At 47.9% G+C, this 70,953-nt stretch overlaps 1 protein-coding gene across 1 annotated transcript; it reads left to right on the top strand.

Annotated features, from left to right (window-relative positions):
* Positions 1-33,344: 33,344 nt before the first annotated feature.
* Positions 33,345-38,065, top strand: LOC139384212 (mRNA decay activator protein ZFP36L1-like). Its single transcript, XM_071128941.1, has 2 exons — positions 33,345-33,540; positions 35,101-38,065. The coding sequence occupies exons 1-2, from the start codon at positions 33,487-33,489 to the stop codon at positions 36,244-36,246; spliced, it is 1,200 nt and encodes a 399-aa protein (XP_070985042.1). The 5' UTR covers positions 33,345-33,486; the 3' UTR covers positions 36,247-38,065.
* Positions 38,066-70,953: the final 32,888 nt, after the last annotated feature.

Below are 70,953 nucleotides of genomic sequence, written 5' to 3'. Positions count from 1 at the left end.
AGGAGAAAGAGAGAGGCAGAGAAGAGAAAGAGAGAGGCAGAGAGGAGAGAGAGAGAGGCAGAGAGGAGAAAGGGAGAGGCAGAGAGGAGAAAGAGAGGCAGAGAAGAGAAAGAGAGAGGCAGAGAGGAGAAAGAGAGAGGCAGAGAAGAGAAAGAGAGAGGCAGAGAGGAGAGAGAGAGGCAGGGAGAAGAAGAAGAGGCAGTGAGGAGAAAGAGAGAGGCGAGAGGAGAAAGAGAGAGGCAGAGAAGAGAAACAGAGAGGCAGAGAGGAGAAAGAGAGAGGCAGAGAGGAGAAAGAGAGAGGCAGAGAAGAGAAAGAGAGAGGCAGAGAGGAGAAAGAGAGAGGCAGAGAGGAGAAAGAGAGAGGCAGAGAGGAGAAAGGGAGAGGCAGAGAAGAGAAAGAGAGAGGCAGAGAGGAGAAAGAGAGAGGCAGAGAAGAGAAAGAGAGAGGCAGAGAGGAGAGAGAGAGAGGCAGAGAAGAGAAAGAGAGAGGCAGAGAGGAGAGAGAGAGAGGCAGAGAGGAGAAAGAGAGAGGCAGGGAGAAGAAAAAGAGGCAGTGAAGAGAAAGAGAGAGGCGAGAGGAGAGCGAGACAGGCAGAGAGGATAAAGAGAGAGGCAGAGAGGAGAAAGAGAGAGGCAGAGAAGAGAAAGAGAGAGGCAGAGAGGAGAGAGAGAGGCAGGGAGAAGGAAAAGAGGCAGTGAGGAGAAAGAGAGAGGCGAGAGGAGAAAGAGAGAGGCAGAGAAGAGAAAGAGAGAGGCAGAGAGGAGAAAGAGAGAGGCAGAGAGGAGAAAGAGAGAGGCAGAGAAGAGAAAGAGAGAGGCAGAGAGGAGAGAGAGAGAGGCAGAGAGGAGAAAGGGAGAGGCAGAGAGGAGAAAGAGAGGCAGAGAAGAGAAAGAGGGAGGCAGAGAGGAGAAAGAGAGAGGCAGAGAAGAGAAAGAGAGAGGCAGAGAGGAGAGAGAGAGGCAGGGAGAAGAAGAAGAGGCAGTGAGGAGAAAGAGAGAGGCGGAGAGGAGAGAGAGAGAGGCAGAGAGGAGAGAGAGGCAGGGAGAAGAAAAAGAGGCAGTGAGGAGAAAGAGAGAGGCGAGAGGAGAGCGAGACAGGCAGAGAGGATAAAGAGAGAGGCAGAGAGGAGAAAGAGAGAGGCAGAGAAGAGAAAGAGAGAGGCAGAGAGGAGAGAGAGAGAGGCAGAGAGGAGAAAGGGAGAGGCAGAGAAGAGAAAGAGAGAGGCAGAGAGGAGAGAGAGAGGCAGGGAGAAGAAGAAGAGGCAGTGAGGAGAAAGAGAGAGGCGAGAGGAGAAAGAGAGAGGCAGAGAAGAGAAACAGAGAGGCAGAGAGGAGAAAGAGAGAGGCAGAGAGGAGAAAGAGAGAGGCAGAGAAGAGAAAGAGAGAGGCAGAGAGGAGAAAGAGAGAGGCAGAGAGGAGAAAGAGAGAGGCAGAGAGGAGAAAGGGAGAGGCAGAGAAGAGAAAGAGAGAGGCAGAGAGGAGAAAGAGAGAGGCAGAGAAGAGAAAGAGAGAGGCAGAGAGGAGAGAGAGAGAGGCAGAGAAGAGAAAGAGAGAGGCAGAGAGGAGAGAGAGAGAGGCAGAGAGGAGAAAGAGAGAGGCAGGGAGAAGAAAAAGAGGCAGTGAAGAGAAAGAGAGAGGCGAGAGGAGAGCGAGACAGGCAGAGAGGATAAAGAGAGAGGCAGAGAGGAGAAAGAGAGAGGCAGAGAAGAGAAAGAGAGAGGCAGAGAGGAGAGAGAGAGGCAGGGAGAAGAAAAAGAGGCAGTGAGGAGAAAGAGAGAGGCGAGAGGAGAAAGAGAGAGGCAGAGAAGAGAAAGAGAGAGGCAGAGAGGAGAAAGAGAGAGGCATAGAGGAGAAAGAGAGAGGCAGAGAAGAGAAAGAGAGAGGCAGAGAGGAGAAAGAGAGAGGCAGAGAGGAGAAAGGGAGAGGCAGATAGGAGAAAGAGAGAGGCAGAGAGGAGAAAGAGAGAGGCAGATAAGAGAAAGAGAGAGGCAGAGAGGAGAGAGAGAGAGAGGCAGAGAGGAGAAAGAGAGAGGCAGAGAAGAGAAAGAGAGAGGCAGAGAGGAGAGAGAGAGGCAGGGAGAAGAAAAAGAGGCAGTGAAGAGATACAGAGAGTTGAGAGGAGAGCGAGACAGGCAGAGAGGATAAAGAGAGAGGCAGAGAGGAGAAAGAGAGAGGCAGAGAGGAGAAAGAGAGAGGCAGAGAAGAGAAAGAGAGAGGCAGAGAGGAGAAAGAGAGAGGCAGAGAGGAGAAAGAGAGAGGCAGAGAGGAGAAAGGGAGAGGCAGAGAAGAGAAAGAGAGAGGCAGAGAGGAGAAAGAGAGAGGCAGAGAAGAGAAAGAGAGAGGCAGAGAGGAGAGAGAGAGAGGCAGAGAAGAGAAAGAGAGAGGCAAAGAGGAGAAAGAGAGAGGCAGAGAAGAGAAAGAGAGGCAGAGAGGAGAGAGAGAGGCAGGGAGAAGAAAAAGAGGCAGTGAAGAGAAAGAGAGAGGCGAGAGGAGAGCGAGACAGGCAGAGAGGATAAAGAGAGAGGCAGAGAGGAAAAAGAGAGAGGCAGAGAGGAGAGAGAGAGGCAGGGAGAAGAAAAATAGGCAGTGAAGAGAAAGAGAGAGGCGAGAGGAGAGCGAGACAGGCAGGGAGGAGAGAGAGAGAGGCAGAGAGGAGAAAGAGAGAGGCAGAGAGGAGAAAGAGAGAGGCAGAGAGGAGAAAGAGAGAGGCAGAGAGGAGAAAGAGAGAGGCAGAGAAGAGAAAGAGAGAGGCAGAGAGGAGAAAGAGAGAGGCAGAGAAGAGAAAGAGAGAGGCAGATAGGAGAAAGAGAGAGGCAGAGAGGAGAAAGAGAAAGGCAGGGAGAAGAAAAAGAGGCAGTAAAGAGAAAGAGAGAGGCGAGAGGAGAGCGAGACAGGCAGAGAGGATAAAGAGAGAGGCAGAGAGGAAAAAGAGAGAGGCAGAGAAGAGAAAGAGAGAGGCAGAGAAGAGAGAGAGAGGCAGGGAGAAGAAAAAGAGGCAGTGAAAAGAAAGAGAGAGGAGAGAGGAGAGCGAGACAGGCAGAGAGGATAAAGAGAGAGGCAGAGAGGAGAAAGAGAGAGGCAGAGGGAAAATGAACAGTTTAGGGGAAGAGGTTGGACTGGACTGTTCTTAAAGAATCTAATATGGCAGTTAAGCAGGTTTGGGTTTGTTTCTTTACCAAAATAATAGGTCTCAAACTTCTCTTGGACAGGACACTGCTATCAAAACCCTTTTCAAATAGCCACTGGCTTTCTCCATCCACGCTCCAGCTGTGGCCAATCATATGTTCTCATTGGGTCTTATGAACTCTCTCAAGGAGATGATTGAAAACACATTTGTAAAATTATAATTAAGAGAGTTAAAGGGATTGATATTTTCTGGCAACCCTTATTTTGTCTGATGGATGAACAGAGAGAGAGAAAAGGAGAGAGAGACAGACAGAGCAAGAGCGCGCGAGAGAGAGAGAGAGAGAGAGAGAGAGAGAGAGAGAGAGAGAGAGAGAGAGAGAGAGAGAGAGAAATAGAGGAGAAAGAGGAGTGATTTCTGGCAGAGAGTCTCCCTGATCTTTGTCCACATACCTCTGGTGTTGCTCATCGGGGTCATTTCCTGCTCATCATCTCTCTATTAAACAGAGGCTCTGTTCCAATTCACACACTATACACTATATAGTGCACTACTTTTGACTACTTTATAGGGAATAGGGTGCCATTTGGGACATAGGCAGAGTCAATATGTTTCACAAGAACAGAACGACTCCTGGGGGAGGCTCAACAGTTCACTGTGAGATGATCAGACGGTTAGAAAAACAAGGCAAAGACTTTTCATCTGCTGTTGAGGATTCTCAAAGACTGTCTGACAAATGACCTTCCACCTACGGAAGCCGAGACACCTTAAGCCTTCCGCATGTTTCAATTTGGCTGGCGTCTAGATAGACGAACCGAACAAGTGTGCCGCATACTCCCTTAAAAGACCTCTGTTTGAAAAATGAGGAAAAAAGCGACAATAGCACTGTTTGTCCATCTAGAGCCAGAATACACTTCCTCAAAATAATCAGAATGAATTTAATATCAGATAACTAAAGAAATCTGTCATTATTTTGACATTTTTGTGGAGTCGTGCAATTTTACATCAAAGATGTTTGGTGTAGTATTTATCTTTCTGATTTGGTCCTGCCTTACATACCTACACATACGCTACAGTCACAAGACGCAGACCTCCTTATTTGTTCCTAGAGCCCCTCTTCTATGAAATGGTCTGCTGATCCATGTGAGAGACACAGACTCTCTCCCGCTCTCTCCCGCTCTCTCCCTCTCTCTCTCGCTCTCTCCCGCTCTCTCCCTCTCTCTCTCGCTCTCTCCCGCTCTCTCCCGCTCTTTCTCGCTCTCTCCCGCTCTCTCTCGCTCTCTCTCGCTCTCTCCCTCTCTCTCCCGCTCTCTCACGCTCTCTCCCGCTCTCTCCCGCTCTCTCCCGCTCTCTCCCTCTCTCTCTCGCTCTCTAACGCTCTCTGGCTCTCTCCCGCTCTCTCTCGCTCTCTGGCTCTCTCCCGCTATCTTCCGCTCTCTCCCGCTCTCTCCCGCTCTCTCTCTCTCTCTCTCTCTCGCTCTCCCGCTCTCTCCTGCTCTCTCCCGCTCTCTCCCGCTCTCTCCCGCTCTCTCCCTCTCTCTCCAGCTCTCTCCCTCTCTCTCCCGCTCTCTCCCTCTCTCTACCGCTCTCTGCCTCTCTCTCCCGCTCTCTCCCTCTCTCTCTCGCTCTCTCCACCTCTCTCTCCTGCTCTCTCCCTCTCTCTCCCTCTCTCTCCCTCTCTCTCCCGCTCTCTCCCGCTCTCTCCCGCTCTCTCCCTCTCTCTCTCGCTCTCTCCTGCTCTCTCTCGCTCTCTCCCTCTCTCTCTCGCTCTCTCCCGATCTCTCTCGCTCTCGCTCTCTCCCTCTCTCTCCCGCTCTCTCTCGCTCTCTCTCGCTCTCTCCCTCTCTCTCCCTCTCTCTCTCGCTCTCTCTCGCTCTCTCCCGCTCTCTCCCGCTCTCTCCCTCTCTCTCTCGCTCTCTCCCGCTCTCTCCCGCTCTCTCCCGCTCTCTCTCGCTCTCTCTCGCTCTCTCCCTCTCTCTCCCGCTCTCTCACGCTCTCTCCCGCTCTCTCTCGCTTTCTCGCTATCTCCCGCTCTCTCGCTCTCTCCCGCTCTCTCCCGCTCTCTCCCGCTCTCTCCCTCTCTCTCTCGCTCTCTAACGCTCTCTCGCTCTCTCCCGCTCTCTCTCGCTCTCTGGCTCTCTCCCGCTCTCTCCCGCTCTCTCCCGCTCTCTCCCGCTCTCTCTCTCTCTCGCTCTCTCCCGCTCTCTCCTGCTCTCTCCCTCTCTCTCCCGCTCTCTCCCACTCTCTCCCTCTCTCTCCAGCTCTCTCCCTCTCTCTCCCGCTCTCTCCCTCTCTCTACCGCTCTCTGCCTCTCTTTCCCGCTCTCTCCCTCTCTCTCTCGCTCTCTCCCTCTCTCTCCCTCTCTCTCCCGCTCTCTCCCGCTCTCTCCCTCTCTCTCCCGCTCTCTCCTGCTCTCTCTCGCTCTCTCCCTCTCTCTCTCGCTCTCTCCCGATCTCTCCCGATCTCTCTCGCTCTCGCTCTCTCCCTCTCTCTCCCGCTCTCTCTCGCTCTCTCTCGCTCTCTCCCTCTCTCTCCCTCTCTCTCTCGCTCTCTCTCGCTCTCTCCCGCTCTCTCCCGCTCTCCCGCTCTCTCTCGCTCTCTCCCTCTCTCTCTTGCTCTCTCCCGCTCTCTCCCGCTCTATCCCGCTCTCTCTCGCTCTCTCCTGCTCTCTCCCGCTCTCTCTCGCTCTCTCCCGCTCTCTCGCTCTCTCTCGCTCTCTCCCTCTCTCTCTCGCTCTCTCCCGCTCTCTCCCGCTCTCTTTCGCTCTCTCTCGCTCTCTCCCGCTCTCTCCCGCTCTCTCGCTCTCTCTCACTCTCTCCCTCTCTCTCTCGCTCTCTCCCGCTCTCTCCCGCTCTCTTTCGCTCTCTCTCGCTCTCTCCCGCTCTCTCCCTCTCTCTCTCGCTCTCTAACGCTCTCTCGCTCTCTCCCGCTCTCTCTCGCTCTCTGGCTCTCTCCCGCTCTCTCCCGCTCTCTCCCTCTCTCTCTCTCTCTGGCTCTCTCCCGCTCTCTCTCGCTCTCTCCCGCTCTCTCCCGCTCTCTCCCGCTCTCTCCCTCTCTCTCCCGCTCTCTCCCGCTCTCTCCCTCTCTCTCTCGCTCTCTCCCTCTCTCTCCCGCTCTCTCCCTCTCTCTCCCTCTCTCTCCCTCTCTCTCCCGCTCTCTCCCTCTCTCTCGCTCTCTCCCTCTCTCTCCCGCTCTCTCCCGCTCTCTCTCGCTCTCTCCCTCTCTCTCTCGCTCTCTCCCGCTCTCTCTCGCTCTCGCTCTCTTCCTCTCTCTCCCGCTCTCTCCCGCTCTCTCCCGCTCTCACTCGCTCTCTCTCGCTCTCTCCCGCTCTCTCTCGCTCTCTCCCTCTCTCTCTCGCTCTCTCCCGCTCTCTGCCGCTCTCTCCCGCTCTCTCACTCTCTCCTGCTCTCTCCTGCTCTCTCTGACTCAATCCCGCTCTCTCCCGCTCTCTCTCGCTCTCTCTCGCTCTCTCCCGCTCTCTCCCGCTCTCTCTCGCTCTCTCCCGCTCTCTCTCGCTCTCTCGCTCTCTCCCGCTCTCTCCCGCTCTCTCCCCCGCTCTCTCCCGCTCTCTCTCGCTCTCTCCCGCTCTCTCGCTCTCTCTCGCTCTCTCCCTCTCTCTCTCCCTCTCTCCCGCTCTCTCCCGCTCTCTTTCGCTCTCTCTCGCTCTCTCCCGCTCTCTCCCGCTCTCTCTCGCTCTCCCGCTCTCTCGCTATCTCCCGCTCTCTCGCTCTCTCCCGCTCTCTCCCGCTCTCTCCCGCTCTCTCCCTCTCTCTCTCGCTCTCTAACGCTCTCTCGCTCTCTCCCGCTCTCTCTCGCTCTCTGGCTCTCTCCCGCTCTCTCCCGCTCTCTCCCGCTCTCTCTCGCTCTCTCCCGCTCTCTCCCGCTCTCTCCCTCTCTCTCCCGCTCTCTCCCGCTCTCTCCCTCTCTCTCCAGCTCTCTCCCTCTCTCTCCCGCTCTCTCCCTCTCTCTCCCGCTCTCTGCCTCTCTCTCCAGCTCTCTCCCTCTCTCTCTCGCTCTCTCCCTCTCTCTCCCGCTCTCTCCCTCTCTCTCCCTCTCTCTCCCGCTCTCTCCCTCTCTCTCGCTCTCTCCATCTCTCTCCCGCTCTCTCCCGCTCTCTCTCGCTCTCTCCCTCTCTCTCTCGCTCTCTCCCGCTCTCTCTCGCTCTCGCTCTCTCCCTCTCTCTCCCGCTCTCTCCCGCTCTCTCTCGCTCTCTCTCGCTCTCTCCCGCTCTCTCTCGCTCTCTCCCTCTCTCTCTCGCTCTCTCCCGCTCTCTCCCGCTCTCTCCCGCTCTCTCACTCTCTCCTGCTCTCTCCTGCTCTCTCTCGCTCTCTCCCGCTCTCTCCCTCTCTCTCGCTCTCTCTCGCTCTCTCGCTCTCTCTCTCTCGCTCTCTCTCGCTCTCTCGCTCTCTCCCGCTCTCTCTCGCTCTCTCCCGCTCTCTCCCGCTCTCTCTCGCTCTCTCCCACTCTCTCCCGCTCTCTCTCGCTCTCTCCCGCTCTCTCGCTCTCTCCCGCTCTCTCTCCCGCTCTCTCGCTCTCTCCCGCTCTCTCTCGCTCTCTCGCTCTCTCCCGCTCCTTCCCGCACTTTCTCGCTCTCTCTCGCTCTCTCCCGCTCTCTCCCGCTCTCTCCCTCTCTCTCTCGCTCTCTCCGGCTCTCTCTCGCTCTCTCCCTCTCTCTCTCGCTCTCTCCCGCTCTCTCTCGCTCTCGCTCTCTCCCTCTCTCTCCCTCTCTCTCCCGCTCTCTCTCGCTCTCTCTCGCTCTCTCCCGCTCTCTCCCGCTCTCTCCCTCTCCCTCCCGCTCTCTCCCGCTCTCTCCCTCTCTCTCCAGCTCTCTCCCTCTCTCTCCCGCTCTCTCCCTCTCTCTCCCGCTCTCTGCCTCTCTCTCCAGCTCTCTCCCTCTCTCTCTCGCTCTCTCCCTCTCTCTCCCGCTCTCTCCCTCTCTCTCCCTCTCTCTCCCTCTCTCTCCCGCTCTCTCTCGCTCTCTCCCGCTCTCTCTCGCTCTCGCTCTCTCCCTCTCTCTCCCGCTCTCTCTCGCTCTCTCTCGCTCTCTCCCGCTCTCTCCCGCTCTCCCGCTCTCTCTCGCTCTCTCCCTCTCTCTCTTGCTCTCTCCCGCTCTCTCCCGCTCTCTCCCGCTCTCTCCAGCTCTCTCCAGCTCTCTCTCGCTCTCTCCCTCTCTCTCCCGCTCTCTCCCTCTCTCTCCCTCTCTCTCCCTCTCTCTCCCGCTCTCTCCTCTCTCTCGCTCTCTCCCTCTCTCTCCCGCTCTCTCCCGCTCTCTCTCGCTCTCTCCCTCTCTCTCTCGCTCTCTCCCGCTCTCTCTCGCTCTCGCTTTCTCCCTCTCTCTCCCGCTCTCTCCCGCTCTCTCCCTCTCTCTCTCGCTCTCTAACGCTCTCTCGCTCTCTCCCGCTCTCTCTCGCTCTCTGGCTCTCTCCCGCTCTCTCCCGCTCTCTCCCGCTCTCTCCCGCTCTCTCTCGCTCTCTCCCGCTCTCTCCCGCTCTCTCCCTCTCTCTCCCGCTCTCTCCCGCTCTCTCCCTCTCTCTCCAGCTCTCTCCCTCTCTCTCCCGCTCTCTCCCTCTCTCTCCCGCTCTCTGCCTCTCTCTCCAGCTCTCTCCCTCTCTCTCTCGCTCTCTCCCTCTCTCTCCCGCTCTCTCCCTCTCTCTCCCTCTCTCTCCCGCTCTCTCCCTCTCTCTCGCTCTCTCCATCTCTCTCCCGCTCTCTCCCGCTCTCTCTCGCTCTCTCCCTCTCTCTCTCGCTCTCTCCCGCTCTCTCTCGCTCTCGCTCTCTCCCTCTCTCTCCCGCTCTCTCCCGCTCTCTCTCGCTCTCTCTCGCTCTCTCCCGCTCTCTCTCGCTCTCTCCCTCTCTCTCTCGCTCTCTCCCGCTCTCTGCCGCTCTCTCCCGCTCTCTCACTCTCTCCTGCTCTCTCCTGCTCTCTCTCGCTCTCTCCCGCTCTCTCCCGCTCTCTCTCGCTCTCTCCCGCTCTCCCGCTCTCTCTCGCTCTCTCCCGCTCTCTCTCGCTCTTTCGCTCTCTCCCGCTCTCTCCCGCTCTCTCTCGCTCTCTCTCGCTCTCTCGCTCTCTCCCGCTCTCTCTCGCTCTCTCCCGCTCTCTCCCGCTCTCTCTCGCTCTCTCCCACTCTCTCCCGCTCTCTCTCGCTCTCTCCCGCTCTCTCGCTCTCTCCCGCTCTCTCTCCCGCTCTCTCGCTCTCTCCCGCTCTCTCTCGCTCTCTCGCTCTCTCCCGCTCCTTCCCGCACTTTCTCGCTCTCTCTCGCTCTATCCCGCTCTCTCCCGCTCTCTCCCTCTCTCTCTCGCTCTCTCCTGCTCTCTCTCGCTCTCTCCCTCTCTCTCTCGCTCTCTCCCGCTCTCTCTCGCTCTCGCTCTCTCCCTCTCTCTCCCTCTCTCTCCCGCTCTCTCTCGCTCTCTCTCGCTCTCTCCCGCTCTCTCCCGCTCTCTCCCTCTCCCTCCCGCTCTCTCCCGCTCTCTCCCTCTCTCTCCAGCTCTCTCCCTCTCTCTCCCGCTCTCTCCCTCTCTCTCCCGCTCTCTGCCTCTCTCTCCCGCTCTCTCCCTCTCTCTCTCGCTCTCTCCCTCTCTCTCCCGCTCTCTCCCTCTCTCTCCCTCTCTCTCCCTCTCTCTCCCGCTCTCTCTCGCTCTCTCCCTCTCTCTCTCGCTCTCTCCCGCTCTCTCTCGCTCTCGCTCTCTCCCTCTCTCTTCCGCTCTCTCTCGCTCTCTCTCGCTCTCTCCCGCTCTCTCCCGCTCTCCCGCTCTCTCTCGCTCTCTCCCTCTCTCTCTTGCTCTCTCCCGCTCTCTCCCGCTCTCTCCCGCTCTCTCCAGCTCTCTCCAGCTCTCTCTCGCTCTCTCCCTCTCTCTCCCGCTCTCTCCCTCTCTCTCCCTCTCTCTCCCTCTCTCTCCCGCTCTCTCCTCTCTCTCGCTCTCTCCCTCTCTCTCCCGCTCTCTCCCGCTCTCTCTCGCTCTCTCCCTCTCTCTCTCGCTCTCTCCCGCTCTCTCTCGCTCTCGCTCTCTCCCTCTCTCTCCCGCTCTCTCCCGCTCTCTCTCGCTCTCTCTCGCTCTCTCCCGCTCTCTCTCGCTCTCTCCCTCTCTCTCTCGCTCTCTCCCGCTCTCTGCCGCTCTCTCCCGCTCTCTCACTCTCTCCTGCTCTCTCCTGCTCTCTCTCGCTCTCTCCCGCTCTCTCCCGCTCTCTCTCGCTCTCTCTCGCTCTCTCCCGCTCTCTCCCGCTCTCTCTCGCTCTCTCCCGCTCTCTCTCGCTCTTTCGCTCTCTCCCGCTCTCTCCCGCTCTCTCTCGCTCTCTCTCGCTCTCTCGCTCTCTCCCGCTCTCTCTCGCTCTCTCCCACTCTCTCCCGCTCTCTCTCGCTCTCTCCCGCTCTCTCGCTCTCTCCCGCTCTCTCTCGCTCTCTCGCTCTCTCCCGCTCCTTCCCGCACTCTCTCGCTCTCTCTCGCTCTCTCCCGCTCTCTCCCGCTCTCTCCCTCTCTCTCTCGCTCTCTCCTGCTCTCTCTCGCTCTCTCCCTCTCTCTCTCGCTCTCTCCCGCTCTCTCTCGCTCTCGCTCTCTCCCTCTCTCTCCCGCTCTCTCTCGCTCTCTCTCGCTCTCTCCTTCTCTCTCTCTCTCTCTCTCGCTCTCTCTCGCTCTCTCCCGCTCTCTCCCGCTCTCTCCCGCTCTCTCTCGCTCTCTCCCTCTCTCTCTTGCTCTCTCCCGCTCTCTCTCGCTCTCTCCCGCTCTCTCTCGCTCTCTCCCGCTCTCTCTCGCTCTCTCCCGCTCTCTCCCGCTCTCTCTCGCTCTCTCCCGCTCTCTCCCGCTCTCTCTCGCTCTCTCCCGCTCTCTCGCTCTCTCCCGCTCTCTCTCGCTCTCTCGCTCTCTCCCGCTCTCTCTCGCTCTCTCCCGCTCCTTCCCGCTCTCTCTCGCTCTCTCTCGCTCTCTCCCGCTCTCTCCCTCTCTCGCTCTCTCCCGCTCTCTCTCGCTCTCTCCCTCTCTCTCTCTCGCTCTCTCCCGCTCTCTCTCGCTCTCGCTCTCTCCCGATCTCTCTCGCTCTCTCCCGCTCTCTCTCGCTCTCGCTCTCTCCCGATCTCTCCCGCTCTCTCCCGCTCTCCCGCTCTCTCTCGCTCTCTCCCTCTCTCTCTTGCTCTCTCCCGCTCTCTCCCGCTCTCTCCCGCTCTCTCTCGCTCTCTCCTGCTCTCTCCCGCTCTCTCCAGCTCCTTCCCGCTCTCTCTCGCTCTCTCTCGCTCTCTCCCGCTCTCTCCCTCTCTCGCTCTCTCCCGCTCTCTCTCGCTCTCTCCCTCTCTCTCTCTCGCTCTCTCCCGCTCTCTCTCGCTCTCGCTCTCTCCCGATCTCTCCCGCTCTCTCTCGCTCTCTCCCTCTCTATCTCGCTCTCTCCCGCTCTCTCCCGCTCTCTCTCGCTCTCTCTCGCTCTCTCCCGCTCTCTCCCGCTCTCTCTTGCTCTCTCCCACTCTCTCTCGCTCTCTCGCTCTCTCCCGCTCTCTCCCGCTCTCTCTCCCGCTCTCTCTCGCTCTCTCCTGCTCTCTCTCGCTCTCTCCTTCTCTCTCTCGCTCTCTCCCGCTCTCTCTCGCTCTCGCTCTCTCCCTCTCTCTCCCTCTCTCTCCCGCTCTCTCTCGCTCTCTCTCGCTCTCTCCCTCTCTCTCCCTCTCTCGCTCTCTCCCACTCTCTCCAGCTCTCCTGCTCTCTCTCGCTCTCTCCCTCTCTCTCTTGCTCTCTCCCGCTCTCTCTCGCTCTCTCTCACTCTCTCTCGCTCTCTCGCTCTCTCCCGCTCTCTCTCGCTCTCTCTCGCTCTCTCTCACTCTCTCTCGCTCTCTCGCTCTCTCCCGCTCTCTCCCGCTCTCTCTCGCTCTCTCCCGCTCTCTTGCTCTCTCCCGCTCTCTCTCGCTCTCTCCCGCTCTCTCTCGCTCTCTCCCGCTCCTTCCCGCTCTCTCTCGCTTTCTCCCGCTCTCTCCCTCTCTCTCTCGCTCTCTCCCGCTCTCTCTCGCTCTCTTTCTCTCTCTCTCGCTCTCTCCCGCTCTCTCTCGCTCTCTCCCGCTCTCTCCCGCTCTCTCTCGCTCTCTCCCGCTCTCTCGCTCTCTCCCGCTCTCTCTCGCTCTCTCGCTCTCTCCCGCTCTCTCTCGCTCTCTCCCGCTCCTTCCCGCTCTCTCTCGCTCTCTCTCACTCTCTCCCGCTCTCTCCCTCTCTCTCTCGCTCTCTCCCGCTCTCTCTCGCTCTCTCCCTCTCTCTCTCGCTCTCTCCCGCTCTCTCTCGCTCTCGCTCTCTCCCTCTCTCTCCCGCTCTCTCTCGCTCTCTCTCGCTCTCTCCCGCTCTCTCCCGCTCTCTCTCGCTCTCTCCCACTCTCTCTCGCTCTCTCCCGCTCTCTCCCGCTCTCTCTCCCGCTCTCTCTCGCTCTTTCCTGCTCTCTCTCGCTCTCTCCTTCTCTCTCTCGCTCTCTCCCGCTCTCTCTCGCTCTCGCTCTCTCCCTCTCTTTCCCTCTCTCTCCCGCTCTCTCTCGCTCTCTCCCTCTCTCTCCCTCTCTCTCTCGCTCTCTCTCGCTCTCTCCCGCTCTCTCCCGCTCTCCCGCTCTCTCTCGCTCTCTCCCTCTCTCTCTTGCTCTCTCCCGCTCTCTCTCGCTCTCTCTCGCTCTCTCTCGCTCTCTCGCTCTCTCCCGCACTCTCCCGCTCTCTCCCGCTCTCTCTCGCTCTCTCCCGCTCTCTCCCGCTCTCTCTCGCTCTCTCCCGCTCTCTCGCTCTCTCCCGCTCTCTCTCGCTCTCTCGCTCTCTCCCGCTCTCTCTCGCTCTCTCCCGCTCCTTCCCGCTCTCTCTCGCTCTCTCTCGCTCTCTCCCGCTCTCTCCCTCTCTCTCTCGCTCTCTCCCGCTCTCTCTCGCTCTCTCCCTCTCTCTCTCGCTCTCTCCCGCTCTCTCTCGCTCTCGCTCTCTCCCTCTCTCTCCCGCTCTCTCTCGCTCTCTCTCGCTCTCTCCCGCTCTCTCCCGCTCTCCCGCTCTCTCTCGCTCTCTCCCTCTCTCTCTTGCTCTCTCCCGCTCTCTCCCGCTCTCTCCCGCTCTCTCCCGCTCTCTCTCTCGCTCTCTCCTGCTCTCTCCCGCTCTCTCTCGCTCTCTCCCGCTCTCTCGCTCTCTCTTGCTCTCTCCCGCTCTCTCCCGCTCTCTCCCGCTCTCTCTCGCTCTCTCCCGCTCTCTCCCGCTCTCTCTCGCTCTCTCCCGCTCTCTCGCTCTCTCTCGCTCTCTCTCGCTCTCTCCCTCTCTCTCTCGCTCTCTCCCGCTCTCTCCCGCTCTCTCTCGCTCTCTCTCGCTCTCTCCCGCTCTCTCCCGCTCTCTCTCGCTCTCTCTCGCTCTCTCGCTCTCTCCCGCTCTCTCCCGCTCTCACTCCCGCTCTCTCTCGCTCTCTCTCGCTCTCTCTCGCTCTCTCCCGCTATCTCTCGCTCTCTCGCTCTCTCCCGCTCTCTCCCGCTCTCTCTCCCGCTCTCTCTCGCTCTCTCCCGCTCTCTCCCGCTCTCTCTCGCTCTCTCCCGCTCTCTCCCGCTCTCTCTCGCTCTCTCCCGCTCTCTCTCGCTCTCTCCCACTCTCTCCCGCTCTCTCTCGCTCTCTCCCGCTCTCTCCCGCTCTCTCTCGCTCTCTCCCGCTCTCTCGCTCTCTCCCGCTCTCTCTCGCTCTCTCGCTCTCTCCCGCTCTCTCTCGCTCTCTCCCGCTCTCTCCCGCTCTCTCTCGCTCTCTCTCGCTCTCTCGCTCTCTCCCGCACTCTCCCGCTCTCTCCCGCTCTCTCTCGCTCTCTCCCGCTCTCTCCCGCTCTCTCTCGCTCTCTCCCGCTCTCTCGCTCTCTCCCGCTCTCTCTCGCTCTCTCGCTCTCTCCCGCTCTCTCTCGCTCTCTCCCGCTCCTTCCCGCTCTCTCTCGCTCTCTCTCGCTCTCTCCCGCTCTCTCCCTCTCTCTCTCGCTCTCTCCCGCTCTCTCTCGCTCTCTCCCTCTCTCTCTCGCTCTCTCCCGCTCTCTCTCGCTCTCGCTCTCTCCCTCTCTCTCCCGCTCTCTCTCGCTCTCTCTCGCTCTCTCCCGCTCTCTCCCGCTCTCCCGCTCTCTCTCGCTCTCTCCCTCTCTCTCTTGCTCTCTCCCGCTCTCTCCCGCTCTCTCCCGCTCTCTCACGCTCTCTCTCTCGCTCTCTCCTGCTCTCTCCCGCTCTCTCTCGCTCTCTCGCGCTCTCTCGCTCTCTCTGGCTCTCTCCCGCTCTCTCCCGCTCTCTCCCGCTCTCTCTCGCTCTCTCCCGCTCTCTCCCGCTCTCTCTCGCTCTCTCCCGCTCTCTCGCTCTCTCTCGCTCTCTCTCGCTCTCTCCCTCTCTCTCTCGCTCTCTCCCGCTCTCTCTCGCTCTCTCTCGCTCTCTCTCGCTCTCTCCCGCTCTCTCCCGCTCTCTCTCGCTCTCTCTCGCTCTCTCGCTCTCTCACGCTCTCTCCCGCTCTCTCTCCCGCTCTCTCTCGCTCTCTCTCGCTCTCTCTCGCTCTCTCCCGCTATCTCTCGCTCTCTCGCTCTCTCCCGCTCTCTCCCGCTCTCTCTCCCGCTCTCTCTCGCTCTCTCCCGCTCTCTCCCGCTCTCTCTCGCTCTCTCCCGCTCTCTCCCGCTCTCTCTCGCTCTCTCCCGCTCTCTCTCGCTCTCTCCCACTCTCTCCCGCTCTCTCTCGCTCTCTCCCGCTCTCTCCCACTCTCTCTCGCTCTCTCCCGCTCTCTCGCTCTCTCCCGCTCTCTCTCGCTCTCTCGCTCTCTCCCGCTCTCTCTCGCTCTCTCCCGCTCTCTCCCGCTCTCTCTTGCTCTCTCCCGCTCTCTCGCTCTCTCCCGCTCTCTCTCGCTCTCTCGCTCTCTCCCGCTCTCTCTCGCTCTCTCCCGCTCTCTCGCTCTCTCCCGCTCTCTCTCGCTCTCTCGCTCTCTCCCGCTCCTTCCCGCTCTCTCTCGCTCTCTCTCGCTCTCTCCCGCTCTCTCCCGCTCTCTCCCTCTCTCTCTCGCTCTCTCCTGCTCTCTCTCGCTCTCTCCCTCTCTCTCTCGCTCTCTCCCGCTCTCTCTCGCTCTCTCCCTCTCTCTCCCGCTCTCTCTCGCTCTCTCTCGCTCTCTCCCTCTCTCTCCCGCTCTCTCTCGCTCTCTCTTGCTCTCTCCCGCTCTCTCCCTATCTCTCCCGGACCTGCTGTCTCTACCTTTGACTACTCGGTTAAGAAAAGCCAACTGACATTTACTCCTGAGGTACTGACCTGTTGCACCCTCTACAACCACAGTGGTAATTATTTGACTCTGCTGGTCATCTATGAACGTTGATCATCTTTAAAATGATCTGGCCTTAATGGCCATGTACTCTTACCTAACTTACCGTACCACTTACCCTAACCACTCACTAGCATGGCTAACCTACCCTTATCCTACCACTTACCCTAACCACTCACTAGCATGGCTAAACCTACCCTTATCCTACCACTTAACCTAACCACTCACTATCTTGGCTAAACCTATCCTTACCCTACCACTTACCCTAACCACTGACTATCATGGCTAAACCTACCCTTATCCTACCACTTACCCTAACCACTCACTAGCATGGCTAAACCTACCCTTATCCTACCACTTAACCTAACCACTCACTATCTTGGCTAAACCTATCCTTACCCTACCACTTACCCTAACCACTGACTATCATGGCTAAACCTACCCTTATCCTACCACTTACCCTAACCACTCACTAGCATGGCTAAACCTACCCTTATCCTACCACTTACCCTAACCACTGACTAGCATGGCTAAACCTACCCTTACCCTAACACTTACCCTAACCACTGACTAGCATGGCTAAACCTAACTTACCGTAACACTTACCCTAACCACTCACTTGCATGGGTAAACCTACCCTTATCCTACCACTTACCCTAACCACTCACTAGCATGGCTAAACCTAACTTACCCTACCACTTACCCTAACCACTCACTAGCATGGCTAAACCTACCCTTACCCTAACCACTCACTAACATGCCTAAACCTAGCCTTGTCTTACAGTCTTATAGCACCTCTGTATAGAACTTTGTGATATCTCTCCACATAACACAACATCTCTCCATATAACACAACATCTCTCCATATAACACAACATCTCTCCATATGACACAACATCTCTCCATATAACACAACATCTCTCCATATGACACAACATCTCTCCATATGACACAACATCTCCCCATATAACACAACATCTCTCCATATAACACAACATCTCTCCATATAACACAACATCTCTCCATATAACACAACATCTCTCCATATAACACAACATCTCTCCATATAACACAACATCTCTCCATATAACACAACATCTCTCAACATGACACAACATCTCTCCATATAACACCACATCTCTCCATATAACACAACATCTCTACATATAACACAACATCTCTCAACATGACACAACATCTCTCCATATAACACAACATCTCTCCATATAACACAACATCTCTCCATATAACACAACATCTCTCCATATGACACAACATCTCCCCATATAACACAACATCTCTCCATATAACACAACATCTCTCCATATAACACAACATCTCTCCATATAACACAACGTCTCTCCATTATAACACAACATCTCTCCACATAACACAACATGGGACAAACATGGAGTTAGAGGATGACTACAATTATTCCAGGGGAAGAGTGTGCAGACAGACAGGCACCTGGATGGAGAGCAGTCAAAGATACATCATATGGATGGATTGAACCACCAAAAGAACCAAACAAATTGTCAGGCATCAACAGATGATGTGATCTCTCTTACAACTCCATGCCTTGAGTCAATTGAGGTTCGATAAAAATAATACTGCGTCTCATCCCTCTATCCTCTTCTCCCCTCTATTCTCCTAGGAACCCAAACCCTAATCCTAATCCTAACCCTAATCCTAACCCTAATCTCTCTCCTCTGCCTCTTCTCCCCTTTATTCCCTTAGGAAGAACAGACAATCAAACTCACTCCACAAGGACAGCAAACCTTCTAATCAAATACAGGTCTGTAAAATTGTACACTCTATCAAATGGAAGTTTACAAGCTCTTATAAATGACTGGCAAACCCTTTCCAAAAACAAAACTGTCAAGATAAATGACGTGCTCATCAGTTATAACAGCATCTGAGTATCAATAGAGTGTGTGTGTGTGTGTGTGTGTGGGGGGGGGGGCATTGAATTAAATTAAATTCAATTTATTTTCCGTTGAGGGAACTTCTTGTGTGGAGTGGTTCAACGTGATTGGCTAAGTGTGAGTAAAAAGTAGACTGGATCTATTATATGGCCTTGTATATTGTCCAGTGCAGCGCCGGACACATGGGCTGTGTAACTCTAGTATCTCTAGTCCATGAGTGACCACACAGGAGAGATTGTGGGCTCTGGGAATGACCCGGAATGGAGACAGATGGACTTAGAGCAGGATTTAGGGGAGACAGAGAATGCCTTCTACTGTTCCAGCATCAACCCACCAGCCCAGCCTAGCTCACAAAGCTCATTGATTTTCCGGTGCTGAGCGAGGAGAAATTAAGAACAGGGTGAAGAGGGTGAAGATCTGGTTTCAGCGTGCCACAGTCTGCCCATGACACCTGGACCAGGGTCAGGTCTACAGGTCAGGTCTGTCCCGTCAAGGGACAACTTCTCACCAGGGACAATTCCTTGCCTAGAGGGTCCGAAGGCAGCATAGAAGCCATCGAGAGATGGCTATCTATGTCCCATGTGACAATATGACAATCTACACTTCTTTGTGAATGTGAATGACTAAGTTTCACTGCATTGTATGTTTCGTATCTGTCTCTGGTTGTGCCATCATGGCGTGTAGCTTGATAGATTTGACCTGTGATTGTGCATTGATAGTTTTGACCTCCGGCCAGGCTGGCGTCTGTGTGGAGGTTGTGAAGGACCAGTGTGTGCTCCCTCTCCCTTCCTCCCAGGAGCCTGCTGGGCAGACAGGGAGCATCATGGGTCAGGAAGTCAGGGGAGGAAACTGGCCTTTCAACTTCCTGTTAGAATGTTGGAACAGGCCTCAGGAGACCACGGAGTCAGCAATAACCATATTTAAATATCTTCAACATCTCTTTTCTTTCTGCACTAAACATTCATCCCTCCTTGCCCTCCTAAGTTCTCCTTTATTTTCTTATATTCTATTCACTGGCCATCATCCCCCTCTTCTCTAGCAATGACTCTTCACCAGTTTTCCATCTTCTCTATCTTTGAGATTTCACAACCCTGTCTCTGCTATAACATTGCTTGAAATAGATAGAGATTTCACAACGTAGTCTCTGCTATAATGTTGCTTTGAATAGACAGAGATTTCACAACCCTGTCTCTGCTATAACATTGCTTTGAATAGATAGAGATTTCACAGCGTAGTCTCTGCTATAACGTTGCTTTAAATAGATAGAGATTTCACAACCCTGTCTCTGCTATAACGTTGCTTTGAATAGACAGAGATTTCACAACCCTGTCTCTGCTATAACGTTGCTTTGAATAGATAGAGATTTCACAACCCTGTCTCTGCTATAACATTGCTTTGAATAGATAGAGATTTCACAGCGTAGTCTCTGCTATAACGTTGCTTTGAATAGATAGAGATTTCACAACGTAGTCTCTGCTATAACATTGCTTTGAATAGATAGAGATTTCACAACGTAGTCTCTGCTATAATGTTGCTTTGAATAGACAGAGATTTCACAACGTAGTCTCTGCTATAACATTGCTTTAAATAGATAGAGATTTCACAACCCTGTCTCTGCTATAACATTGCTTTAAATAGATAGAGATTTCACAACGTAGTCTCTGCTATAACATTGCTTTGAATAGACAGAGATTTCACAACGTAGTCTCTGCTATAACATTGCTTTAAATAGATAGAAATTTCACAACGTAGTCTCTGCTATAACATTGCTTTAAATAGATAGAGATTTCACAACGTAGTCTCTGCTATAATGTTGCTTTGAATAGATAGAGATTTCACAACCCTGTCTCTGCTATAACATTGCTTTAAATAGATAGAGATTTCACAACGAACTCTCTGCTATAATGTTGCTTTGAGTAGACAGAGATTTCACAACGTAGTCTCTGCTATAACATTGCTTTAAATAGATAGAGATTTCACAACCCTGTCTCTGCTATAATGTTGCTTTGAGTAGACAGAGATTTCACAACCCTGTCTCTGCTATAACATTGCTTTGAATAGATAGAGATTTCACAACCCTGTCTCTGCTATAACATTGCTTTGAATAGACAGAGATTTCACAATCCTGTCTCTGCTATAACATTGCTTTGAATAGACAGAGATTTCACAACCCTGTCTCTGCTATAACATTGCTTTAAATAGATAGAGATTTCACAACGAACTCTGCTATAATGTTGCTTTGAGTAGACAGAGATTTCACAACCCTGTCTCTGCTATAACATTGCTTTGAGTAGACAGAGATTTCACAACCCTGTCTCTGCTATAATGTTGCTTTAAATAGACAGAGATTTCACAACCCTGTCTCTGCTATAATGTTGCTTTAAATAGATAGAGATTTCACAATGTAGTATCTGCTATAATGTTGCTTTGAATAGATAGAGATTTCACAACCCTGTCTCTGCTATAACATTGCTTTGAATAGACAGAGATTTCACAACCCTGTCTCTGCTATAATGTTGCTTTGAATAGACAGTAAGAATCATGTTCATAGTGTGTGTTTCCCAGCAGTCATGGATGAGCTGTGTTGTGTTAGGGTTGTCAGGATGATCATTGGATTAACATACACAATGCTGCTCTACCCTTCCTCTGCCACTGAAACACATAAAATAGTGAGTGTCTGTGTGTGTGGGGGGGGTACATGTGTGTGTAGTAGATGGTCATTTAGCAAGGGGTGCTTAATGGGAACAACAACAGTAAGAGCAGCTGGTGGTGCACCGTTTACAATGCTGTGGTTGCTCTTTAATGAACAATTCATTTCTTCTTCTCTTTTTAAGTTTGCAGACAACACAACAGTAGTAGGCCTGATTACCAACAAAGATGAGGAGGAGGTGAGGGGCCTGGCAGAGTGGTGCCAGGAAAATAACCTCTCTCTCAACGTCAACAAAAACGAAGGAGCTGATTGTGGACTTCAGGAAACAGCAAAGGGAGCACCACCCAATGCACAATTGAGATCATCTTGTCGGGCTGTATCACCACCCGCAACCGCAGGGCTCTCCACAGTGTGGTACAGTCTGCCCAACGCATCACACTGCCTGCCCTCCAGGACACCTACAGCACCCAATGTCACAAGAAGGCCAAAAAGATCATCAAGGACATCAACCACCCGAGTCAGTTCAGGTGCATCAAAGCTGGGACCGAGAGATTGAAAAACAGCTTCTCAAGGCCATCAGACTGTTAAATAGCCATCACTAGCCAGCTACCACCCGGCTATGCAACCCTGCATCTTAAAGGCTGCTGCCCTATATACATAGACTTGGAATCACTGGCCACTTTAATAATGGAACACTAGTCACTTTAATAATGTTTACATACACCTTTATTAATCTCATATGTACATACTGTATTCTATTCTACTGTATTTAGTCAATGCCATGACATTGCTCGTCCTAATGTTTATACATTTCTTAATTCCATTATTTTCCAGTCTCCAATTCTAGTCTCCTGCAGCGTAATGAAGTGAAGAACACAACCCAGGGGGAAGAAGGAGGCAGAGGTGCTGAGGAGAGGATGTGGTAAACACACAGGGAAATACAAAAAACACACACCACATATTTAAGACATCAGGTACCAGAGAGAGAGAGAGAGAGAGAGAGAGAGAGAGAGCGAGAGAGAGAGAGAGAGAGAGAGAGAGAGAGAGAGAGATAGAACACGCCCTCTACCGGATGCAACAGAGAACTGCAATCAAACATTGACATGCTTCTCCATTGACATTATTATTTTTCTTCATACCAGTTAAACATTATCAGAGACCTGAGGCCTCCACCCTCCCTATCCTCCCTAGCAACGAGATGATTCCAACAAGCAAGAGGGTGATAACAATACATAACACAACAGTCAGCTATGGGCTGGAAAGGCTGGGGAGTTCAACTCCCTCTTGTTCTCTAATAGGACTGACGCAGGGTCCTTCAGCCTTCACAGCAAAGGAAGACAACCTTGGCCTTGCTGGGGAAAGGAGGAGGAAATGGGAGGATGGAGGGTGTGATGAAGGGATCAAGGAGGATGAAGTCAGAATGACACTGCAAACAGAAACCTGCCGCCACATGACAACTCCAAAAGAGGAGGAAAATACCAGCTCTATTTCTAGCTTGTGGCGATGTCAAATCAAATCAAATTGAATTTGTCACATCCTTCATAGACAACTGGTGTAGACTAACAGTGAAATGCTTAATTACTGGCCCTTTTCCAAAAATGCAGAGGTAAAGATCAAATCAAATCAAATGTTAGTAGCCACATGCACTGAATACAACAAGGTGTAGTAGACCTACACAACAGGTGTAGTAGACCTACACAACAGGTGTAGTAGACCAACTGTCACGTTCTGACCTTAGTTCCTTTTGAATGTCTTTATTTTAGATGGTCAGGGCGTGAGTTGGGGTGGGCATTCTATGTTGTTTTGTTCTGTTGTTATATTTCTATGTGTTTGGCCTAGTATGGTTCTCAATCAGAGGCAGGTGTCAGTCGTTGTCTCTGATTGGGAGCCATATTTAGGTAGCCTGTTTTCTATTGTGTTTTGTGGGTGGTTGTATCCTGTGTTAGTGTTTTCACCATCCTGTGTTAGTGTTTTCGGTTGTTTGTTTGTACTTTTGTTATTTTGTTCAGTGTTCTGTTGATTTATTAAATATATCATTATGGACACTTACCACGCTGCACATTGGTCTGATCCTTGCTACTCCTCCTCTGAAGAAGAGGAATTCCGTTACACCCACAATGCACTTTTAAGAAAATAACAAAAAAAAGTATGAGATAAAAGAAACCAATAATATAAGAGAAGAAATAACATAACAATAGAAAGGTGGTACCGATACAGAGTCAAAGCTCGTATGCACCGGTTAGTCGACGAAACAAATTACATTAAAATCAATTGAAATAGAGATATGAGGAATGAATACACAGTGAATAATGAATAAAAATAATGAGTAAAAATAACATGGCTATATATAGGGAGTAGAATATCACATCGCTTTATATAGGGAGTAGAATATAACATGGATATATACAGGGAGTAGGATATAACATGGATATATATAGGGAGTAGAATATAACATGGCTATATATAGGGAGTAGAATATAACATGGATATATACAGGGAGTAGGATATATGTAACGGTTTTCTATATGAGAAGGAGAGTCGGACCAAAATGCAGCGTGTAGATTTCGATCCATGTTTTAATAAACAAACGTAAAACACAAATCAATACAAACACTACAAAAATAAAGAACGTAACGAAAACCTAAACAGCCTATCTGGTGAAAACACATAGACAGGAACAATCACCCACAAACACAGTGAAACCCAGGCTACCTAAATATGGTTCCCAATCAGAGACAATGACGAACACCTGCCTCTGATTGAGAACCATATCAGGCCGAACATAGAACTAGACAAACTAGACATGTAACATAGAATGCCCACTCAGATCACACCCTGACCAACCACAACATAGAAATATACAAAGTAAACTATGGTCAGGGTGTGACAGTACCCCCCCCCCCCCCCCCCAAGGTGCGGACTCCGGCCGCAAAACCTGAACCTATAGGGGAGGGTCTGGGTGGGCATCTGTCCGCGGTGGCGGCTCTGGCGCTAGACGTGGACCCCACTCCATAATAGTTTTAGTCCACCTCCTTAGCGTCCCTAGATAGGTTACCCTCCTTAATGACCGCTCGGGACAGAGGGGCAGCTCGGGACAGAGGTAGCTCGGGACTGATGGGTAGCTCAGCACTGAGAGGAAGCTCAGCACTGAGAGGAAGCTCAGCACTGAGAGGAAGCCCAGGCAGATAGTTGGATCTAGCAGATCCTGGCTGACTGGAGAATCTGGAAGAGTCTGGTCGACTGGCAGATCTGGAAGAGTCTGGTCGACTGGCAGATCTGGAAGAGTCTGGTCGACTGGCAGATCTGGAAGAGTCTGGTCGACTGGCAGATCTGGAAGAGTCTGGTCGACTGGCAGATCTGGAAGAGTCTGGTCGACTGGCAGATCTGGAAGAGTCTGGTTGACTGGCAGCTCTTGCTGCTCCATGCTGACTGGCAGCTCTGGCTGCTCCATGCTGACTGGCTGCTCCATGCTGACTGACAGCTCTGGCTGCTTCATGCTGACTGGCAGCTCTGGCTGCTCCATGCTGACTGGCTGCTCTGGCTGCTCCATGCTGACTGGCTGCTCTGGCTGCTCCATGCTGACTGGCGGCCCTGGCTGCTCCATGCTGACTGGCAGCCCTGGCTGCTCCATGCTGACTGGCGGCCCTGGCTGCTCCATGCTGACTGGCGGCCCTGGCTGCTCCATGCTGACTGGCGGCCCTGGCTGCTCCATGCTGACTGGCGGCCCTGGCTGCTCCATGCTGACTGGCGGCTCTGGCTGCTCCATGCTAACTGGCGGCTCTGGCTGCTCCATGCTAACTGGCAGCTCTGGCGGCTCCTTGCAAACTGGCAGCTCTGGCGGCTCCTTGCAAACTGGCAGCTCTGGCGGCTCCTTGCAAACTGGCAGCTCTGGCGGCTCCTTGCAAACTGGCAGCTCTGGCGGCTCCTTGCAAACTGGCAGCTCTGGCGGCTCCTTGCAAACTGGCAGCTTTGGCGGCATCCTGCAGACTGGCAGCTCTGGCGGCTCCTTGCAGACTGGCAGCTCCCTGCAGACTGGCAGCTCTATGCAAACTGGCAGCTCCTTGCAAACTGGCAGCTCCTTGCAAACTGGCAGCTCCTTGCAAACTGGCAGCTCCTTGCAAACTGGCAGCTCCTTGCAAACTGGCAGCTCTGGCGGCTCCTTGCAAACTGGCAGCTCTGGCGGCTCCTTGCAAACTGGCAGCTCTGGCGGCTCCTTGCAAACTGGCAGCTTTGGCGGCATCCTGCAGACTGGCAGCTCTGGCGGCTCCTTGCAGACTGGCAGCTCCCTGCAGACTGGCAGCTCTATGCAAACTGGCAGCTCCTTGCAAACTGGCAGCTCCTTGCAAACTGGCAGCTCCTTGCAAACTGGCAGCTCCTTGCAAACTGGCAGCTCCTTGCAAACTGGCAGTTCTGAACAGGCGGGAGACTCCGGCAGCGCTGTAGAGAAGGAAGGCTCTAACAGCGCTAAACAGGCGGGAGACTCCGACAGCGCTGAAGAGGAGGAAGGCTCTGGCAGCGCTGGACAGGCGAGGCGCACTGTAGGCCTGATGCGTGGTGCTGGCACTGGTGGTACTGGGCCGAGGACACGCACAGGAAGCCTGGTGCGGGGAGCTGCTACCGGAGGGCTGGGGTGTGGAGGTGGTACTGGAAAAACCGGACCGTGCAGGCTCACTGGAGCTCTTGAGCACCGAGCCTGCCCAACCTTACCTGGTTGAATGCTCACGGTCGCCCTGCCAGTGCGGGGAGGTGGAATAGCCCGCACTGGGCTATGCAGGCGAACCGGAGACACCGAGCGCAAGGCTGGTGCCATGTAAGCCGGCCCAAGGAGATGCACTGGGGACCAGCTGCGTAGAGCCGGCTTCATGGCATTAGGCTCGACGCTCAATCTAGCCCGGCCGACACGCGGAGCTGGAATATACCGCACCGGGCTATGCACCCGCACTGGAGACACCGTGCGCACCACTGCATAACACGGTGCCTGTCCGGTCTCTCTAGCCCCCGGTAAGCACAGGGAGTCTGCCCAGGTCTCCTACCTGGCGTAGCCATACTCCCTGTTAGCCCCCCCCCCCCCCCCCCCAAGAAATTTTTGGGGCTGCCTCTCGGGCTTCCATCCGCGTCGCCGTGCTGCCTTCTCATACCAGCGCCTCTCTGCTTTCACCGCCTCCATTCTACGATAACCTTCCTCGCACTGCTCCAGCGAATCCCAGGCGGGCTCCGGCACTCTCCCTGGGTCGGCCGCCCACCTGTCGATCTCCTCCCAAGTAGTATAGTCCATACTCCTGCTGTCCATAACGTCCTCCCATGTCCATTCCTCTTTACGCTGCTGTTGCTGCCTGTTGACACGCTGCTTGGTCCGTTGGTGGTGGGTGATTCTGTAACGGTTTTCTATATCAGAAGGAGAGTCGGACCAAAATGCAGCGTGTAGATTTCGATCCATGTTTTAATAAACAAACGTAAAACACGAATCAATACAAACACTACAAAAACAAAGAACGTAACGAAAACCTAAACAGCCTATCTGGTGAAAACACATAGACAGGAACAATCACCCACAAACACACAGTGAAACCCAGGCTACCTAAATATGGTTCCCAATCAGAGACAATGACGAACACCTGCCTCTGATTGAGAACCATATCAGGCCGAACATAGAACTAGACAAACTAGACATGTAACATAGAATGCCCACTCAGATCACACCCTGACCAACCACAACATAGAAATATACAAAGTAAACTATGGTCAGGGTGTGACAATATAACATGGATATATATAGGGAGTAGAATATAACATGGCTTTATATAGGGAGTAGAATATAACATGGAAAAATGTAGCAAATAGTCAAAAATAAATAAAAAAAACCTTGAATAAGTAGGTGTCCAAACTTGACTGTTACTGTACATCAAAAACATATAGGGAGTAAAATATAACATGGCTATACAGTGAGGGAAAAAAGTATTTGATCCCCTGCTGATTTTGTATGTTTGCCCACTGACAAAGAAATGACCAGTCTATAATTTTAATGGTAGGTGTATTTGAACAGTTAGAGACAGAATAACAACAAAAAAATCCAGATAAACGCATGTCAAAAATGTTATAAATTGATTTGCATTTTAATGAGGGAAATAAGTGTTTGACCACCTCTCAATCAGAAAGATTTCTGGCTCCCAGGTGTCTTCTATACAGGTAACGAGCTGAGATTAGGAACACACTCTTAAAGGGATTGCTCCTAATCTCAGTTTGTTACCTGAATAAAAGACACCTGTCCACAGAAGCAATCAATCAGATTCCAAACTCTCCACCATGGCCAAGACCAAAGAGCTCTCCAAGGATGTCAGGGACAAGATTGTAGACCTACACAAGGCTGGAATGGGCTACAAGACCATCGTCAAGCAGCTTGGTGAGAAGGTGACAACAGTTGGTGCGATTATTCGCAAATGGAAGAAACACAAAAGAACTGTCAATCTCCCTCGGCCTGGGGCTCCATGCAAGATCTCACCTCGTGGAGTTGCAATGATCATGAGAAATGAGGAATCAGCCCAGAACTACACGGGAGGATCTTGTCAATGATCTCAAGGCAGCTGGGACCATAGTCACCAAGAAAATAATTGGTAACACACTAGGCCATGAAGGACTGAAATCCTGCAACGCCCGCAAGGTCCCCCTGCTCAAGAAAGCACATATACATGCCCATCTGAAGTTTGCCAATGAACATCTGAATGATTCAGAGGACAACTGGGTGAAAGTGTTTTGGTCAGGTGAGACCAAAATGGAGCTCTTTGGCATCAACTCAACTTGCCGTGTTTGGAGGAGGAGGAATGCTGCCTATGACCCCAAGAACACCATCCCCACTGTCAAACATGGAGGTGGAAACATTATGCTTTGGGGGTGTTTTTCTGCTAAGGGGACAAGACAACTTCACCGCATCAAAGGGACGATGGACGGGGCCATGTACCATCAAATCTTGGGTGAGAACCTCCTTCCCTCAGCCAGGGCATTGAAAATGGGTCGTGGATGGGTATTCCAGCATGACAATGGCCCAAAACACACGGCCAAGGCAAAGGAGTGGCTCAAGAAGAAGCACATTAAGGTCCTGGAGTGGCCTATCCAGTCTCCAGACCTTAATCCCATAGAAAATCTGTGGAGGGAGCTGAAGGTTCGAGTTGCCAAACGTCAGCCTCGAAACCTTAATGACTTGGAGAAGATCTGCAAAGAGGAGTGGGACAAAATCCCTCCTGAGATGTGTGCAAACCTGGTGGCCAACTACGAGAAACAACTGACCTCTGTGATTGCCAACAAGGGTTTTGCCACTAAGTACTAAGTCATGTTTTGCAGAGGGGTCAAATACTTATTTCCCTCATTAAAATGCAAATCAATTTATAACATTTTTGACATGCGTTTTTCTGGATTTTTTAGTTGTTATTCTGTCTCTCACTGTTCAAAATTATAGACTGATCATTTCTTTGTCAGTGGGCAAACGTACAAAATCAGCAAGGGATCAAGTAATTTTTTCCCTCACTGTATATAGGGAGTAGAATATAACATGGCTATATATGGGGAGTAGATAATAACATGGCTATATATAGGGATTAGATAATAACATGGCTATATATAGGGAGTAGAATATAACATGGCTCTTTATAGGGAGTAGAATATAACATGTATATATATAGGGATTAGAATATAACGTGGATATATATAGGGAGTACAGTAACTAGTTGATGTGCAAATGCACGAGGTAATTGAAGTAGCTAGGTGTACAAAACATTAGGAACATCTTCCTAATAATTACATGCATCCCTCTTGCCCTCAGAACAGCCTCAGTCTGTCAGGGCATGGACTCTACAAGGTGTTGAAAGAGCTCCACAGAGATGTTGGCCCATGTTGACTCCAATGCTTCCCACAGATGTGTCAAGTCGGCTGCATGTCCTTTGGGTAGAGGACCATTATGGATACACACTGGAAGCTGTTGTGCGTGAAAAACCCAGCAGCGTTGCAGTTCTTGACACACATTTAAACGGGTACCTCGCACCTACTACCATACCCACGTTCAAAGGAAATGTAATATTTTGTCTTGTCCATTCACCCTCTGAATGGCACACATACACAATCCTTGTCTCACTTGTCTCAAGTCTTAAAAATAATGATCTAACTTGTCTCCTCCCCTTCATCAACACTGATTGAATTGAATTTAACAGGTGACATCAATAAGGGATCATAGCCTTTACCTGGATACACCTGGTCAGTCTGTCATGGAAAGAGCAGGTGTTCCTAATGTTTTGTACACTCAATGCTGGTAGCGTATGTGGTGAGTGTTAAAGTGTGTGTGTGTGTGTGTGTGTGTGTGTGTGTGTGTGTGTGTGTGTGTGTGTGTGTGTGTGTGTGTGTGTGTGTGTGTGTGTGTGTGTGTGTGTGTGTGTGTGTGTGTGTGTGTGTGTGTGTGTGTGTGTGTGTGTGTGTGTAGAACAGTGACTGAGAGAGAGGATCTGTTTTACTTGCCTGTGGTTCTGGTGTGAGCCTTCAAACCAGTACCGACTGGTTGGCTGTATGGGTTGTGTATGGGCCGGGGCTTATCTGATATCCTCTGACTGAGCAGACTGGTACTTTGTGGTGGTGGGAGGAAACAGGTGTCTTATCCAATGACCAGGAAGAAAGTCACATACAGTATACAATCTAGTGTAGCCCTTACACACAAACTCGCAGGCTTCTTCCTCAGGAGACAATGGATCAGATCCACAGATCTATCAGGGACAGTGGAAGGGAGGCTCTTCGAACTGCAGACAGATGTGATTTACCTCAGCTCTGTCTGTCATTCCATCCTGCCTGTTTGTCTGTAGGCTAAAACCACTCCAGGGGGTAATGAGATGAGATAACGCCTTACAGTCCTTGTAAAACACACGCACACACACACACACACACACACACACACACACACACACATACACACACACTCCTCTTCTGCACTACATTTCCAAAATAACTGCAGTTCCTCCTCAGCCTGAGCCTCCACTCCCAGTCCCTGAGAGAACTCTTAGTCTGTTAATGTTTTGTCTCCAGATCTCTCAAGTCAAATTGGATAATTCAATTGAAAACAAGCGTCAACAGATCTGAGCCCCCACCGCCCCCCTCTGTTGCATGGCTGCTGGGTAAAGGGAAGAGAAGGGGAGAGAAGGGAAAGCAGGAAAGGAAAGTGGGGTGAAAGTGTTTGCCCTCTCCACTCCTATCCTCTCTCCTCCCCCTTTCCCTTCAGGCAGTGCTGTATAGTATAAACGTCCTCTATAAATCAATTCAATTCAATTTAAGGGTTTTATTGGCTTGGGAAACATATGTTAACATTGCCAAAGCAACTCCTCCCCATCCCCTCCTCCCTTCCTCCTCCTCCCCATCCCATCCTCCTCTCATCCTCCTCCCTTCCTCCCCATCCCTTCCTCCTCTCATCCTCCCCCCATCCCATCCTCCTCTCATCCTCCTCCCCATCCCCTCCTCCCTTCCTCCTCCTCCCCATCCCATCCTCCTCCCTTCCTCCCCATCCCCTCCTCCCCATCTCCTCCTCCCCTCTTCCCCATCCCCTTCCTCCCCATCCCCATCCCCTCCTCCTCCCTTCCTCCTCCCTTCCCCCCCCCACCCCTTCCTCCCCTTCTCCTCTGTATATAAGGTTACACATTGCCTAGTTATTATTACATACACCAATCTTCATTGTGTCTGCCTGTTATGTGTCTGGACTTGGTGAGATCACTGTGGTATCAGGTTATAGGCCCATAACCTACCTATCTGTAAATAACATGATGTAACAAGGAGAGAAGATTACAATATTACTAGATATTATTAGCCTGATTACAAACCTGTTTGTGCTGTCTTGACAATTCCTATGGTCACTGCTTGCCGAGGTGACAATATTGTAGCCTACTCCCACTGATGAAGCCCTACAACATACACTACATCTCATCCCAAAATCATGGGCATTAATATGGACTTGGTCCCAGCCTCCACTCTTCTGGGAAGGCTTTCCACTAGATGTTGGAACATTGCTGCAGGGACTTGCTTTCATTCAGCCACAAGAGCATTAGTGAGGTCGGGCACTGATGTTGGGCGTTTAGGCCTGGCTCGCAGTCGGCGTTCCAATTCATCCCAAAGGTGTTCGACGTGGTTGAGGTCAGGGCTCGGTGCAGGCCAGTAAAGTTCTTCCACACCGATCTGGACAAACCATTTCTGTATGGACCTCGCTTTGTACATGCACTGTCATGCTGAAACAGGAAAGGGCCTTCCCCAAACTGTTGCCACAAAGTTGTAAGCACAGAATCGTCTAGAATGTCATTGTATGCTGTAGAGTTAAGATTTTCCTTCACTGGAACTAAGGGGCCTAGCCAGAACCACGAAAAACAGCCCAAGACCATTATTCCTCCTTGACCAATCTTTACAGGTGGCACTATGCAATGGGGCATTTAGCGTTCTCCTGGCATCCGCCAAACCCAGATTCATTCGTTGGACTGCCAGATGGTGAAGCGTGATTCATCACTCCAGAGAGCGCATTTCCACTTCTCCAGTCCAATGGTGGCAAGCTTTACACTACTCCAGCCAACGCTTGGCATTGTGCATGGTGATCTTAGGCTTGTGTGTGGCCGCTCAGCCATGGAAACCCATTTAATGAAGCTCCCGACGAACAGTTCCTGTGCTGACGTTGCTTCCAGAGGCAGTTTGGAACTCGGTAGTAAGGACAGGCGATTTATACACCTGTCAAATCAAATCAAATATTATTTGTCACATGTGTCGAATACAACATATGTTATCATTGCAGTGAAATGTTAACTTACAAGCCCTTAACCAACAACGCAGTTTTAAGAAAATACATTTTTTTAAAGTACAATATTGAAAAGTAAGAGATAAGAAGAACAAATAATTAAAGAGCAGCAGTAAATAACAATAGCAGGGCTACACAGGGGTACCGGTACAGAGCCAATGTGCGGGGGCACCGGTGTCGAGGTAATTGAGATAACATGTACATGTAGGTAGAGCTATTAAAGTGAGTATACATAGATAATAACAGAGAGTAGCAGCAGCGTAGAAGGTGGTGATGCAAATAGTCCAGGTGGCTGTTCAGGAGTCTTAAGGCCTGGGGGAAGAAGCTTTTAAGAAGCCTCTTGGACCTAGACTTGGCGCTCTGGTATCGCTTGCCATGCGGTAGCAGAGAGAACAGTCTATGACGAGGGTGGCTGGAGTCTTTGTCAATTTTTAGGGCCTTCTTCTGACACTGCCTGGTATAGTGTTCCTGGATGGCAGGAAGCTTGGCCCTGGTGATATACTGGGCCGTATGCACTACCCTCTGTATGCACTACCCTCTGAAGTGCCTTGTGGTCGGAGGCACTACAGAGGGTAGTGCAGTTGCCATACCAGGCAGTGATGCAACCCGTCAGGATGCTCTCGATGGTGCAGCTGTAAGACCTTTTGAGGATCTGAGGACCCATGCCAAATCTTTTCAGTCTCCTGAGTGGGAATAGGTTTTGTGTCCTCTACGTGACTGTCTTGGTGTGCTTGGACCATGTTAGTTTGTTGGTGATGTGGGCGCCAAGGAACTTGAAGCTCTCAACCTGCTCCACTACAGCCCCATCGATGAGAATGGGGGTGTGCTCTGTCTTCCTTTTCCTGTAGTCCACAATCATCTCCTTTGTCGCTTGCCTGTTTGATGGTTCATCGGAGGGCATAGCGGGATTTCTTATAAGCTCCCGGGTTAGAGTCACGCTCCTTGAAAGCGGCAGCTCTACCCTTTAGCTCAGTATGAATGTTGCCTATAATCCATGGCTTCTGGTTGGGGTATGTACGTACAGTCACTGTGGGGACGACGTCCTCAATGCACTTATTGATAAAGCCAATGACTGATGTGGTGTACTCCTCAATGCCATCGGAAGAATCAAGAAACATATTCCAGTTTGTGCTAGCAAAACAGTCCTGTAGCTTAGCATCTGCTTCATCTGACCACTTTCTTACTGACTGAGTCACTGGTACTTCCTGTTGGAGTTTTTGCTTGTAAGCAGGAATCAGGAGGAAAGGTGGTCTAGAATTGTTTTCCCCCTCTGGTTGCACATTTAACACACTGATAGAAATGAGGTCAAACTGATTTAAGTTTCCCTGCATTAAAGTCCCTGGCCAACGAGTGTGGCTGAAAAAGACAAATTCACTCATTTGAAGGGGTGTCCACATACTTTGGTATATATAGTGTATATGTAGCCTACATCTATGGTGCAAATAAAGATCTTAAACACTAAATCTGCACTGAATAGAAGTTAGAACAGTGCGTATGTTTCCCCATGCTACAACTTCCAATGAAATGTCCTGTTCAATCATCAGGGAGCAAGCAGTCAGTGCATTCCAAGTAAAAGAGGAGGATTTCATTGTAAACTGAGCCAAGGCTGCAGGCTGATTTACATGTGTGCTGTGCGGTGCTGCCTAGTTAAATAAAGGTTAAATGTGAAGAAAAACATGTGTGTGTGTGTATTGTTGAGCAAGGTAGGTAAGGGTTAAACTGCATGAGCAGAATTGGAAAGTCCCCTCACAGTGAAAGCCTACAATTAAGAGTCAATTAATGACAGAGTGTGTGTGTGTGTGTGTGTGTGTGTGTGTGTGTGTGTGTGTGTGTGTGTGTGTGTGTGTGTGTGTGTGTGTGTGTGTGTGTGTGTGTGTGTGTGAGAGAGAGCAGAAGGGAGCCTGAGGGTACTATGTAGGGAGAGAGAGAGAGAGAGAGAGCAAGAGAGAGGGAGCATAAACAATTCAAGACTGTCTGCCTAAGTCTGTGAAGTTGCAGTCACCCACAAATTGCAATAAAGTAGGCCTATAAGCAAGGACATGTACGTGGTTTATTATGATTTAAAAACATGGGGAAAGTAGGCTGCTAGGTTTAGTACATGACTTGTTTGGAAAACCTGCACCTTTGAAAAAACAATAGTCAGTAAGCCAAGCCTACCGTTGCCAGACGAAGGCTACCTGATGCAATGAAGGGTTTAGGCTGATGACTAACACTTACATTGGATCAGTCACGAGTGTTTCTGGAAGTGCAAATCTGCATTTTGGCACAGTACTCTGTTTAATTGGCGTTGTGCCAACCTGGGTGATTCCCATACGTTGAATTGTTTTCGTCATTCTGCTGACTGAAATATATGAGAGTGAAAAGAATAATGCATTACAGTTTGTTTTTAAAACTTGTATACAATAATGTTATGCTCTATTAAGCTTGTTCTTTGTGTTTCTTTAGGGTAGATCATATTTACGGTTGGGTGCCTCAGCCATGCAAAATCAATGCAACATTGTTAATGTGCCCTGCGAGAAAGTTTGCAAAGTTCTGGTGTAAGTTTCGTCCCCTCAAAAAAAGCGTCGATCTAAGAAACGCCCCGTCACGACAAGCTCCTCCTGCACGCGATTATAAAGCAAACGTACTGGGCTGGTGCAGTGCAGAGGGGGTGATCTATTAGTTAGGGCAAAATAAGGTTACAAATCAGAATTCACCGTAGTCTAACTTCAATAAAAATATATTATTTTTTACTACTTTTAGATTGTATTTTCTACGCAGCCAAGATGACCACCGCAGTGGTTTCGCCTTTCTACGACTTCAGCGAAGTAATGAACAAGGTACAGAAGTTATCTACTCGCTTTGTTTCTAGGCTAGCCAACGTTATTAGCTATTGGAGGCACGTTAGTAGTGGTATTCGACATTTCACGAGGCTAGTTTGCGGTTGGTTCATTTGACATGTGTACGCTTTTGTTGTGATTAATATTGTAAAAGTGATGCAGTAACATTGGTTTGATATGATCATGACTAGAACTTTATCCTGCAAACTGCCTAGTTATGGAAACTTGCCCGATAGTGAGTTCCATGACGTGCATGCTGTTTCGTGATTTTTACTTGGTTGACTATTGTTCGTTTCCTTGTTTGATTGCTAATATCCATTAATTAAGAGTGAGTCAGACTGTTAATGGATAAATTGCTAGTCTGCTGCTACTTTTGCACTACAGTAGTCAAGTGTTAACCACGAGGGTTTGCAATTAATTATTTAATTCAATGGCAACAGTTGGCTCTAATGATTGAAACGTATTTAATTGTGCAGTTGGATACATTGGATAAGTTAAATGCTAGAATCGTTAGCTAACTAGTTACATGAATCACGTCTTATTTGCCATGATGTTGCATTCGTTCAGTAAGGCTCGTTCCTGAAACTAACGTCAGCTAGTTAACATTTTGAAACCGCTAGCTAATGATTCTGATTCACTTCAGATGTGCAGTAATTTGATCAATTTTATTGAAACGTACTAGTTGCCACTTATATTCGATTTTTCTTAGCCCTTCAATATATCTAGATATATTGTATGAATTAAATGCATTGATTGTTGTAGACAGCTACTGTATTTAATTGAAATATTATTTGTTTTTAGCAACTTCTGAACTTTCACTTTGAAATTAAATATATTTAGTTGGTCTTTGCGCATAAAAGGTCTACATAAAGTTAACGTTATACTAATTAACCTTGTGTAAGAGGCAACACGCGCTTTGTAATCTTTCATCAATTACCCAGCCATCAACATCTATATTATTGATTGAAAATGTTATTTTACGATAACGTCCTTACTAGCCTACTAACGTTACGCCTTCCAGTTGAGTGCCCTCAAACTACATTTTCATTTCGCATATTCATTTCAAATTCAGAGCTGCAGCAGCTTTGTAACCAGACCAGACTCGCAGCGCTCACACGTACATTCCTTTGTAGGGCAACTTGCCAAACCAGCTGTTCTGTTCGAGGTTAACACTTTACGCCACTTCGATACCGAAGTTACTTTTTCGTAGCCGTTTAGGATAATTAACGTAGCAGGTTAGGATACGGAGGTTATGGTTAGCAAAACTGCCCTCTTAACCGGTTACGAAAATCACTTTGTATCGAAGTGGTGTGAAAAGTCTGTCAGTTCTGTTCTATTGGCCTGCATCACCAGAGGTTTTAAAGAAAAACGAACGTCAACAGTAGTCATTCAGGGATTTCTTGTAGATGTTTTCCCTCCCTTTATGAAATCAAATTAATTTCAGTGTCCACTATCATATGTTGTAGGATAGAATTGCTTTATTGACTAACGTGAATTGTTAAACAACTTATTATTTTGTATTGAATGTAGACTTAATATTTCAAATCTGTAATTTTCCAGAACGACAAGATGCTGAATTACAACAACAACTTACTGAGTGCCCCCCATCATCTGATATCCACCAACATCCCCATGTCTATCACCAACCCCACCGGAGCCCTGCTGGACAGGAAGGCTGTGGGGACCCCCTCGCTGGGCTGCGGGCTGTCAGTCTACAAGAGACGCCACTCTGTCACCCTCCCCAACCATGACCCCAGCTCCAAGTTCAACCAGAACCAGTTCCTTAACAGCCTGAAGACCATAGACCACTCCTCCTGCTCCATCACCTCGCGTTTTATTGGAAGTGGTAGCAGCAGCAAGGAGAATCGCATGAGGGACCGCTCTTTCTCCGAGACGGGTGAGCGGCTCCTACACCAGTGCCTGGGGCCTGCTAGTCCTACCAGCCTAGGAGCCCAGAGCCAGCAGCAGAGCCAGGTCAACTCCAGTCGCTACAAGACGGAGCTGTGCCGGCCGTTTGAGGAGAACGGAGCCTGTAAGTACGGCGACAAGTGTCAGTTCGCCCATGGCTTCCACGAGCTGCGTTCTCTCAGCCGCCACCCTAAATACAAGACAGAGCTGTGTCGTACCTTCCACACAATCGGATTCTGCCCCTACGGTCCTCGCTGTCACTTTATCCACAATGCAGAGGAGCGCCGTGGACCCCCTCCCTCCCCCTCATCCTGCTCCTCCTACTCTCCTCTCTCCAATAAGTTGGAGCGTCCTCGTCTGCAGCACAGCTACAGCTTCGCAGGGTTCCCCAGCTCTGGGGGACTGAGAGGAGGGGACAGCCCAACCTCAGTCACCCCTCCACCTATGTTCTCCCCAGACGATATGCCTGAGTGGCCGAGCTCCAACCTCTTCACGTACTCCAGTCAGGAGCTGGCCAATCTGTTCGGCCCCAGCCTTGGATCCGGAGGCCCCGTGGGGACTGATCCCAAAGCCCCTGCACCCCCGTCCCAGAACAACACCCCCTACTTCTTCAGGCCCATGTCGGAGTCCCCCACCCAGATGTTTGCATCTCCGTCCAGCCCGCCCCAGGACTCTCTGTCGGACCAGGACGGGTACCAGAGCAGCTCGGGGGGCAGTCTCAGTGGGTCAGAATCCCCCAGCCTGGATGCCAACAGACGCCTCCCAATCTTCAGCCGCCTCTCCGTCTCTGACGACTAGACGGCAGCTATTTAATGTATCTTATCCACGCTGCCCGTGAAAAAAGGACAGAAAGATATAATGAATGGGAAATGGCACTCCCCTGTCCCCTCGACAACCATCCCCTGACCCCTCTCCTCCACAAATCAATATACATTTACTTCCTAGTTAGAATAAGGATACAGTGACTTGTTTTCAAATCACCCCAGAAATGTCTCCCTTGTTGTTACCTGCCTCCTAACTCCCCTCCCTCCACAGACCCTACCATGTCTTCAGTCAAAACGCGAGAGGAAACGAATGAACAATGAGAATGTTAGACTTTTGTTGTTTTGCCAGGTGCCACCTGTGATTTTGTTCTTGAACGTGTAGCAGTGCAAGTGTATCATTGCACCACAAACCACCCCATCCTGTTGTTGGTCACTGACAGTTGTGTTTCTGGAAAGGAAGGATGAGGGACGTCTTTTATTGTCTAACTGGTTATTAAACCTTTAAGACTGTGTGTTATTATTTTTGTCCCTCCCTCTCCACCCCACCGCCCCCCTCCCTCTCCAACCCACCGCCCTTTGTGCCGTTCCGCAGGCAGCGGGGAATTCCAACATTCCCATGGTGCAGTTCTTCTATACTTCCTGCAACTTGAGATGGGATCTCTAAGCTATCCTAGTCTTCTTCTTCCCCTTAGAATCAGAATCTGGCTTTGAGGAGTAGTCTGATGTTATGACATCTCTCTGCTTCTTTTTCTAGGTTTTGATTATTTTTATTGTTATTATGATTATTTGTTTGAGAACTTTCCAAACAGTTTTTGCTTATCGCTGCATATTTAACTTATCAAAACATATTTATTGGTGATCATATGCATTTTTTTGTTGATTTTGTTTTTGTATTTATCTGGATAATGAACAATAGAATATATTTTCTTTATGTTAAATTATGATCTTCGGTATTAATCTAAAGATTGTGAAGACATTTTTGTCAATTTCTTTTTTCACAGTTTAATATATTGTATTACAATGACTTTTGTTTGCAACTACACGTTGTCAAAATGAAACTTAATTTAAAACAAAAAAAAATACAGAAAAAAAGAAGTTGCTTTATTTATTTGTGTACTTTTTGTTTGTTCTCGGTTCTCCCTGTTATTGGACTGCAATTCCAGCAAACATGATTGTCACCTTCTCATTCCGGAGCTGTCCTGTCCTCACGTTTTTATGTTTTCTCTGACGGTAACAGTACTTTAATGTTATTACCTTTTGCAGTTGTATTCTTTGAGATTAGGCCAACGTGGTACCGTATGTTGACCAAACAGGATTATTTCATAAATATGACTCATGTATCTAAAACCTAAGAGGTGTAACACGTGATGAGTATCACCATGTTCACTTGGACATCCCGATTCAGTGTGTGAAGTTCTGGGTTTAAAGTTATGTGACGGTCTCAATTAATGTAATACAAGTAACCAGGGATTTCGAGGAAAAAGACTCCCTTTTATTACAAGCAAAAGCTGTGACCAAATGGGTTGAGGAGAGGTTGTCTTGTTTTTTGTACTTGCGTGGCCCCAGCTGTTAAAGTGCCTACTTTTTGAATACATTCCAGGTAGCTAACTAAGGCCTTCTCTATTAAACGATGGAAGATGGTGAAATTGTTTTTAAATTCCTTGTTCCATGTTTCCTTGAAGTTTTGAATGAGGTTAAACAGGATTACTGAAAGTAAAATAAAGTTAACTGAAAGTCAAACTGTTGAATGTATTCCAGCCATGGTTTTTCACTAGTCATTTCTCTGAGTTGATATGAAACTGATTTCTTTTTGTAACTATTGATTGCAGTTAAAACCAATAAACCCTGTGTTTTTGAAACAATGTTTTTTGTATTCATCCACCCGCTAGTGAACTGAGATGTGACTGGATGTTTTCTTGAGGCGTGGTTGTCTTCTCGGTCAGGCCTAGTCAAGCATTACATATTTACAAAGTTAGACTTTGATACAATGTCAGACTATTTGTTGAAGGGAAAACTGCAACTTAACAAAGAAATTCCTGTTGCAACATGTTCCATAATCTAGACAATCATCTTTTGGTGAGGATGCTGACACTGATTTACCTTAACAAGCACAGACGGCCTATTTACTAAATACCATTTAAATGGGTGAAAACAGTGAAGTTTATTGAATTTAACATTACGTGGCATAGAAAGAGATCCATGGTGACCCTTATGTCGGGCGGAGGGTGTTGCATTGAGCCAGCAGATGATTGGTGGACAAGAGGGTGCAGCCTTGTGATTGGACTAGATAGACCTGTTAGTATTGGATCAGGGTGATCAAACTGAGCTGCTTTGATTACACAGACTGATACCACGCTCGGTTTCCCTGGATATGTTGACCAGGTCAGTAAAGTTATGACAGGCTGATATGGAGGGCCTGTCCGTCTGTGGAGAAACCTAGTCAGAGATGGGTAGGCAATGGGTGTAGACTAACAGTGAAATACATATAGGTCAATTTCTAACAATGCAGAGAGAAAAAAATGGAAATAGTAACGCAAGGAATAAATACACAATGAATAAAGAGTAAAAATAACATGGCTATATACAGAGAGAACAAGCACCGAGTCGCTGTGCAGCAGTACGAGGTAATTGAGTTAGCTATGCATATAGCGAGGGGTAAAGTGACTAGGCAACAGGATCGACAGTAGCAGCAGCGTGTGGTGGCCGTAGGCATGTGTGCGAATGTAGTGTGTGTATTGGGGTGTCGGTGTGGGTAGAGTCCAGTGTGTGTGGTCAGTGCAAGAGAGTTAGTGCAACAATGGTCAATGAGGTAGTCTGGGTAGCTATTTAGCAGCCTTGTTTCAAAGTCTCATGGCTTGGGGGTAGAAGCTGTTCAGGGTTCTGTGGGTTCCAGACTTGGTGCATTGGTACCGCTTGCCGTGTGGTCGCTGAGAGAACAGTCTAGCTTGGGTGGCTGGAGTCTTGGACACATTTCTTGTCCTTTTGACATCACCTGGTATAGAAGTCCTGGATGGCAGGGATTTCGGCCCCAGTGACACTGGTCCATACGTACTACCCTCTGTAGCGCCTTGCGGTCGGATGCCAAGCATTTGCCATACCAAGCGGTGATGCAGCCAGTCAAGATGCTCTCGATGGTACAGCTGTAGGACTTCTTGAGGATCTGAAAGCCCATGCCAAATCTTTTCAACCTGAGGGGAAAGAGGCGTTCTCGTGCCCTCTTCACGACTGTCTTGGTGTGTTTGGACCATGATAGATCCTTAGTGATGTGGACACCAAGAAACTTGAAGCTCTCAAACCGCTCTACTACAGTCCTGTCTATGTGTGGGATCGGCCCTCCGTTTCCTGTAGTTCACGGTCAGCTCTTTGGTCTTACTGACATTGAGGAAGAGGTTGTCGTCCTGGCACCACACTTCCAGGTCTCTGACCTCCCTGTAGGCGGCGGTCTCGTCGTCGGCAAACTTAATGTTGGAGTTGTGCGTGGCCACGCAGTCGTGGGTCAACAGGGAGTTCAGGAGGGGACTTAGCATGCACCCCTGAGGGGTCAGCGTGGCGGATGTGTTGTTGCCTACCTTCACCAACTGGAGGTGGCCTGTCGGGAAGTCTAGGATCCAGTTGCAGAGGGAGGTTTTTCTGTCCCAAGGACCTTAGCTTAGTGATGAGCTCTGAGGGCACTATGGTGTTCAATGCTAAGCTGTCAATGAACAGCATTCTCACGTAGGTGTTATTTTTGTCCAAGTGGAAAAGGAAAGTGTGGAGGGCAATATAGATTGCATCATCTGTGGATCTGTTGGGGTGGTATGCAATAGTAGTCAATAGTCGATAGTCATAGGGCGATAGTCATTTAGACCGGTTCCCTTGGCTTTCTTGGGCACAAGGACTATGGGAGTCTACTTGAAACAAGTAGGTATTACAGTCAGGGAGAGGTTGAAAATGTCAGGGGGGCCTGGGTGGCGCAGCGGTCAGGTGCCACCACAGCCTGGGATTTGAAGGACGCGTGATTCGACCTTCGCCTCTCCCAAGCCCATTGAGGGAGAATTCAGGGAGAAACCAGGGTAAAAAAAATACGCTTGTGGCCATACCACCCTGAACATGGCTGTTCAGGGTCGGGCTTGGTTAGTACTGAGACGGGAGACCGCCTGGGAATACCTTAATATATATATTTTTAAAGAATATTTCCAGCTGGTCACTGCATGCACTGAGTATGTGTCCTGTTAATCCGTCTGGCCCAGTAGGCATTGTGAATGTTAACCTGTTTAAAGATCTTATTCACATCGGCTACAGAGGGCGTGATCACGCAGTCGTTCGAAACAGCTGGTGTTCTCACACATGGTTCAGTGTTGCTTGTCTCGAAGCGAGCATAGAAGCCATTTAGCTACTCTGGAAGGCTCATGGGCATCACATGGCTGAGTTTCTGTTTGTAATCTGTGATAGTTTGCAGGTCCTGCCACATCCAATGAGTGTCAGAGCCAGTGTAGTAGGATTTGATCTTAGTCCGGTATTGACGATTTGCCTGTTTGATAGTTCATTGGAGGGCATAGCGGGATTTTGTATAAGTGCCTGGGTTAGTGTCCCACTCCTTGAAAGCGGCAGCTCTAACCTTTAGTTTAGTGCGGATGTTGCCTGTAATCCATGGCTTCTGGTTGGGATGTGTCCTTACGGTCACTGTATGGACGACTTCAACGATGCACTTATTAAAGAAGTCGGTGACTGATGTGGTAAACTCCTCAATGCCATCGGATGAATCCCAGAACATATTCCAGTCTGTGCTAGCAAAACAGCCCTGTAGCTTAGCATCCGCTTCATCAGACCACTTCCGAATTGAGTGTGTCACTGGTACTTCCTGTTTGAGGTTTTGGTCAGATTTGCCAAACGGGAGAACTTTGTATGTGTCTCTGTGTGTGGAGTAAAGGTGATCTAGAGTTGTTTTTCTTCTAGTTGCACAGGTGACATGCTGGTAAAACAGAGTTGAGTTTTCCTGCATTAACATCGCCGGCCACTAGGAGCGCTGCCTCTGGATGAGCATTTTCTTATTGGCTTATAGCCCTTTATAGTTTGTCGAGTGAGGTCTTAGTGCCAGCATCGGTTTGTGGTGGTCAGTAGACAGCTACGAAAAATAAAAATGAAAACTGCCTTGGTAAACAGTATGGTCTACAGCTTATCATGAGGTTTTCTAACTCAGGCAAGTAGAACTCCGAGACTTCCTTTATATTAGAGATTGTGCACCAGCTGTTGTTAACAAACAGACACACACCCCCGCCCTTGAGTTTATGAGACGCTGACTTTCTGTCCTACCGATGCATAGAAAAAACAGCTAGATTTATATTAACCATGTCCTCGTTCAGCCACGATTCCAGGAAGCACAATTCTTCAAGACCCATTGATAGGATAGTCTCGAACCGAGCTCATCTAGTTTGTTCTCCAGTGATTGTACATTCACCAATAGAACAGAGGGTAGAAGCGTTATTTTTTAACTCGTTGCCGTGGTTTCATCACGTTGCCCCCACGTTGGCCTCTATATCGTAGTTTCGTCAGGTTGCCCCCACGTCGATCTCTGTATCGTAGTTTCATCAGGTTGCCCCCACGTCGATCTCTGTATCGTAGTTTCATCAGGTTGCCCACACGTCGTCCTCTATATCGTAGTTTCATCAGGTTGCCCCCACGTCGTCCTCTATATCGTAGTTTCATCAGGTTGCCCCCACATCAGGCTCTATATCGTAGTTTCGTTAGGTTGCCCCCACGTCGATCTCTGTATCGTAGTTTCATCAGGTTGCCCCCACGTCGTCCTCTATATCGTAGTTTCCTCAGGTTGTCCCCACGTCGGGCTCTGTATCGTAGTTTCATCAGGTTGCCCCCACGTCGATCTCTGTATCGTAGTTTCGTCAGGTTGCCCCCACGTCGTCCTCTATATCGTAGTTTCATCAGGTTTCCCCCACGTAAGGTTCTATATCGTAGTTTCATCAGGTTGCCCCCACGTAAGGTTCTATATCGTAGTTTCCTCAGGCTGCCCCCACGTAAGGTTCTATATCGTAGTTTCCTCAGGTTGCCCCCACGTAAGGTTCTATATCGTAGTTTCGTCAGGTTGCCCCCACGTCGATCTCTGTATCGTAGTTTCATCAGGTTGCCCCCACGTAAGGTTCTATATCGTAGTTTCATCAGGTTGCCCCCACGTTTATCTCTGTATCGTAGTTTCCTCAGGCTGACCCCACGTCGTCCTCTATATCGTAGTTTCATCAGGTTTCCCCCACTTCTGCCCCTATATCATAGTTTCCTCAGGCTGTCCCCACGTCGGCCTCTATATCGTAGTTTCATCAGGCTGACCCCACTTCGGCCTCTATATCGTAGTTTCATCAGCTTTCCCCCACTTCTGCCCCTATATCGTAGTTTCCTCAGGCTGCCCCCACTTCGGCCTCTATATCGTAGTTTCCTCAGGCTGACCCCACTTCGGCCTCTATATCGTAGTTTCATCAGCTTTCCCCCACTTCTGCCCCTATATCGTAGTTTCCTCAGGCTGTCCCCACGTCGGCCTCTATATCGTAGTTTCATCAGGCTGACCCCACTTCGGCCTCTATATCGTAGTTTCATCAGCTTTCCCCTACTTCTGCCCCTATATCGTAGTTTCCTCAGGCTGCCCCCACTTCGGGCTCTATATCGTAGTTTCATCAGGCTGACCCCACTTCGGCCTCTATATCGTAGTTTCCTCAGGCTGCCCCCACTTCTGCCCCTATATCGTAGTTTCATCAGGCTGACCCCACTTCGGGCTCTATATCACCGTCTTTTCCCCTTCAGAGGGTCGTGGATTAGGGCCTAATCCTGGGTGAGTAGTTTGTCCTGTGCTGCCGAGTCATTGAAGTAGAATTCGTCATTCAAATCGGGGTTAGTAATTGCTGTTCTGATTTCCAGAAGCTATTTTTGGTCATAGGTAACGATGGCGAAACATTATGTCCAAAGAAAGTTAAGATCGGTGCAAAAGAAAACACAAAACAGCATAATTGGTCAGGACCCGTGAAATGGCTGCTATCCAAGCCAGCACCATTCCCAGATGGGTGTATGCTGCATTCACGTGCTAGTCAGAACTCTGACATTTCTGACTTGCCAACTAGTTGTAGTTATACACGTGCCTCATTCAACCAGTTAGCGAGTTAGACATTTCTGAGTTTCCTCGTTCCGATTAGCACGTAAGTGCGGCATTACCCTGCTTAAAAACGTTTTCTCCTTTTTCATGACTACTGGACTATTTTATTTGAGCTGATTGTACCAGACACTTTCCTCTGAGATGTCCAGAGCAGATCAGGATGTAACTTCTTACAATGGAACTTACTTTTACTATGCTGAGTGCTAACCTCAGGCAGTTGACCCATAAGGCCCTTCTTGTTTCCCCAGTTCAGGTTGTTGCTTCTGATGGATTGTCTTGTTCCTGTGTTTCGCCCTGAGCAGGCCATGTGAGGCCAGGAGAGAGGGAGCGCCTGCTGGGGGCCTGGGACTACTTTAGGCCCTCCCCCGAATCATGACAGGTAGACAGATGAGACTGCTCACCTGTGTAAACAAAGGGTTTCTCAACAACTTTGGGTGCCAAGTAACCTTAACCTCAGTGTTGTAAAGAGCTTAGCCCCAACGAAAAGTAGCTACTAAGAATCCTCAAGAACAGAACAGCAGTTTAAGAAATGACAACGCTCCTGACCTCCAAAGAACAAAACAGTAGAAATCTGGGATTATACATGCTCATGAGAAGTCTTATACTGCATCACAATGCATCATGCCTGCAGGCTTTTGTGACCGAAAACAATATTTCTCTCAATATATCTCCCTCTATTCAAGCCGACCCAGGTGAGAACAGCTTGTGCTCATCACCATGTTGTCTTTCCGGTTGCAGCCTTTCAGGGGAGCAAAATAGGACAGTAGGCTGCATCCTGTTTGTGAGCTGTTAGGTGCATACATACATTGTAAAGGCATCGCAAACGTGCACATCAGGAAGTGGTTGTTCATATGCACACATGCACACGCGGGAACACACACACACAAAACCACAAACGGCAGAGTTGAGTGTGTGCTTGGCTCAGTGGTGCAAGACTCTTTGAAACATGGTGACAAGAAGATGCGTTCCATAATGGGATGTGGACATGACTTTCCATTATACTGACATGATGGAAATGAATAACTACAGTAGAGCAATGAACACCTACAGTGCCTGTGGGACCAGTTTCCACGTTTCCATCAACACTTACAATTAAATATCACCTTTGAAAATGCTTCTTATGTCCTCTGCAAAAACCTCAAAATGAATGACAGATTTCTTGAGTGTTTGAATACTCATACTAACTGCACTAACTGTACTATTTGTGATGTGAATTGAGTATACTGACAAATGTTAAGAAAATGTTGAGCAATGTAATAAAGTCATGACTTTTCAAATCAGTTATGTTACATGTTATGTTGGCTGACAATTTGTTAGCTACGCTATCCTTACGAACCGCTTAGCATTACAGCAGTATGTTAGCTAGTTATCTAATGTTACATCATACAGGTAGTATATTATCTAACTAACTAACCAACATTAATTGACTTGATTATTCACATTATTCTTAGCTAATTTGGCTATCTACTCCAATTTCAGAGCCCTCTTGAATATGGCCGGTGTCAGTAAACATCCCCCAAAAAAACGTAATAAATTGTTGCCGGGAGCACAGTTACAGTCACCAACTATAACATGAAAATAGCCTAACCAGCTCTGTTATGGTGAGGAAAATGGTAAGAGTGAGGTGTTCTTTCATTTGTGTCTGGAAGTAGCTAACCAACGCTAGCCAGTTAGCTTGGATGCTTGACTGCCATTGAAGACTCAGATCAATCCTACTCCTCTGCCAGAGGGTCCAGTGTGTGCTCTGAACCCTCCGAGAACGAAACACTCTGAATTTACAATCTGACAACACTCTGGGTTTACGAATGCCCAGAGCGCACTCTGGCACTGCAGATTACATTTACGAACACACCTGAAATCGTAAAATGTTTAGCTAGTAATTTCTTAAGCTAACAAGCTAGCTAGAGGTTGCATAGCAACAGCATCAAATTCGGTAGTACACTCAACTGAAACAATACTGTTCGTTTACAGTATACTAAAATTAACTAATAGTATATAGTATGTAGTCTGTATTTTGAGGAAGTGTAAACTGGCTACGGTGTCTCAAGATGGACAAACAGTACTATTTTTGTTTTTCTTTTGTTTTTCAAGCGAAGGTCTTTTCAAGTGAAGGTTGAAGGTATGGGAGCACACTCGTTCAGTTCGCCTAGCCGAGTTCAGCTAGGACAAGCCTTAATCTGTGTCTGGGAACCCGGCACTTAGGTTTCTTCTGTCAGCAGTAGCCTCACCTGAAAGCCTAAAAAGAGCTTGCCTGATAGCAGGCTTAAGTTGCACAACAGCCAGGTAGACTTTGTAATAGTTCTATCAGTGGTTGGTTCTCCATCTCTGTTTGGGAAAGGAGGGAAAGCAAACAGTGAGTGCTGGATGTGCTAACTGCTATTTCCACTTAACTCTGGTCCCAGCTGAGTGAGAGTATCAAGGCAACTTACGTGTGTGTGTGATTATGGAAGGGGTAATCATCACCCACCTTAGGAAGGCCTGCAGTGGAATAATGAATGAATGAATGAATGAATGAGGGGTAGGGTTTGGATTACAGGGGCTATCCAGAGGCACGTTTATGATTGAACAGAATGTTGCCAGAGCACTGTAACTATTTCATCAGCCCTGTTGAACTAGGTGAACAGTCAAGGACAGAAACGGTGTGAGGGTAGAGTAGACAAATTAACCACAATTCATACTGTGCTCACTGCTACATAGCCTACTTCAAGATACAATGTTTATTCTCTAGCTAAAGATCTCACCCAATTCTTCTCAAGCTAGACCTCGGATGTATCCCAAATGGACTCATAGAACCCTGGTCAAAAGTAGTGCACTGTGTAGGGAATAGGGTGCCATTTGGGATGTAGATCGTCTAGGCTACATTGCTGTTCCAGGTAAATGGACTATGGGAACTAGAGACATGGCCAGGTTCTTTATCTATTAACGTTTGTAGCTCTGTGATCCTCAGTGTCAGATTTAGACTGATAACAGGTCATTAAAACAACTGACTGACCCTGTAGATGTAGCTTAGTCAATCCTCTGCCCTGCGCACACACACACACGCACGCATACACACGCATACACACACACACACCTATTATGTACAGCAGGCTTATGACTGTGACACATTGCTTACCTTAGTCATGCGCACATTAGCTAGCAGGATCTAGTGTCACGTGTTTTTTCAGACTAAGTGTTCACCCTTGACCTAAAAAAGAGAGAAAGAAAACATATGCTGGGTGAGAAGAGCAGAACTGGGTTCAAATACTATTGGAAATCTTTAAACAACTTTTGAGCTTTGGTTTCAGCCTGCCTGGAGTGTCAGGTGTGCAGGGTTTGCACTTTTGGGACTTTTCTATTGTTTACATTGCAACAGGCAAGCTCAATCAAGCTCAGCTAAAGAATTTGAAATGATTTCAAAATGGTATATGAACACAGATCTTGAAGTGTGACAGCGAGCGAGAGGTGAGGAGGTTTACAATAGCCCTGAGTGAGAGACAGATGGCTGCCTGACAGGTTGTGGAAACACACCCAGACACTCTAACGAGTGACACAACACTTACACTTGACTTAGTAGTCCTAGTTCTATCACAAGGAGCCAGGCATGGGAATGCATAGGACAGACGAGGAATAAGATGACGTAACCAATTAATTAGCAGATATGAAGGAACAGCGAATTATATTGGTCTCAATGTATTTCCAAGCCCTTTGTGAGATAGTAGTGTCTTATTCGTCCCTGGTTTCTCAGTTGTGTTCTTCACCATCTGTTTCCTGAAGACATCGATACATAGAGGCAGCATGTAACAGCGTATGGGAACAGTTTAGCAGCCAGGGTGATTATTTAAATAACCACATTCACACACATACACACACCCTAAATAAATGAAGCCTTTAGATATAAACAACAGACACTGTAGAAGATGACATCACAGGTCTCGTTAGAGTTACAACTGTAGTCAAATTACCTAGTGGCCTCATGGATGGAATGTTATTCATATTTTTTTTATAATTAATCTAAATAAAAAACTCTGAAAATCTGATGTTTCTATGTCAAACAGGTTTAGTTATATTACAGTCTTCTGTGATGTCACGTTCTGACCTTAGTTATTTTATTTATGTCTTTGTTTTAGTACGGTCAGGGCGTGAGTTGGGTGGGTTGTCTATGTTCGTTTTTCTATGTTGTGTTTTGTGTTTGGCCTGGTATGGTTCTCAATCAGAGACAGGTCGTTAGTTGTCTCTGATTGAGAATCATACTTAGGTAGCCTTTTTCCACCTGTGTGTCGTGGGTGTTTATTTCCTGTGTCTGTGTGTTCCACACGGAACTGTTTCGGTTGATATTTTCACGTGTCGTTTATTGTTTTGTTTCAGTGTTCGCTTGTTGTAATAAATAATATGAACACGTACCACGCTGCGCATTGGTCCTCCGATCCTTCTTACTACTCCTCCTCAGAAGAAGAAGAGGACGAGAATCATTACAGATGTAAGGTACATAAAGTGTAACATTGGGGCGCAAATGCAAATACATTTCTACTCTATATCTGGCATGGTACAGGTGTCTTTTCTTTTAAAGCCCTAGCCATGTGTGTGAGGTGGGTACTTTTGTGTCAAAGTAGATTTGTTTAAGACTACCAAGAAACAGTCTGTGTGAACCTGATTTAGCCCACTGCAGTCAAAGAGGAAGCCCAGAGGAGATGTGACTGAGTCCCATATCACAACCTATTCCCTACATAGTGCACCACTTTTCTTTTCAAAAGTAGTGTACTCTATAGGGAATAGTGTGCAATTTTGGATTCAGACACTGTCTTGTTACTGGAGCAGAACCTCTGACAGCAGAGATCATCAGAGTATTTATAGAATCGACAAACACATGACTGTTGTCTTGAAGCGTTTACAGATTGGGATATAAGAAGATAACAACTATCATGTTTGTAGAAATATTCATACACCAGCTGCAATAGAAACATAAGCAGTTCAAAATAACAACAAGGCTAAAGATAAAGACAGCAGATAAAAAGATCTAAACCAAAAGATACATAGAAAAATATAGTTTCACAATGATCTCGAGTGGCACAGAGTCTGAGAAAACACAAATCTCACACTCACGCCAGCACACAACACACTGCTGAGACATACACACACACAGGCACAAACACTCACGCCAGCACACAACACACTGCTGAGACACACACACAGGCACAAACATGCATTGTGTGTGTGTGTGTGTGTCTCTCTCTCTCTCTCAGCAGGTTTATCCTGAGGGTAGTGGAGAGGTAGGACAGGCCTGATAGACAGGTTCCAGGTAAGGCCTTATCTCAACTAGGTCTCACATCCGAATTAGATGTTCATCCAAGTTGTTGCAAAAAGTCAAATTTCAAAGTGTATAATTAAGGTTAAGTTTAGGTATTAACTCCGACATCTCAAGGTTAGGCATTAACTCTGAATGGTTAAGGTTTGGGACAGGCTTAAAACAAAAATAACTTTAAATTGCTGGATTTGAACTTGCAACCTTTGAAATCTGAGGCAGATGCATACACCCATCTGCCAACTCTGTCCACAACACCCTAGCCAACCCTGTCCACAACACCCTAGCAAATCCGAATCCTACTTGGAGGTAACAGCACTCATTGCTGCCCCTAGTGGCCAGTTTCCATGCCATCTCCCGACGTCCTCATATATGGTCGAACACTGACTTGTATCACGGGTGATCTGGCTGCTTATCTAGATGGAAGACTGCCCTGAGAAATCTGAGCACACATTTACAAACAACAGTAGTTTTTTTGATCCCTGCTAAAGCCCTGAAGGGCTTGTTTAGTGAATTGAACTGTCAACTTTTTTCCAGCGCTCCTCTGGTCAGACTGAGTGGCTCTTCCATTTGTTCTCTGTGTGAGTCTATCAGTCTAAAATATATATTGTTCTGCTGTTATTCCCTCTCAGTACTGCTATTATTACAGTACTATACAGTATATTTCAAAGCAATGAGACAAAATAATCACAAACCAAAGTTTCCGGTAGCTGTGACTCGACGTGAGAAACAATGGCTTTCTGTCAGGAGGAGGGAGCGCTAAGAACTCATCTGGGTTTCAAGTCAAGAAGAAATCAGTTATTGTTGTCCAGCAGCATGTAGAGAGGGAATAACAGCAGACGAACCATCCAGTCAGAAAGTCCTGTAAACAAGCGGAATAAATTGGTATAAAATTGAGGTTTATCCAATTACAGCTAATTCCTAAAAAAGGGAAAACAAATAGCATAAATATGGGTTGTATTTACAATGGTGTTCACTGGTTGCCCTTTTCTTGTGGCAACAGGCCACAAATCTTGCTGCTGTTATTGCACACGTGTTCTGTGTAATCTGAGAGAAATATGTGTCTCTAATATGGTCATACATTTGGCAGGAGGTTAGGAAGTGCAGCTCAGTTTCCACCTCATTTTGTTGGCAGTGTGCATATAGCCTGTCTTCTCTTGAAAGCCATGTCTGCCTACGGCGGCCTTTCTCAATAGCAAGGCTCTGCTCACTGAGTCTGTACATAGTCAACGTTTTCTTTAAGTTTGGGTCAGTCAGTGGTCAGGTATTCTGCCACTGTGAAATCTCTGTTTAGGGCCAAACAGCATTCTAGTTTGCTTTGTTTTTTGGTTAATTCTTCCCAAATGTGTCAAGTAATTATCTTTTTAATTTCTCATGATTTGTTTGGGTCTAATTGTGCTGCTGTCCTGTGGCTCTGTGGGGTCTGTTTGTGTTTGTGAACAGAGCCCCAGGACCAGCTTGCTTAGGGGACTCTTCTCCAGGTTCATCTCTCTGTAGGTGATGGCTTTATTATGGAAGGTTTGGGAATCGCTTCCTCTCTCGCTCCCTCCCCTCTGTCTGTCTGTCTGTCTGTCTGTCTGTCTGTCTGTCTGTCTGTCTGTCTGTCTGTCTGTCTCTCTCTCTCCCCCCGTCTGTCTGTCTCTCTCCCCCCGTCTGTCTGTCTGTCTCTCCCCCCCGTCTGTCTGTCTGTCTCTCCCCCCCGTCTGTCTGTCTGTCTGTCTCCCCCCCATCTGTCTGTCTGTCTCCCCCCCGTCTGTCTGTCTGTCTGTCTCTCTCCCCCCGTCTGTCTGTCTCTCTCCCCCGTCTGTCTGTCTGTCTCTCCCCCCTGTCTGTCTGTCTCTCTTCCCCCCGTCTGTCTGTCTGTCTTTCTCCCCCCCGTCTGTCTGTCTGTCTCTCTCCCCCGTCTGTCTGCCTGTCTGTCTGCCTGTCTGTCTGTCTGTCTGTCTGCCTCTCTGTGTCTGTCTCTCCCTCGTCTGTCTGTCCGTCTCTCTCCCATCTGTCTGTCCGTCTCTTTCCCCCGTCTGTCTGTCTCTCTCCCCCCCGTCTGTCTGTCTCTCTCCCCCCCGTCTGCCTGCCTGCCTGCCTGCCTGCCTGCCTACCTGTCTGTCTGTCTGTCTGTCTTTCTGCCTGTCTGCCTGTCTGCCTGCCTGCCTCCCTGCCTGCCTCCCTGCCTGCCTGTCTGTCTGTCTGTCTGTCTGTCTGCCTGTCTGTCTCTCGGTGTCTGTCTCTCCCCCGTCTGTCTGTCTGTCCATCTCTCTCCCGTCTGTCTGTCCGTCTCTCTCCCCCGTCTGTCTGTCTCTCTCCCCCCCGTCTGTCTGTCTGTCTGTCTGTCTGTCTGTCTGCCTGTCTGCCTGTCTGTCTCTATCAATTCAATTCAAGGACTCTATTGGCATTGGAAATGTATGTCAACATTGCCAAAGCAAGTGAGGTAGATAATAAACAAATGTGAAATAAACAATAAAAATAACATTACACTCACAGAAGTTCCAAAAGAATAAAGATATTTAAAATGTCATATATATATATATATATATATATCAGTGTTGTAATGATGTGCAAATAGTGAAAGTACAAACGGGAAAATAAATCAACATAAATATGTGTTATCCCTCACTCCCTTTCTCTCTTGAAAGCTCTCTCTTAATGCAGGACAAGTTCATTTCCACTTCTTGATCTTAAAAGGACATTGCGGCCTTGACAGGGTGCAATGACGTACTTCACAGGCCCAGTATGTATAAACATCTTTCATTATAAACACCATAGCAGTAGTGGTAATAGAGTGTTATGAAGAGTTATGACAAACCACACACACACACACACACACACACACACACACACACACGCCCACTCCACTTCCTACCCCTTCCACTGCCTGGAGCAGCCCGTCTCTCTCGCACGCAGACATATACACACACACACACAGTGAGTCAGCCCATTCCAGCCCAATCCCATCCTCACAGGGAGTCCACATGGTAAATACTTATTGGCCTGTTTGGAAACCAAGTTGACTGGGGGTGTGGGGTTGGGATCAAGGAGAGTGGAGTTGGATTGGGGAGAGTGGTGCTGGGCTGGAGGTGATGCTGGGAGGTGAGTGCTGAGTGCTGGGAGCTGAGTGCTGGGAGCTGAGTGCTGGGAGCTGAGTGCTGGGAGCTGAGTGCTGAGAGCTAGGAGGTGAGTGCTGGAAGCAGAGAGCTAGGAGCTGAGTGCTGGGAGCTGAGAGCTAGGAGGTGAGTGCTGGAAGCTGAGAGCTAGGAGGTGAGTGCTGGAAGCTGAGTGCTGGGAGCTGAGTGCTGGGAGCTGAGTGCTGAGAGCTAGGAGGTGAGTGCTGGAAGCAGAGAGCTAGTAGGTCAGTGCTGGAAGCTGAGAGCTAGGAGGTGAGTGCTGGAAGCTGAGTGCTGGGAGCTGAGTGCTGGGAGCTGAGTGCTGAGAGCTAGGAGGTGAGTGCTGGGAGCAGAGAGCTAGGAGCTGAGTGCTGGGAGCTGAGAGCTAGGAGGTGAGTGCTGGAAAGGGATGGAATATGAATATGTACATATAAATATATGGATGAGCCATGACTGACCAGCATAGACGAGATGCAATAGATGGTATAAAATACAGTATATACATCTGGGATGAGAAGTGCAAGGTATGTAAACATCATTATTAAAGTGGCATTAATAAAGTGACTAGTGTTCAATTTGTTAGAGTGGCCAATGATTTCAAGTCTGTATGTAGGCAGCAGCCTCTCTGTGTTAGTGATGGCTGTATAACAGACTAACGGTCTAATGGCCTTTAGATAGAAGCTATTTTTCAGTCTCTCGGTCCCAGCTTTGATGCACCTGTACTGTCCTCGCCTTCTGGATGGTAGCGGAATGTTGTCCTTGATGATCTTTTTGCCCTTCCTGTGACATCAGGTGCTGTAGGTGTCCTTGAGAGCAGGTTGTTTGCCCCCGGTGATGCGTTTTGCAGACGGCACCACCCTCTGGAGAGCCCTGTGGTTGTGGGTGCTGCAGTTATCGTACCAGGCGGTGAAACAGCCCGACAGAATGCTCTCAAATGTGCATCTGTAGACATTTGTGAGGGTTTTAGGTGACAAGCCAAGTTTCTTCAGCCTCCTGAGGTTGAAGAGGCGCTGTCGCAGTTGTGCCTTCACCACACTGTCTGTGTGGGTGGACCATTTCAGTTTGTCTGTAGTCAAAATCATGTCAATAACTTCTACCGCCCATCTCTGTGTTTATATGTGTTAGTAAAGGACTGAATCGTGTTCTAGGAGTTCTGTTCTGTAGCTTAACACTGTTTCTAATGTACTGTAACCCACAGGTTACGCAATGGCTAAATGTGGAGAATGTGCAATGTTTTGTGAAGCAGCTGGTTTTGAACATTGAGGGTCAGGGTTAGGAGCTAGTGTTAAGTTTAGGTTTAGGGTTAGGGTTAAGGTTAGGTTTTTGGGTTAAGGTTAGGGTTAGGGTAAGAGTACTGGTTAGGGGTTAGGAGATAATAGTGTGTGTGTGTGAGAGAGGGAGTGAAAGAGAGAGACAGTTTCCAGCCCTACTACTGGCCAGTGGTATAGATATGTTCTCTATACTCTCACAGTGAGGCATGTCTCCAGAGACCTGTCACGGCCATGTTGAATTCTAATAGTTGCACCACAACCTCTCAAATTGATTTAATTCTGTACTGTGTTTATGTTGGCTGTGGTCTGCTTTTTGTGGTTGTGGGCTGAGTGGAGGAGTGGGGAGAGAAAGAAAGGGGAGGAGAGAGAAGGGCTCTGGGGAAGTCTGCCTCAGAGTGTTGATCTGTTCATTGTAAACCCCTGGGGTCAGCTGGCTTCTCACTTAGCCTCCCATATGGTCTACGCCTCCCCACCTCCACCTCTCCACGTTCCCACCTCCTTTCCTCCACTCCACTCCCCACCTCTCCTCCCCACCTCCAGCTCTCCACCTCTCCTCCTCCCCAGCTCCTCCTGCTCACCCCCCCCCCCCCATCTCTCCTTGTCAGGTAATGTATCGTCCCCCTCCCCTGTTTCCTAGTCCCCTCCCATTCTCCCTAGTCCCCTCCCCTGCTCCCTAGCCCCCTCCCCTGCTCCCTAGCCACCTCCCCTGCTCCCTAGCCCCTCCCCTGCTCCCTAGCCACCTCCCCTGCTCCCTATCCCCTCCCCTGCTCCCTAGCCCCCTCCCCTGCTCCCTAGCCCCTCCCCTGCTCTCTAGCCCCTCCCCTGCTCTCTAGCCCCTCCCCTGCTCTCTAGCCCCTCCCCTGCTCCCTAGCCCCTCCCCTGCTCCCTAGCCCCTCCTCTGCTCTCTAGCCCCTCAGCTGCTCCCTAGCCCCTCCCCTGCTCTCTAGCCCCTCCCCTGCTCCCTAGCCCCTCCCCTGCTCCCTAGCCCCTCCCCTGCTCTCTAGCCCATCCCCTGCTCCCTAGCCCCTCCCCTGCTCTCTAGCCCCTCCCCTGCTCTCTAGCCCCTCCCCTGCTCTCTAGCCCCTCCCCTGCTCCCTAGCCCCTCCCATGCTCTCTAGCCCCTCCCCTGCTCTCTAGCCCCTCCCCTGCTCTCTAGCCCCTCCCCTGCTCTCTAGCCCCTCCCCTGCTCCCTAGCCCCTCCCCTGCTCTCTAGCCCCTCCCCTGCTCTCTAGCCCCTCCCCTGCTACCTAGCCCCTCCCCTGCTCCCTAGCCCCTCCCCTGCTCTCTAGCCCCTCCCCTGCTCTCTAGCCCCTCCCCTGCTCTCTAGCCCCTCCTCTGCTCTCTAGCCCTGTCCCCGGTATTATTCCTAACCTTTATTAATGGACGCCCATGCTGTAGCTGTAGATCCTAGTCAAAAGTAGTGCACTATATAGGGAATAGGGTGCCATAGTGTGTGTGGGTGGGTGCATGTGCTTGGGAGGCAACTGTAGTGAGTGAGGACTTGGAACAGCTCCAGAGAGAGGCCTACTCTGATATGTTCTACAGCAGAAGCAGCAGGTTTCACCAAGGGGTTCATTATTCTATCCTCCTCTTTCTTCTCCCCCTCCACTACCTCTCTCCTCTTTCTTCTCCTTGTCTGCTGCCATGGAAGGTAAATCAAAGTTGGATACTGATACTGATTCAATTTGATCTTGGTTACCACCACCCTCCCTCAGACAGACAGACACACATACCAAACACACACACACACACACATACACACACACACACTTCCCCAGACCCCCAACTCCCCTTTACCCACACTCCTCCACTCAGACCACGACCACAAAAAGCAGACTGCAGCCAACATAAACACAGTACAGAATTAAATCAATTTGAGAGGTTGTGGTGCAACTATTAGAATTCAACATGGCCGTGACAGGTCTCTGGAGACATGCCTCACTGTGAGAGTATAGAGAACATATCTATACCACTGGCCAGTAGTAGGGCTAGAAACTGTCTCGCTCTCTTTTTCTCCCAGACACACCCACACCCTCTCCCCCTTCCCACACATCCTCTCCCCCTTCCCACACACCCTCTCCCCCTTCCCACACACCCTCTCCCCCTTCCCACACACCCTCTCCCCCTTCCCACACACCGTCTCCCCCTTCCCACACACCCTCTCCCCCTTCCCATACCTTCCCCTCCCACACACCCTCTCCCCCTTCCCACACACCCTCTCCCCCTTCCCACACACCCTCTCCCACTTCCCACACACCCTCTCCCACTTCCCACACCTTCCCCTCCCACACACCCTCTCCCCCTTCCCACACCTTCCCCTCCCACACACCCTCTCCCCCTTCCCACACCTTCCCCTCCCACACACCCTCTCCCCCTTCCCACACCTTCCCCTCCCACACACCCTCTCCCCCTCCCACACACCCTCCCCACCTTCTCCCCCTTTCCACACCCTCTCTCCCCACTGGCGTGGTGTGATCCAGGTCTAGGCTGTGTGGAAACACTGAGTCACCATGCAGCCAGGCCAGGGGGCCCTATAGTCTCCAATTACACACATACACACGCATGCACACGCACACACGCAAACACACACACACACACGTCTCGAGTCTACTGGCTACTATTACGTGCGGCTGATGACAACTCACTAGGCCTCCCAGATGACTGGCTGACTGGCTGGCTGGCTGATTGACTTACTAAAGGGGCTTTTAATATAAACATGGCTGCTGTCTGTGCCACTGAAATAGTGCATGCTGGGCACAACCCATAAGCCTCTTGGAGGTAGCTGTATGCTTCTAAAGATCTGGTAGTTCCAAGCACTCCTTCCTTGCCTGGATTTTTCTGTTGGCATACTTGTTGAGCTCCAGACTGCTTTGAGAGTCTGTCTGAGGGTCAACCAGACGTACCTCTGATAGGACACTAGTAGCAAAGATTTTTATAACTAAACCAAGATAGACCACAGCCTAACGTTTCCAATAGGAACAAATTAGTCATAGTGGGAAGAAGAAGCAAGGACGGTGGGCAGAGCCAAGCACGAGCTAGTGAGATCCTATTAGTGCGTTCTAGCATGCATCTGCATATTTCCATTAGTGAACGCCTACTTCGTGAAGTGAGCGTGTGCAATAACTCAATTCGCCTTTGCACTCCTTCATAAACATCAAAATATTTTGTAATTTTGGCAAAGGGTAAAGTCTACAAAACTTAGTCCACTCTGTTCATTGCAGACTCTTGTTTTGGGAACAAAGAGCTGTGTTGAGATCAAATACTTAATCGATGAGAAATCTTGCAGAATATCGGTCAAAATACATATATTTGGCAGATGCAGATGCTTCACATTTATACATCCGGTGAAATATCTATCTCATTGTTCTGTGCTATTACAATATCCATCAGGGTTTGGGTCAATTCCACTTAAATTCCAATGGATTTTAATGCTTTTCAAATGGGAACATTTGTGATATGAATTGGAATTTAGTTTACTTTCTGAATTGACTGGAAATTAAATGGAATTGACCCAAACCCTGGTACCCATCAAGGTCTGGGTCAGTTAGCTTCTGCTTCGTTTACAATGGCCCGACAGATTCTGGTACTCTGGCACACAAGCAAACCCAGGGAGGAGGTGTCTCTAAATATCATACCTGATGAAATTGCTTTAAAAAGGGGCACGAGACAGGGATGTCCTCCCTCTCCCCTCCTGTTTGCACTGGCAATTGAACCACTTTCAGAAAGAATTAGACAGGACTCAGATGTAACAGGTTTTCGTGTTGGTAAACATGAATATAAACTAAACTTATTTGCAGATGATCTCTTGATATACAGTACCAGTCAAAAGTTTGGACACAACTACTCATTCAAGGGTTTTTCTTTATTTTTACATAGTAGAATAATAGTGAAAACATCAAAACTATGAAATAACACATGGAATCATGTAGTAACCAAAAAAAGTGTTAACACAGAACAGCGCAAACTGGCCCTAACCAGAATAGAAAGAGGAGTGGGAGGCCCCGGTGCACAACTGAGCAAGAGGACAAGTACATTAGAGTGTCTAGTTTGAGACAAGTCCTCAACTAGCAGCAGTCTCAACGTCAACAGTGAAGAGGTGACTCCGGGATGCTGGCCTTCTAGGCAGAGTTGCAAAGAAAACTCCATATCTCAGACTGGCCAATAAAAATAAAAGATTAACATGGGCAAAAGAACACAGACACTGGACAGAGGAACTCTGCCTAGAAAGACAGCATCCCGGAGTATCCTCTTCACTGTTGACGTTGAGACTGGTGTTTTGCTGGTACTATTTAATGAAGCTGCCAGTTAATTAGGATTATGTCTGCGGGCGGGAGCTGGCGGGGGGGGCTGGAGCTGGGGCGGGAGCTGGGGCGGGAGCTGGGGCGGGAGCTGGCGGGAGCTGGGGCTGGAGCTGGAGCTGGAGCTGGGGCTGGAGCTGGGGCTGGAGCTGTAGCTGGAGCTGGGGCTGGAGCTGGAGCTGGAGCTGGCGGGGGGGGCTGGGGCTGGAGCTGGGGCTGGAGCTGGGGCTGGAGCTGGAGCTGGAGCTGGGGCTGGAGCTGGGGCTGGAGCTGGGGCTGGAGCTGGAGCTGGGACTGGAGCTGGGGCTGGAGCTGGGGCGGGAGCTGGGGCTGGAGCTGGCGGGGGGGGCTGGGGCTGGAGATGGCGGGGGGGGCTGGGGCTGGAGCTGGGGCTGGAGCTGGGGCTGGAGCTGGGGCGGGAGCTGGGGCTGGAGCTGGGGCTGGAGCTGGGGCTGGAGCTGGGGCGGGAGCTGGGGCTGGAGCTGGGGCTGGAGCTGGGGCGGGAGCTGGGGCTGGAGCTGGGGCTGGAGCTGGGGCTGGGGCTGGCGGGGGGGGCTGGGGCTGGAGCTGGCGGGGGGGGCTGGGGCTGGAGCTGGGGCTGGAGCTGGGGCTGGAGCTGGGGCTGGGGCTGGCGGGGGGGGCTGGGGCTGGAGCTGGCGGGGGGGGCTGGGGCTGGAGCTGGGGCTGGAGCTGGGGCTGGAGCTGGGGCGGGAGCTGGCGGGGGGGGCTGGGGCTGGAGCTGGGGCGGGAGCTGGCGGGGGGGGCTGGGGCTGGAGCTGGGGCTGGAGCTGGGGCGGGAGCTGGGGCTGGAGCTGGGGCTGGAGCTGGGGCTGGAGCTGGGGCGGGAGCTGGGGCGGGAGCTGGAGCAGGCCCTGGGGAAGGGGAGGAGCTGGGGCTGGGGAGGGGAAGGGGCTGGAGAAACATACACACACACACACATACAGTACATGTTCTTAATCTACCTCTTACTGTTGTAGAAATGTTCTACCTCTGATTTGTCTGTCACTGTTATTGATACAGGATACAGAACATCCGGTGAAATTGGAGGGAGCACAATTCAAAGAAATAATCATAATATTAAACATTTATGAAGCACATGCTTCATAAAAGGCTTAATTAAATCACAAATAGAGATTAAATTATCACTTACTTTTTGAAAATCTTCCTCTGTTTGCAATCCCAAGGGTCTCAGTTACAACATGCATGGTTGTTTTGTTAGATGAAATCCTTCTTTATATGCCAAAAAGTCAGTTTAGTTGACGCCATCCATTTCAGTAATCCACTCGTTCAACATGCAGACAAAAGAATCCAAAAAGCTACTGCTAAGCTTTGTTTAAAAAAGTCAAACTATATTTCTATTTAATCCTCAGCTATTCTAAAATGTAATTAACCTATAATATTTCATATGGAAAGAAGTATGTTTAATAGAAAGTAAAATTAGCAAGTGTGCTTCCTCTTTATCGCGCACACACAGACTGATTTCCCAATGTGACTCCGAGTACCAAAACTCTAAATTCTTCCTCGTTTTGGAAGAAACAAGCCCCATTGCTTTCCATTGAAAGAGCATGGGATCTCAAAAGAAAACATTTCCGGTTGGTTTTTCTTTGGATTTTCTCCTACCATATCAATTGTGTTATAGTCTCATACATTATTTTAGCATTTCTACAAACTTCAAAGTGTTTTCTATCCAATGGTACCAATTATATGCATATCCTGGCTTCTGGGCCTCAGTAACAGGCAGTTTACTTTGGGTATGTCAGTCAGGCGGAAATTCTGAAAAAAGAGTGAGTGAGTTGAGTTGAGTTGAGTTGAGTTGAGTGAGTGAGTGAGTGAGTGAGTGAGTGAGTGAGTGAGTGAGTGAGGGATGGAGGGAGGGAGGGAGACCACTACTTGACTTCCCCGGGACAAGTAAAAACAAATTTAAGATAAGAAGAATATAGATTTGTCTGAATGGACGTTGGCAACGTTGGAATAATATATTCAGATCTATTTTTCATGTAGAGCTGAATAAATAAAAAGGCCTATGTGTCAAAGTGTAGTGATGTGCATTTTGGCTACAGCCTGTCATGTCCAGACCGATGTTGACAGGACGGAGGCGCCAGAAAATGGAACCAAACTCCAATTCAACTTTAAATAACATAAATTCAGGCTAAACGCAAGTCATGTTTGACAAATATAATGAAGGATAATTAACAGTAACGTCTAAAGGCTTGATACTGTCGACATACTTGAGGCATGGTTTATTTTAGCTCAAACAGTCACAAGACCGGAGAGTGAACGGTGCCTATTACGCACGTCACATCACCCACCTTGAATCTGAGCGGAGTATTTAACCATACACGTAATAATTTAAAACCTGAAAATGTCATTCTATGAAGCACGTCTTGCCGTGTTTCTAAGTAGCCTAGCCAAAATACCGCCATAGAAATGTTGAGGGAATTATTTTATAAATGCTTAATATGCCATTGAAACCAGCATTATTCTCATGTTCTATTGGTTTTGAAATCAATTTAGTTTTATTGTTCAGTAGCCAAAGACATAATCCTAGTCATATTAGTAATCCATTCTAGTTGATGATAATCCTAATCATATTAGTAATTCATGCTAGTTGATGATAATCATAATCATATTAGTAATCCATTCTAGTTGATGATAATCCTAATCATATTAGTAATTCATGCTAGTTGATGATAATCATAATCATATTAGTAATCCATTCTAGTTGATGATAATCCTAATCATATTAGTAATTCATGCTAGTTGATGATAGTCATAATCATATTAGTAATTAATGCTAGTTGATGATAATCATAATCATATTAGTAATCCATTCTAGTTGATGATAATCATAATCATATTAGTAATCCATTCTAGTTGATGATAATCCTAATCATATTAGTAATTAATGCTAGTTGATGATAATCATAATCATATTAGTAATCCATTCTAGTTGATGATAATCCTAATCATATTAGTAATTAATGCTAGTTGATGATAATCATAATCATATTAGTAATCCATTCTAGTTGATGATAATCCTAATCATATTAGTAATCCATGCTAGTTGATGATAATCCTAATCATATTAGTAACCCATGCTAGTTGATGCATCTTTAGATCTCCCCTCTTTCTTAATGAATTATTTTAATCTCTCTCACAGGAAACCACTCGTGCGTGCAGTGCACTTCTGAGAAAGTTGTTTTACCGCTTTGTGCATTTTGGTACATTCGCATGTAGTCTACAGCTTATAATATGAAGAAATTAAACCTTTATCAACATTTAAAGCTAAATGGTTTGATCTGTTGCATCAGTCTCATTGCTTTTTTATTTTATTTTATTTTTTTACATTTTATGTGCAGTGGTTGTATGAATTTTGGATCTGTTGTCCCAGAACTGTGTCAGTCTGTTTTGAACCGTGTACATATTTTTTACGTCCCAGGGATGACGGGACGCCCTTAATTTCGAGCACTGGAGGAAATTCTTTTATAATGACATAGAAAGGGATTTGGTTGTCCTAATGTTGCAATGTTTAATAGGCTACCAATAGTGGCCAACTGGCCTCCTGGAGAGCCTTAAAGGGGCAGTGTTCTATTTTCAGACATGCTTGAATATACATGAAGCTAATAGGTAGAGTGTAGCCTACAGTACATTTTTCTCTAATTCTCTATGGTAAAAAAAAAGATAGTCATCAATTGTATTTTGTAAAGTGGTTCCTTGCATCCTGCAATGATGTAAAAATGTTGTTGCAGACCATTCTTTTATTTTTGGACAAGTAAAAAACCTGTACTACTTGTCTGAAGATACAAGCGGCAAAAAAAAGTGAATGACAAAGCCCTGCACTGATTTCATAAGTTCCCTGCCTTTAATCCATTCAAATGTCTCTTACTCTTTCTTTCTCTGCTCATCCCAGATTTGCAGTACTATACTGACACAATGTGATCGTCCCAGCACCCTACGACCTTATCCCCTTCACGTGGACCATGCATGAAGACAACACACTGATTTTATAAGAACATTTTATATGAACATCACACATGGCCTGATTATTACATAGCATTGTCCTTGTTTTACTATCCTTATGGAGGACATAGTAAAATCAAACAAAACACACACACACCAACCACTGTGTGAGAATGGGAGGACAGTGACACTATTCCTATACACCCCAAGGCTGCCATTGTAGTCCTGATTGTAGTATCTGTGAGTGAACAGTACCTGTGTTTGTGTGTGTTTGTGACTTGGTCCGTATGTCCGTGTGTGTGCGTACGTGGGGGCCGTTCTTACTGTAGTGTGTGTAGATATTTCTTGTCATGGTGTAGGGGCTATGAGAGAGACAGAGTGAGAGGGAGTTGGACCTCCCTCCGCCCCTTCGTCACTCCATCCTCCCCATTCCAGCTTGTTACCGTAAATGTGTGGTTAACCAGAAAAAGCTGTTGGTCAGGGAGAGGAGAAACATGGAGGGAAGTAAAGTTTGAGAAATCCAATGTTGTGCTTGTGTTTAGACTGATCTAACTTTTGTGTGTGAGTGTGAGTGTGTGTGTGTGTGCGCGTGTTAGAGAGTTGCTTTTCAAGAGCAGGGAGCGTTAGAACAAAGGTTTCTTTGTGCTGAATGCAGTTCAGTGATGAGAGAGTGAAGCACAGCCAGGTCTTAGAGAGTATTTAACAGTGTACACTGACTGACTGCATTCCATCTCCAGCAATGAAAGACTATACGCTTTCAATTTATACTCCTCTCTCTCATTTCCCCAATACATTAAAACTCTCTACCCAAACCAGTTGGCTAAAATTAATTAGTGTGTTAACCCTCTCAATGCTGGGTTGCTGTTGACCCCTTCATACAACTGAAGAGAAGTGATGAAGTCATAAACTCACAAGACACTATAGCATTGTCCCGCGACCAGAGATCTAGCTCCTAAATATCATGGACAGCCTTCACAATCTAATTTGGCAAATAGCATTTGGATTTGGAGTCTCCTGACTTGGCTTGCCACCTGACAGCAACATTGTGGGGGGAGAGATGGAGAGAGCGAGGCAGAGATAGTAATTTGCATTTGCTTTGGCAATGTAAACATACAGTATGTTTCCCCTGCCAATAAAGCCTTTTTAATTGAATTGAGAGAGAGAGATCTTTTTGGCTATTTAACAAAGAACACAGAGAAAAAACATGTGATAAATGAATCAGCTATTAAGGACTAACAGAACCCACTGGATTCTCCAATTACATTGAATGAACAACATAAAATACAAATCCTCCAACCCAAAAAGGCCTGTGGTGTTGATGTACAGTACATGAAATTATCAAATATACAGACTACTATTTCCAACTGGCTATACTTAAACTCTTTAACATCATCCTCAGCTCTGGCATATTCCCCAATATTTGGAAGCAAGAACTGATAACCCCAATCCTCAAAAGGGGAGAAAAATTTGACCCCAATAACTACCGTGGAATATGCGTCAACAGCAAGCTTGGGAAAATCCTCAGCATTATCATTAACAGCAGACTCGTACATTTCCTCAGTGAAAACAATGTACTGAGCAAATGTCAAATTGGCTTTTTACCAAATTAACGTACGACAGACCATGTATTCACCCTGCACACCACAAACAATAAAAAGGCAAAGTCTTCTCATGCTTTGTCGATATCAAAAAAAGCTTTGGACTAAATTTGGCATGAGGGCCTGTTATACAAATTGATGGAAAGTGGGGTTGGGGGAAAAACATACACTCTAAAATCCTTGTACACAAACAAAAAGTGTGGTTAAAATTGTCAAAAAACACATTTATTTCCAAAAGGCCAGGGGGTCAGACAAGGATGTAGCTTAAGCCCCACCCTCTTTAACATATATATCAAGAATTGGCGAGGGCACTAGAACAGTCAGCAGCACCAAATGTCTACTGTTTGCTGATGATCTGGTGCTTCTTTCCCCAACCAAGGAGGACCTGCAGCAGCACCTAGATCTTCTGCACAGATTCTGTCAGACCTGGGCCCTGACAGATATTTTTTTTAATTTCACCTTTATTTAACCAGGTAGGCCAGTTGAGAACAAGTTCTCATTTACAACTGCGACCTGGCCAAGATAAAGCAAAGCAGTGCGACAAAAACAACAGAGTTACACATGGGATAAACAAACGTACAGTCAATAACACAATATAAAAATCTATATACAAATGTAGTAAGAATAGGGAGGTAAGGCAATAAATTGGCCATAGTGGTGAAATAATTATGATTTAGTATTAATGCTGGAGTGATTGATGCGCAGACGATGATGTGCAAGTAGAGATACTGGGGTGCAAAAGCGCAAAAAAATTAAATAACAAACTTATAAACTTTCATTAAATCACACATGTAAGACACTCAATTAAAGCTACAACCGTTGTGAATCCAGCCAACATGTAAGATTTTAAAAAGGCTTTTCAGCGTAAGCATAAGAAGCTATTATCTGATGATAGCACAACAGCAAACAAAGAGGGTAGCATATTTCAACCCTGCTGGCGCTACACAAAACGCAGAAATAAAATATAAAACATGCCTTACCTTTGATGAGCTTCTTTTGTTGGCACTCCAATATGTCCTATAAACATCACAATTGGTCCTTTTGTTTGATTAATTCCGTACATATATATCCAAAATGTCAATTTATTTGGCGCGTTTGATCCAGAAAAAAACAGCTTCCAAAAAGCGCAACTTTCAAACTATTTCAAACTACTTTTGTAATACAACTTTAGGTATTTTTAAACGTTAATAAATTGATCAAATTGAAGACGGGTCTATCTGTGTTCAATACAGGAACACAACAAACCAAGCTACTTTTCAAGTCTTGCGCAATTCTCAACAGTGTTACGCAGTTCCTAGTTGGCCGTACTTCTTCATTGCACAAATGAATAACCTCAACCAATTTCCAAAGACTAGTGACATCCAGTGGAAGCAGTAGGAACTGAAAACAAGTTCCTAAGAAATATTGTTTGCCAATGAGAACTCAGTGAACAGACAGAGACCTAAAAAAAACACAATTCTGAACGGTTAGTCCTCGGGGTTTTGCCTGCTACATAAGTTCTGTTATACTCACAGACATGATTCAAACAGTTTTAGAAACTTCAGAGTGTTTTCTATCCAAATCTACTAATAATATGCATATCTTATATTCTTGGCATGAGTAGCAGGAAGTTGAAATTGGGCACGCTATTTATCCAAAAGTGAAAATGCTGCCCCCTATACCTTAAGTTAAGATATTGTTTAGGACCTTGAGTGTTGTTGAGGTGTACCCATGACCAGCACGGAAATCAGATTGCATAGTGGAGAAGGTATGGTGGGATTCGAAATGGTCGGTGATCTGTTTGTTAACGTCGCTTTCGAAGACTTTAGAAATGGATATAGGTCTATAACCATTTGGGTCTAGAGTGTCTCCCCCTATGAAGAGGGGGATGACCGTGGCAGCTTTCCAATCTTTACAATTCTCAGACGATATGAAAGAGAGGTTGAACAGGCTAGTAATAGGGGTTGCAATAATTTCAGCCGATAATTTTAGAAAGAGAGGGATTGTCTAGCCAGGCTGATTTGCAGGGATCCAGATTTTGCAGCTCTTTCAGAAAATCAGCCATCTGGATTTGGGTGAAGGAGAAGGGGGGGGGGTTGCTTGGGCAAGTTGCTGCGGGGGATGCATAGCTGTTGGTACGGGTAGCCAGGTGGAAACCATGGCCAGCTGTAGAAAAATGCTTGTTGAAATTCGATTGTAGATTTATCGGTGGTGACAGTGTTTCCTAGCCTCAGTACAGGGGGCAGGTGGGAGGAGGTGCCCTTATTCTCCATGGACTTTAGTGTTCCCACTTTTGCGAATTAGTGCTACAGGATGCAAATTTCTGTTTGAAAAAGCTAGCCTTAGCTTTCCTAACTGACTGTGTATATTGGTTCCTGACTTCCCTAAAAGTTGCATATCGCAGGGGCTATTCAATGCTAATGCAGTACTTGGCCTAAACAGCGCCACAGGTGACTTCCACAAAGCTGTGAATGATCTGAGACAAGGCAAGAAAGGCCTTCATGCCATCAAAAGGAACATACAATTTGACATACCAATTAGGATCTGGCAAAAAAAATACTTGAATCAGTTATAGTATGGTTGTGAGGTCTGAGGTCTGCTCACCAACCAAGAATTCACAAAATGGGACAAACACCAAATTGAGGCTCTCCATGCAGAATTCTGCAAAAATGTACAACGTAAAACACCAAATAATGCATGCAGAGCAAGGCCGATAACCGCTAATTATCAAAATCCAGAAAATTCCACATCCAACTAAAAGGAAGCGATTCCCAAACCTTCCATAACAAAGCCATCACCTACAGAGCAATGAACCTGGAGAAGAGTCCCCTCAGCAAGCTGGTCCTGGGGCTCTGTTCACAAACACAAACAGACCTCACAGAGCCCCAGGCCAGCAGTACAATTAGACCCAACCAAATCATGAGAAAAATAAAAAGATAATTACTTGACACATTGGAAAATAATAACAAAAAAACTGAGCAAACTAGAATGCTATTTGGCCCTAAACAGAGAGTACACAGTGGCAGAATACCTGACCACTGTGACTGACCCAAAATTATTGACATTTTTGACTACATATATGTACAGACTCGGTGAGCATAGCCTTGCTATTGAGAAACGTCGCTGTAGGCAGACATGGCTCTCAAGAGATGACAGGCTATGTGCACACAGCCAACAAAATGAGGTGGAAACTGAGCCGCACTTCCTAACCTCCTGCCAAATGTATGATCATATAAGAAACACATATTTCCCTCAGATTACACAGACCTATAAAGAATTCGACAACAAATCCAATTTTGATAAACTTCCATACAGTGGGTCTAAAAAGTATTTAGTCAGCCACCAATTGTGCAAGTTCCCCCACTTAAAAAGATGAGAGAGGCCTGTAATTTTCATCATAGGTTCACTTCAACTATGACAGACAAGATGAGAAAAAAATACGCATGGAAATAATTTTTAGCTTTCAGAGAGCAGTTTTTCTTGCGCTTTTCAATGAAACACACAATCTGTTATAGTCACAGCCGTGATTTAACCAGTTTTAGAAACTTCAGAGTGTTTTCGATCTACACATACTAATCATATGCATATACTATATTCCTGGCATGAGTAGCAGGACGCTGAAAAGTTGCGCGATTTTTAACAGAATGTTCGAAAAAGGCGGGGGTAGACTTAAGAGGTTTAACTTAATTCAATTTGAATCATGTGTAAATATTGTGTGAAAGTTGTGTATATGTTATGCGTAAATGTTATGTGAATGTTGTATGAATATTGTGTGTCAGTTGTGTGATTATTGTTTGAAAGCTGTTTGAGAGGTGTGTGAATGTTTGTCAGATTGTTTATAAGTAAGAACTTCACTGTAAGTCTATGTCGTTGTTTTTTTTTAAAAATTGTTTACGGGTTCGCCAAGAGGGGGAAATGACAAGACAAGCGGAACTACGTGGCTAAGAACTGTTGTAATGGGGATTATTATCGTAGCAACACACCTTTGGAGTGAAGGAACTCCCGTGCTGTGTTACTTCTTATGGCTTAGATCCCGCTAACGGGATCGATATGACAACAGCTAGTGAAAGTGCAGGGCGCCAAATTCAAAACAACAGAAATCTCATAATTAAAATTCCTCAAACATAGAAGTATATTACACCATTTTAAAGATAAAGTTGTTGTTAATCCCATCACTCATTTGTCCAATTTCTAAAAGGATTTATGATGAAAGCACACCAAATGATTATGTTAGGTCAGTACCTAGTCACAGAAAAACACAGCCATTTTTCCAGCCAAAGAGTGGAGTCACAAAAAGCAGAAATAGAGAAAATAAATCATTAACCTTTGATGATCTTCATCAGATGACACTCATAGGAATTCATGTTACACAATACATATTTGTTTTGTTCGATAAAGTTCATATTAATATCCAAAAATCTCTGTTTACTTTGGTTCAGTAATGTTTTGCTTCCAAAACATCCAGTGATTTTGCAGAGAGCCACATCAATTTACAGAAATACTCATAATAAACATTGATAAAAGATACAACTGTTATGCATGGAACTTTAGATAAACTTCTCCTTAATGCAACCGCTGTGTCAGATTTCAAAAAAGCTTTACCAAAAAAGCACACCATAAAATAGTCTGAGTACAGCGCTCAGACAACAAAACGAGCCATACAGATATCCGCCATGTTGTGGAGTCAACAAAGTCAGAAATAGCATTATAAATATTCACTTACCTTTGATGATCTTCATCAGAATGCACTCCCAGGAGTCCCAGTTCCACAATAAATGTTTGATTAGTCCATAATTTATGTCCAAATACCTCCTTTTTGTTTGCGTGTTTAGCCCTGTGATTCAAATTCATGAGGCGCGAGCAAACGATGTATAGAATCAATCTTTAGGATGTTTTTATCATAAATCTTCAATAATGTTCCAACCCGAGAATTCCTTTGTCTGTAGAAATGCAATGGAACACAAGCTAACTCTCACGTGAGCGCGAGTGATAAGCAGACCTCTGACTCATTCAGCTCCCATTCCCCCCTCCTTCACAGTAGAAGCATCAAACAAGGTTCTAAAGCTTGTGGAAGATCTAGTGGAAGCCTTGGGAAGTGCAATTTGACCCTATAGACACTGTATATTCAATAGGCAATGAGTTGAAAAACTACAAACTTCAGATTTCCCACTTCCTGGTTGGATTTTTTTCTCTGGTTTTTGACGGCCATATGAATTCTGTTATACTCACAGACATCATTCAAACAGTTTTAGAAAATTCAGAGTGTTTTCTATCCAAATCTACTAATAATATGCATATATTAGCAACTGGGCCTGAGTAGCAGGCAGTTTACTCTGGGCACCTTATTCATCCAAGCTACTCAATACTGCCCCCAGCCATAAGAAGTTAACATGTCTTCAGGTGTAGTTCGTAAAGGTTGAATTGTGTATGTTAGGATGGTAACGTTATAATGATTAAAAATGAAGCGTGACTTCATGCCAGGAATAATAAGTGTTCTGTAATAAGCAGCCAATGAGGTATTTTTCCTTTATTCATGTGTTTAATCTGATAATGTTTTAGCTCAGACTAAACTGTTAACACTTCAGAGTTATATCAAGCTAATAAGTCACTCGTAAGACAAGAAAGTTGTAAGAGTGTGTTTAACTGTATTTTCATTTACTTTATAGTTCTCACGGAAGGTGATAATTCTGACTAAAACTACAGAATAAAGCCACCAGTTAAAATCAAGGAATGTTTTTGCTCGTGGTTACTGTAGGGAGCTACAGTGTTGTTTTCGGCTCAAGTGATAATTAAAATTAGATTTGATTTGTTAGCAGAGTGGATAATGTTAGCAGAGTGGATAATGTTAGCAGACTGTATAATGTTAGCAGAGTGGATAATGTTAGCAGAGTGGATAATGTTAGCAGAGTGGATAATGTTAGCAGAATGGATAATGTTAGCAGAGTGGGTAATGTTAGCAGAGTGGATAATGTTAGCAGATTGTATAATGTTAGCAGAGTGGCTAATGTTAGCAGAGTGGACAATGTTAGCACAGTGCGTAATGTTAGCGGAATGCGTAATGTTAGCAGAGTGGATAATGTTAGCAAAGTGGGTAATGTTAGCAGAGTGGGTAATGTTAGCAGAGTGGATAATGTTAGCAGAGTGGATAATGTTAGCAGAGTGTGTAATGTTAACGGAGTGCGTAATGTTAGCGGAATGGATAATGTTAGCGGAGTGGATCATGTTAGCAGAGTGGATCATGTTAGCAGAGTGGATCATGTTAGCAGAGTGGATAATGTTAGCAGAGTGGATAATGTTAGCAGAGTGGATAATGTTAGCAGACTGTATAATGTTAGCAGAGTGGATCATGTTAGCAGAGTGGATAATGTTAGCAGAGTGCGTAATGTTAACAGAGTGCGTAATGTTAACAGAGTGCGTAATGTTAACGGAGTGCGTAATGTTAACGGAGTGCGTAATGTTAGCGGAGTGCGTAATGTTAGCAGAGTGCGTAATGTTAACAGAGTGCGTAATGTTAGCAGAGTGGATAATGTTAGCAGAGTGGATAATGTTAACAGAGTGCGTAATGTTAACAGAGTGTGTAATGTTAGCAGAGTGCGTAATGTTAGCAGAGTGCGTAATGTTAGCAGAGTGGATAATGTTAGCGGAGTGGATAATGTTAGCGGAGTGGATAATGTTAGCGGAGTAGCGGAGTGGATAATGTTAGCGGAGTGGATAATGTTAGCGGAGTGGATAATGTTAGCAGAGTGGATAATGTTAACAGAGTGCGTAATGTTAACAGAGTGCGTAATGTTAGCAGAGTGCGTAATGTTAGCAGAGTGGATAATGTTAGCGGAGTGGATAATGTTAGCGGAGTGGATAATGTTAGCGGAGTGGATAATGTTAGCGGAGTGGATAATGTTAGCAGAGAGGATAATGTTAGCGGAGTGTGTCTGTAAGTTTAAGAAGGTCAAATAGCAGATCTTCTCTGCATCTCTGAGACTGAGGCTGATGGCGAAGGCCAACAATAATATTGCTTTACCCATATCTGGAGAGACTGACACTACAGACCTTCAAAGAGCTGCTTCCTCTGACTGGGGCCAAGGGAACAGACAAACCATGATGCATTAGGTTGCTACCATACCTCAATCTTCTGAGGTGGTGGAATAAGACATATAGAAGGAATGGGCAATAGTGAAGGAAAGAGTAAGAGAATGTTAGGGAGAGTGAAGGAAATGGTAAGAGAATGTTAGGGAGAGTGAAGTGTAGAGGAAGAGAATGTTAGGGAGAGTGAAGTGTAGAGTAAGAGAATGTTAGGGAGAGTGAAGTGTAGAGTAAGAGAATGTTAGGGAGAGTGAAGGAAAGAGTAAGAGAATGTTAGGGAGAGTGAAGTGTAGAGGAAGAGAATGTTAGGGAGAGTGAAGGAAAGAGTAAGAGAATGTTAGGGAGAGTGAAGTGTAGAGGAAGAGAATGTTAGGGAGAGTGAAGTGTAGAGTAAGAGAATGTTAGGGAGAGTGAAGGAAAGAGTAAGAGAATGTTAGGGAGAGTGAAGGAAAGAGTAAGAGAATGTTAGGGAGAGTGAAGTGTAGAGTAAGAGAATGTTAGGGAGAGTGAAGGAAAGAGTAAGAGAATGTTAGGGAGAGTGAAGTGTAGAGTAAGAGAATGTTAGGGAGAGTGAAGGAAAGAGTAAGAGAATGTTAGGGAGAGTGAAGGAAAGAGTAAGAGAATGTTAGGGAGAGTGAAGTGTAGAGTAAGAGAATGTTAGGGAGAGTGAAGGAAAGAGTAAGAGAATGTTAGGGAGAGTGAAGTGTAGAGGAAGAGAATGTTAGGGAGAGTGAAGTGTAGAGTAAGAGAATGTTAGGGAGAGTGAAGGAAAGAGTAAGAGAATGTTAGGGAGAGTGAAGTGTAGAGTAAGAGAATGTTAGGGAGAGTGAAGTGTAGAGTAAGAGAATGTTAGGGAGAGTGAAGGAAAGAGTAAGAGAATGTTAGGGAGAGTGAAGTGTAGAGTAAGAGAATGTTAGGGAGAGTGAAGTGTAGAGTAAGAGAATGTTAGGGAGAGTGAAGGAAAGAGTAAGAGAATGTTAGGGAGAGTGAAGGAAAGAGTAAGAGAATGTTAGGGAGAGTGAAGTGTAGAGGAAGAGAATG

This window comes from Oncorhynchus clarkii, chromosome 25, assembly GCF_045791955.1.
Source record: "Oncorhynchus clarkii lewisi isolate Uvic-CL-2024 chromosome 25, UVic_Ocla_1.0, whole genome shotgun sequence".
NCBI lineage: Eukaryota > Metazoa > Chordata > Actinopteri > Salmoniformes > Salmonidae > Oncorhynchus > Oncorhynchus clarkii.
The sequence above is the reverse complement of the archived record's forward strand: the minus strand, read 5'-3'. Positions and strand labels throughout refer to the sequence as shown.

What these genes read in the sequence shown, in the direction of transcription:
- LOC139384212 (XM_071128941.1), top strand. Translation starts at nt 33,487, where the DNA reads ATGACCACCGCAGTGGTTTCGCCTTTCTACGACTTCAGCGAAGTAATG. An exon ending in TCAGCGAAGTAATGAACAAG is followed by an intron (nt 33,541 to 35,100) that starts GTACAGAAGTTA and finishes GTAATTTTCCAG; the next exon opens with AACGACAAGATGCTGAATTA.